Source organism: Silene latifolia, unplaced genomic scaffold, assembly GCF_048544455.1.
Source record: "Silene latifolia isolate original U9 population unplaced genomic scaffold, ASM4854445v1 scaffold_330, whole genome shotgun sequence".
Classification (NCBI taxonomy): domain Eukaryota; kingdom Viridiplantae; phylum Streptophyta; class Magnoliopsida; order Caryophyllales; family Caryophyllaceae; genus Silene; species Silene latifolia.
In genome coordinates, this window is record NW_027413262.1 from 32,081 (window position 1) to 104,169 (window position 72,089).

The 72,089-nt window shown below is 40.3% G+C and overlaps 2 protein-coding genes and 1 pseudogene across 2 annotated transcripts; 1 reads left to right on the forward strand and 2 right to left on the reverse strand.

The window, feature by feature from the left end:
* Nucleotides 1-26,993: 26,993 nt before the first annotated feature.
* LOC141639301 (trihelix transcription factor ENAP2-like) lies at nt 26,994-29,159 on the forward strand. The gene is made up of 2 exons (XM_074448459.1): nt 26,994-28,273; nt 28,858-29,159. The coding sequence occupies exons 1-2, from the start codon at nt 27,264-27,266 to the stop codon at nt 28,862-28,864; spliced, it is 1,017 nt and encodes a 338-aa protein (XP_074304560.1). The 5' UTR covers nt 26,994-27,263; the 3' UTR covers nt 28,865-29,159.
* Nucleotides 29,160-29,967: 808 nt separating this feature from the next.
* On the reverse strand, nt 29,968-41,456 carry LOC141639302 (DNA mismatch repair protein MSH7). Its single transcript, XM_074448460.1, has 17 exons — nt 40,875-41,456; nt 39,705-40,251; nt 39,259-39,354; nt 39,101-39,156; nt 38,601-38,667; nt 38,420-38,512; nt 35,622-35,753; nt 35,485-35,518; nt 35,321-35,368; nt 34,900-35,096; nt 34,656-34,782; nt 34,290-34,567; nt 33,967-34,158; nt 33,103-33,513; nt 32,757-32,853; nt 32,169-32,296; nt 29,968-30,696 (listed from the first exon to the last, which is right to left on the reverse strand). The coding sequence occupies exons 1-17, from the start codon at nt 41,174-41,176 to the stop codon at nt 30,238-30,240; spliced, it is 3,264 nt and encodes a 1,087-aa protein (XP_074304561.1). The 5' UTR covers nt 41,177-41,456; the 3' UTR covers nt 29,968-30,237.
* An 861-nt stretch (nt 41,457-42,317) lies between these two features.
* Nucleotides 42,318-45,630, reverse strand: LOC141639303 (FRIGIDA-like protein 4a; annotated as a pseudogene).
* Between the last annotated feature and the right edge of the window lie 26,459 nt (nt 45,631-72,089).

Here is a 72,089-nt window from a genome sequence, read left to right on the forward strand (position 1 = left end):
AAGATTGAGCATGAAGTGTGGTTCATTTTCGTCCGGAGACTTCCACTTACCACCTTCTCTTTCACTTTCGGTGATGATGATAGCATTTGAATTTATCAATCCTTCATGAGTAGAAGGAGAATCCTTATGACCTTGATGACCGAGTTCCTTGGAAGTGGACATTGTGGGTGCCAAATTTCCACAAGTAGCTTCACGTGCAAGTTTCTCTTTGAGCTTTGCCACCAAGTAGCTTTTGTATGATGCCTTGACCTTTTGAAGAAGGTCCACCATATCCTCTCCAACAATCATTGGCTCCATGGTAGGGGCCAAGTAGTCTTCATGGGAAATGGGGAAAAGGAATTCATCTCCTTCATGGAAGCATACCTCAAACTTCTCAAGGATGGGCTCCTCAAGTAAGGCAATCTCACAACTCCATTCCTCTTCTTCATTGCAAGACACATATCCCGCATAAGCTTCTTCCATAGGCTTGTCATCATCGCTATCTCCATATGAATCATAGATGGGGGCTTTACTCCTCTTCATTAATTCTTCCTCCAACAACCCAACATCTACTTCAAATGACATACCCTCATACTCACAAAGGCTAAGAGTATTTGGCTTACTCAACCTCATGTCTTCATCATCAAATACCACACTTTCATACTCACAAGAGCTCAAGGAATTTGGCTCCTCCCACTTCTCATCTTCCATGTCAAAGGTTACTACTTCAAACTCGCATTCATGCTCAATATCCAAAGAATGGTTGTGAGTAATTGCTTGGAATTCTTTTAATTGGTCAATTTGAATCTCCAACTCCTCACTTTGGGAAACAATGCTTTGAAGGACATTGTCCCTTTTTTGGCTCTCCTCTAGCATTTGTTTGAAGAGGTTTTGTTGATCTCCCATCATTTGGAGAATCATGTTTTGAATGGGTTCATCTTTTTGTTGTGGGTAGGTGTGAAAGTGGTTGTATTGTGGCAATTGAAAGTCATTGTGAAGTGGGTTTTGGGTGGATGGTTGTTGTTGATATTGGGTGTGGTAATTTTGGTGGGAAAAATTGGGGTAGTGGTTAGGATTTTCGTTGTACAAATAATAAGGTAGGTTTGTGTTGACTTGCTCCTCAAACTCCCCATACCCATAGTCATACTCAAAAGATCCACCACATACTCCACAACACATGTCTTGAGTCATCATAACTAAGACAAGGAAACAACTACAAGCACGGAAACTACACAAAAACGGTAAGAACAATCCTTGAGGAACAAGTTCCTCAAGGTTAAAGCAAAATCAAAATAGACAAACAAGTAAGAACTTAATCACATAGCACCATCCCCGGCAACGGCGCCATTTTGATCCGGACGATGTCGTCACTCATCCAATCAAACACAATTTATAATACTCAACAAACAACTAGTTAGCGGTAAGTCGAGGTCGATCCATGGGACGGTGTGCTTTGGGTTCTAAGTCTATCTATCTCAATTTATGCTAGTGTCACAATTTGGTTGGGTTGTAGTTGTGTTCTAGACTAATAAAAGCAATAAAGTAGAACAAGCAATAAAGAAAAGATGTAAACAATTGATTAAAAGTGCTAGGATATCATGGGGTCATAGGGGATTCATGGTGTTGATCATACAAACATGTTCACAAGGTTGCAAGCAATTAATGTTGTGGAGAAACCGAGTTGGGTTATATCTTACGGTTCTTAGGAAGAGTTGGGTCCCGGAGCCGAATCGATTAGATTGTACAACACCTACAAGTCGACTTACTTTCCTCCTAATCAACTTCAAAGCATGGTCTAACAAGACTCGAGTTGGTTTATGTCTTACAAGTCAAGTTGAATAGATAAGAGATGGTTGTAAATGCAAGGATTCATAGGCTTAGCATTTCATCAAACATAACATGTGCATAAAGTTGACATCACAACAAGCAAGCAATTTAATCATGTGAACATATTAGATTAAGCATGAATCAATCCCATGTTTGTTTCCCCCAATTACCCACTAATCCTAGCTAAGTAACTACTCACTCATTATCATGGGAAACATGTCATTAATGGTGTCAATCATCACAACAAGTATAAACATGATAATAGAATGAAGAAATGAACAATAAAGATTAAAGAGTAAAGGAATTATACCAACTTAAGATGATCCAAATAATAAAGCAAGAATAATAGAAGAAACTTGATTGATTGATGGAAGGTTGTCAATCTCCCAATAATAACCCAATAATCTTCAATTACCCAATAATAAACTTGAATAATAAGCTTGAACAATAATTAAAGAGAGATTAATGTGTAATTTGTGGAAAGATTAAAGAGTAATCTATTCTAATCTACTCCTAATCTAATCTAAAGAAGGATTTTCTACCCTAAAAGTTCATAAAAGAGCCCCCCTTTGATTATTTACAAATGGGGTATTTATAGTGGAAATTAGGGAGGATGCATTAGGGTTAACTAAGGGCTAAACTAGTAATTACACTTTTGAGATTTGAGCAGGGAGACTCCGGGATTGTCCGAGAGAAGGGCTTCTCTTATCGTTGCTAGAAGAATGAAAACGTGCTGTGCTATAATCCGTGCGGATGGAAGTCGGGACGGCCGGATCTGGGCTGAGGAATCCGAGCGGATCCTTGGGCAAGACGCTCGGATTTGTGAGGGGGAATCCGGGCGGATTGTAGGGAATCCGGGCGGATTCTCTTCCAGTGAAATTTCTTGTTTTTCCCAGCCAGAAGACGGGCGGATTGGGGACAATCCGAGCGGATTGTAGGGGACGGGCGTCTTCTTCTCGGGACGCGCGGATTCCCGAACAGCTTCTTTGTTTGACCTCGGATTGTAAAACGGACGTTATTTTCTCATCCGGACTCCTATTGGAGTGATTCAAAAGCCTAGATCACTTGATTTTTCGATGCCGTTCCATCTAGCATACTTTCAGAGCCAAATGAGCAACCCTTGGTTCAGTTTCCGAGCAATTTCTTCATAAATGGCTTCCTTCTCGTCATCCTTGCTTTTAACCCTTATGAGTCTTCTATAAACTCTTTATTCCTACATACTTGGACATCATTCTTGCCTCCTCTTCATACTAGTCCATCTAATATCATCAATAAGCTTCCAAATATGCACGAAAATACGGGAATTTCCGCCTTATTATCTCCTTTTCTACAAAACATATGAAATGCGATAGAAAAGCAAATAGGAAGGTTTTGACGGATAAAATGGCCATAAAATGTTATAATAGTATGCAAAATAGGCTCAATTAGGGGACTAAATGTGCGCTAATTATGGTCACATCAGTTGTCTTGCTAAAACAACCATGATTAGTGAGTGGTACCCTTGCTAGGTTGTGGTTTGGTCCAACATGAGTAGTTAACATGCTTGATTTTATCTAATTTGTTGTCAAAAGGGAGATTAGTAGGGTTTATCAAAGCAGTTAACTTGTTAATGTTGTAAATTGGGGTTTTTGGTTGGCTTGGTACCCTTATCCACCAATGGGAATTGGTTAGGTGCTTAGTGACTACCCTTTTACATCTTTTGCCTATCAAGGTTGAACCCAGGAGGGAGAACCATGAGAGGGTGCCTTTGGGGAACTGGGTTGACTTTCACCTTTGGGAAAAGAGTTAGAAAACCGGGAAATTATCGCGTTCTTAGCGCCTTCTAGTCTTGGGTTGGGGAATGGCGCGCGTTTTCGGGTCTTAGAGCCTTGCTTAGAAGAGGTCTGAGTCACGAGCCCGGAAGCGAGGTGAGTCAGGAATCCTAGTGTCTTAGTATGAGTCCGGGAGGAAGTTATTATAGCGAATTAGAGGCGTTTTCCCCCACCTTTGACAATAAATTTACGGGATCAATGTGTTACCTACGAATGGTTAATGACATAACCACGTCCTAGGCCTTTCCTATTTGATTAGAACTCGTATCCTATCACTTGTTTCTTGATCTTAGCATTATTTAGTTTATTTATTGCTTGTTACTTAGCCTAGTTGATAGATATTACACAAACCTTGCTCTTTTTAGACTTAGCTAAACTATTGGACGGAACTATTAGATTTTCTCATTTTGCTCCTCGTGTTCGACCCTTACTAGTGCAATGTATCGTTCACTTGCAAGGTTAAGACTTACCCCATCAGTAACCTCATCCTGTATAAGTTGTAACTTCAGCCGGTATAATGTGTAACTTCAGCCCATATAATTTTGGAACTTCAGCCTCTATAATTATTAACAGCTTTTTTTATAATAAAAAATTGATTTTATCTAAAAATAATGTCTTCATGATTAACAGTTTTTTTTTGTAAACAAATTTTGAATTTATAAAAAAAATGTCTTCATTAACTTCAGCCCGTATAATTTGTAACTTCATCCTTTTTAATCTTCATTTTTTTCCAGGACGTTCTCATGCGGCTAATGGATACACCAACTCAGTGCACACCAAGCGATAACAACTACAATATGCTTTACAAACATTGGGACGTCTTTATCAAGGATTGTGGCAAGACTATCAACTTGGGTGCTAATTTAATTTTCATACCAATCAAAACTGATGACCATTTAACATGTGTTTGTATAAACTTCAACTCGAAAATGTGGACTTTCTGGACAACCAATTTCACCCAGATCCGACCAAGTCTGACATATGCAAAGCGGCAACTATTCTAGTAAGTCTGATTCCATTATTCGAGGGTTAAATTGTCAATTATATTTTCCTTAATTCAATTGTTTTATTTATGTTTCAATACTAAATTATGTTTAGGTGTCCGCTATGAGCGACTATTTGGAGTATAAAGGGGTGACCAGAGGATATCAGGTTGCTGGGTTTGAGCATCCTCAGATAAATGTTGATTGAACGCGTCTTCCCCCTCTTCACGAGGAGTCTGGCATTTTCACCATGGTTCACATGTTAATGTACGAAGGTGAGGCCTTCAAGCATAATGACCTCAACAGCAAGACCAACCGGCATTACTTGGTAATACAGCTTGCTGCATCCCTTGTACTAGCTGACATGAATTACATAAGAGATGAAGTTTTGGAGAAGATTAATCGTTGGATAGCTCAAAAAGACAGTATTTGGAAAACAATTCAAGCTAGGCGTAAATTCGTCAAGCTAATTTTAAAATCATCAAAGTGACATTTGTACCTTTTAGAATATATTTGGAACACAATTCAAGCCAACTATTCTCAAACTTGTACGCTTTTGAATATTTTGATCCTTCTATATAGCAAACAATTGGCGATGAAGTTTGAATACTTTTATCCTTGTTTTTTGTTTAACTTCGAGACATCTCTATTTTCTAAATTTTATGACTTGTAGTTACAGAATAACCCTATAAAGTTACACCTATAGCGGAATACAGTTACACTGCGTATGATTTTTAATATCATATACTTTGTAACTCCACCCCCTAGTCTATGTAACTCTAATGCATAGTTTTTGTAACTCCAATACATACCTTTTAGAATATTTTGTAAAACAATACAAGCCAGCTATTCTCACATTTGTACCCTTTTGAATATTTCGAACCTTCTATATAACAAAAAAATTGGCCATGAAGTTTGATTATGATACACTATTTGTTTAACTTCAAGACATCTGTTTTCTAAATTATATGGCTTATAGTTACAGAATAACCCTATAAAGTTACACCAATAGCAGCATACAATTACATTGCGTAAGATACTTAAAATCATATACTTTGTAACTTTACTCCCTAATCTGTGTAACTCCAATAAATAGTTTTTGTAACTTCAATACGTACCTTTTAGAATATTTTGTAAAACAATGCAAGCCAGCTATTCTCACATTTGTACCCTTTTAAATATTTTGAACCTTCTATATAACAAAAAAATTGGCCATGAAGTTTGATTATGATACACTATTTGTTTAACTTCATGACATCTGTTTTCTAAATTATGTGGCTTGTAATTACAGAATAACCCTAAAAGTTTACACCAATAGCCACATATAGTTACACTGCGCAAGATACTTAATACATATACTTTAATTTGTAACTTCACTCGATATTCTGTGTAACTCCAATACATAGTCTGCATAACTTCAATCAGTGTTTTTGTTTGGAGACTTGCATTTCCAAATTGTAAGGCAAAAAAATTTCATTGATTCTGAATAAGATGTTAATATTTGTTCTTCATTTAAAGATTACACAATAATAAATAATTAAAATATGCTAATCCTAAACTTCTACTCAGAGGATTCCTCGTCCTCTTCCTCATCCTCGTCTTCATCCGAAGATGATTCAATAGAAGGTTGTGGGCGCTCCGCAAACGGGTTGGCGATTTCTCTTGTCGTGGTGTGTCATTTGCTTGCAATTAATGCACATCCGTTTCGGTTTATATTGTTAGTTATTTAGACCAAATTTATACTTATCTTATGATATCAAAATTACAAGTTAATTTTGGTGGTCTAAATCTACATGCATGAAAGAAAAATATTAAAGAGATGGTATAAAACCATCTTAAGACAAAATATGCTTACATTGTTGATGGTAAAATATGGGCACAACTCAAGGACTCCTTCCTTGATATTGTTCTTGAGCTTATACAATAAGGATGATCCTCCAACACCATAATTACCAAAATAAGCAATCTCCTAAGGTGGCACCCAAGATACAACCCAAAATACTACTAAAAATTACTAACTAGATAATATTAGTAGTAACCTTGTATTATGTAATATTATTACACTAATAATATTATATGATGTATATTATTATTTGTGAATTATATTTATATTTTATGATCAACAAATTGATCAATCTTTGATGAGGAAAAATGAAGAAAAATGGACTTTTTTCCTTCCTTACATGAACCGGCCAAGACAAGAGTTTTAGAGAATTTTTGGTCTAAAAATTCAACCATGCAAATGAGTAAAGAGGGGTATATATAGTGATCTCAAATGTAAACAATTGAGAGGAAAATCCCATGTGGTATATCCACCAAATTGTTGACTAAAATGGTCTCTAATGACCTTATTTGTTTCGGTCCAAATGGACCCTATTAAGTCCATTTCGATTTCCGACATTTGTCCCACAAATGCTTATAAGTCTTATATTTAATTATCTTACATAATTAAATATTAATTTAATTATTTAACAGTTAAATAATACAAATTAACTACTAATGACTACTTAACTATTAAGTAATCATGAGACCATTTTATCAACATACAATGTGTCAATATTACCCCATTTAGCTAATTTTACAACCTCTTGTAAATTTAAATAGCTAATAACTTTTACCTCAAAACTTATATACACAATATATAAATTTAATTAATTAACTATTAATTATTAAATTTTAATTAACATTTATTAATTAATTATCGAATAATTAAATAATAAATCCTCTTGGCCCGAGTTCGTAACTCGCCATCAAATAATACATTCACTTGACTTATTAAAAGTCAATTAATACAAGGAATTAATTATCTTGTATCTCATACAAACAATTAATTCATTTTTTTTGGGCGTCATCCTATAGGTGTGACCTAAAGGGATCAGCTGATCACCGCCGTCACACGACAGTAATGTCAAACTCTAGTCAGCCAATCATTACCGATTAACGATGACCAGCTGACAAATAAAAAGATAAATCCCTGATATTCCTTTTACAAGATTTAATATGTAAACGCACTTATTGTGGAGGACACTACTCCAACAATCTCCCACTTGTCCGACACAAATATGCGTTACCAATTCTCTTGTCCAATAATATCTCCCACTCAATGCAAGATGTTTTTCAGGTCGTTCTTGCACGTGATCATATTATAAAGTGGTTTCCTCGATCAGGAGAATGATTGTCTGGCCGGATAATCTACTATAGATCTCATCCGAGCGTGGCCACGCATTTCCAGTCACCTCTCCTTGAATGGCCTAGAGATCAAATATGACTTAAATGGACAATCTCGTTGACCTATTTTCCTCGTTCGATACAGATCACAACGACCCAGTAAATGCTCATCGGCCTCCTTTTACGGCGCGACCTAGAACAAAAACCAAAGCCACCGGAAACCGCACCAACTCAGACAAATAGTCACCCGTCTAAAGAATTGACTGGAAAGAATAAATAGAAATCCTCGCCATGACCCAGCAACAAAAGGACTCTATAAACGGTCACTGTCCGACAAATTGTCTCACAATTTGCCTATGTAATCGATCAGTTATCACTATGACCATATGACAGTCGAACTTGTCATCTATCGCCTTACAATCTAGTCACTCCGAGATGTCACCTCATTAAGTAACTAGGGACAAAATACAATGTTAATCCAGTTCACTTTAATAGGGTTCGACATTGTCTTTACAACCTATTTGAAGAAAATAAAGTATATAAATTCAGATATAAAAATGAATGCAACGATAAATGTAATTATCATATATGAAATAATAAATACAATATCTTAATTATTACATATCATATAATTTACAACACTTCTGGCATTCGTCTCAACCCCGTCGAAACTACATGACTATCATGTTTAGCTTGAGACAAAGGCTTGGTTAAAGGATCAGCGATGTTGTCAGCTGTCCCAACCTTACAAATTGTAATTTCTTTCCTTTCGATTAAATCTCTAATTACATGAAATTTCCTAAGTACGTGTCTAGACTTGTTACTAGACTTGGGCTCTTTTGCTTGAAAAACAGCCCCACTGTTATCACAATACAAAGTGATAGGATCCTCGGCTGTCGGAACTACTTTCAGTTCCTCTAAAAATTTCCTAATCCAAACAGCTTCCTTTGCAGCTTCAAAGGCTGCAATGTACTCAGCTTCCGTTGTAGAATCAACAGTCACGGACTCTTTGAAACTTCTCCAGCAAATCGCCCCTCCGTTCAACAAAAAAGACAAAACCAGCCTGGGATTTCAAATCATCCCTATCGGTTTGAAAAATGGCATCCGTATAACCTCTTATACGTAATTCAGATTCCCCTCCAAACACTAAGAATGAATCTTTAGTCCTTCTCAAGTACTTTAGAATATTCTTGACGGCTATCCAGTGACTCTCACCTGGAGTTTTCTGGAAACGACTCGTCATACTCAAAGCATACGAGACGTCAGGACAAGAATGTAATACTCCGTATTTGTAAGTCTTGGGGTACTCTATCGAGTAGGCCTTACTCTGTCGAGTAAGGGTAAGTTGCGTTTTAGAAAAGTTTCTGACCTGTTGGGTACTCGATCGAGTAGCTGGGGCACTCGATCGAGTAAGGGGGGGTACTCGATCGAGTACCTTGGGTACTCGATCGAGTAGCCGGTTTTACGGGGAGTTTTCTCGGGTTTTGTTAATTATGCGATTAAGGTATTTAAGCTTCGTCGTCATTATTCTAAATCACTTTTACAAAACCTAAATTACTGTTTAAGGGAGAAAGCAAGCAAGTTCATCTTCTTAATCGCATTATTAGCAATCCCCGGAGTTTAGAGGGTCAGTTCTTATTGTGGTTTATACCGTTGAGTTCCTTGCGTCGAGGGTAAGATCTATGTACCCTTTTTGTTGTCTTTCCTTTGAATTGGTTAAACCCTAATTTAGAGATTGGGGGTTTTATGTGTAGTATGTGATTTGGTAGCCTCTATGTGTTATATGATAGAAGGAGGGTTCATAGAAGAGGCTTTTGACTCAAAGCAGTGAGAGACCGTCGATCGATTGTGTGCATACCGGGTAGGATTTCCTACTCGTATTAGTCCCATAATGGGATATTGGTTGATGTATTGTATTTGGTTGTTTGATATAATAATTGTACTGTGATTGTGGTTGTGATCGTTGTTGATGGTTCGCGAGGCGTGGCCTCGGCTGAGTGGGGTCACTTGCGGGAGTGGCTTCACGCCCTAGTTTCGCCTTCTGTGGAACCCGCCACAGAAGGGATGTGCACATTAATGGACAGGGTTATCGCTCACTATGTGGAGCGGAGATTTGGTAGGTACGGCCGAGGTCCCCCATGGCGGCTGGGTCCAGTGGACGATCGTGATCGAGATGATTGGATTTGGCGTGGATGTGTGTGTGTGACAGTTAAGCTGTCTTGTTTATCTTATTGTTAGTATGTATTGAATTGTGTGATTAGTACTGACCCCGGTGTTGTTTTGTAAACCTGCGGTGATCCATTCGGGGATGGTGAGCAGATTTTATTGAGATGAGTACTGGGATAGCTGGGATGCCACGACATGATGATAGGAGTCTTCCGCTGTAGCTTATTAGTTATTTACATTTCAGTTAGAAAAGTCAGTTTGAGAACATGTATCGTACTTTTGGTTTGGTTTTGAGGATTGTAACTATTCGCTAATTATTTATAATAAACGTTGTTTCTTCATTGTTGTTTGATTATCATTGCCTCGGGTAACCGAGATGGTAATGTCTTCATACCTGAGTGGTCCTGGTAAGGCACTTGGAGTATGGGGGTGTTACAAATGGTATCAGAGCGACGATCCTGAAACCTGTAACCAATGAACCTAATGAACATAGGGAGTTAATTAAAATGAACCCGGGGTAAAAGTTGTAGGAGCTAATGCAAAGGCTTGGGAGACATCCTAAAGTCGCGGGGTCGCCCTACAACTTTGAACCGATCACGTGGGGGGAGTGTCTGTCGAGTCTTATGTGTGTTTGGTTAACTTGTGTAAGAATGTGATGAAATGTGTTAATTGTTGGATGTTCGAAGTTGAAGGTTGAGAATGTTAAAGGTTAATGAAATATGTGGAAACTGTTGATGGAATGATAGCATGTTGAATGTTTTACAACGTGGCATTTAATAACATGATGAAATGATCTCGTAGATAGTAGAAAAGATGTGTAGCATGTTTGTTATGATATAATGTGGTTTATAAAGTTTAGCATGTTAGCATACGACGTAACATGCGGGTAGCTTTTATGAATTGGCATGACTCGATCGAGTGGGACTGACTCGATCGGGTGGGTTTTTGACGATTTTGAGTCCAGAATCGTGTTTTCGGGTACTCGATCGAGTAACTAGGGGTACTCGATCGAGTAGGGGGTCACTCGATCGAGTAGCCTAGCTACTCGGTCGAGTAGGTAAGAGATCGAAGGTCATTAGGGGTCGATGTTTGGGTACTCGATCGAGTATGTTGGGCACTCGATCGAGTAACCTTTACTCGATCGAGTGTGTTTGGGAACTCGATCGAGTAGGTCCTGGGTGGCGTGTTTTCGTGTTTTGAAGTTTAGTACGTGTGTTCATATCTACCCTTTCTTATATATGTATAGTTTCAAGATGCCGCCCAAGAAGACTGCTTTGTATGCGAGAGCTGAGCTTATGACCATGGATGACATCGTTAAGATGTTAGAGCACCAGGATGCTCTTACTGAGACCCTAAAGAAAGTGAATGAGGATAAGAATAAAGATAAGGAGAAGGAGGCTGATCACTCTAAAATCAGCCTCTATATAGCGAGGTTTAACCCGAAAGAATATAAGGGAGTTGGGGAGCCTAATCTTCTTGATAGTTGGCTGAGAGAGATGGAGAACATATTAAACTTGGTTCACTGTCCTGATGAGATGAGGGTGGAACAGGCTGCGTTCTATCTGAGGGAGGCAGCTGGCAAGTGGTGGGATTCGGTGAAAGTGAGTGCTAAGGAGATATATACAAACCAAGGCTTACCTGCTATACCTTGGGAGGAGTTTCGTAGAATTTGTGAGGAAGGAGTTTGTACCGGAACATGTGAGGAGTAAGTTGAGAGAAGAGTTTGATGGTTTTAAGATGACCGCCGAGATGTCGTGGCTGAGTACTACAGTCGTTCAATGAGAAGTCTAGGTATCCGAGGATATGGGTTTGAGTGAGGAAAATCGGCATTGAGGTTTGAGAGGGGTTGACCCCTAAGATTATGGATAAGTTACCCGTGGGAGTCCTTACTGATGTTAAGGAAGCTTATGAGAGGGCTGGGAGAGCTGAGAGGTTGGTGGAGATGGCTCAGGAGAGGTTAGGTGGTGAGAAGAGGAAGTCTGAGAGCGAGGGTGGTGGCCAATCGAATCACAAGAAAGGCAACCACAATCAGTCTAAGGGATTTTCTTCGGGAGTGGGTTGATCGGGGTGGGGCTTCCTTTGGGCGTGGCCGTGGAAGTGTGAGTAATAGTTGGGGAGTGACTTGCTATGGTTGTGGTGGTGTAGGCCACAAGATACATGAGTGCACGAGTGCACCAGGATCTTTCCGAGAGACTGCGCGTGAGCTTCGCGAGCAACAATGACCGGGCTGGATCATGGCCAAACCGGGAAGTCGAGTTACCAGAGTGGAGGCAACCGCAACGGCGGTAATTCTTATCAGAAACCACCAGCGAGCAACAACAACAATCAAGGGTCGGGTTCTAAGCCGACCACCTCAGCCAGTACTATCCAGGGAGGTGGGCAGAAGACCAGAGGCAAGTTATTCATGATGGAGAAGAAAGCAGCTGAGGAAGATGCGCACGTTATCACCGGTACATTCCTTGTTAATGGTATTCCTACCTTTGTTTTGTTTGATTCGGGGCCTTCTCAGTCGTTTGTGTCTTCGAGTCATGTTAAACAGTTGGGTTTGAGAGTATATGAGTCTGTTAGTGAGCAAGTTTTCATATCTTCGGGTGAGTCTGTATCTTGTGGGAGATTGTTTAGAGATGTATCTATGATAGTTGGGCAAGTTGATTTCCCGGTAGACTTGCTGGAGTTTCCTTTTAACGGTTTTGAGATGATAGTCGGGATGGATTGGTTAGGAAAGTATAAAGCTAAGATAGACTGTCATCAAAAGAAAGTGTCTTTAAGAGGTCCTAAGGGTGTTAGTGTGTCTTATCGTGGGTTTCTAGTCAAACCCAAAGTTAAGTTGATTAATTTGTCACCTTGAAGTCTTATCGAGGAAGGGATGTCCTTTGATCTTGTGCCATGTGAGAGATGACCGGATAGAGAGTCCGACGAGTTGATGAGATACCGGTGGTGGGAGAGTTTGCAGATGTTTTTCAGAGGAGATTAGGGGTTGCCACCGAAGAAGGAGATAGATTTCACCGTTGAGTTGAAGCCGGGGGACGGGGCCGATCTCTAAGGCACCGTACCGTATGGGTCCTAAGGAGTTGGAGGAGCTTAGGAAGCGTTGGATGATCGATAGAGAAGGGATAAATTAGACCAAGTGTATCGCCGTGGGGAGCACCGTTCTTTTCGTGAAGAAGAAAGATGGGAGTTTGAGGTTATGCATAGATTACGGGGGAGCCGAACCGAGTGACGATAAAGAACAAGTATCCTTTGCCAAGGATAGATGACCTGTTTGATCAGTTGAGTGGTGCATCAGTCTTTTCTAAGATTGATTTGAGGTCGGGGTACCATCAGGTGAAGATTAGAGAGGTGGACATACCAAAGACAGCTTTCACGTCGAGGTATGGCCATTATGAGTATGTGGTAATGCCGTTTGGGTTGTCTAATGCGCCAGCAGTGTTTGTGGATTTGATGAATAGAATCTTCAGACAGTTCTTGGACCAGTTTGTGGTGGTATTTATCGATGACATCTTAGTCTACTCTAAGACTAAGGAGGAGCATGAGGAGCATCTGAGGATCGTGTTGCAGACTTTGAGGGATCATGAGTTGTATGCTAAGCTATCCAAGTGTGAGTTCTGGTTAGAGAAAGTTGCTTTTTTGGGGCATGTAATCTCTAAAGATGAGGTAGCTGTGGATCCGGCGAAGATAGAGGCAGTGACAAGGTGGGAAGCACCGAAGAATGTTGCCGAGGTTAGGAGTTTCTTGGGTTTAGCTGGATACTACAGACGGTTCGTGAAGGATTTCTCCAAGATAGCTAGACCTATGACAGCGTTGATGAGGAAAGAGAACAGGTTTCGTTGGGATGAGAGTTGTGAGACGGCGTTCCAAACATTAAAGGAGCGTTTAACCACAGCTCCTGTCTTAGCATTGCCTGAAGGGACCGAGAACTTTGAGGTTTATACAGATGCCTCAAAGAATAGGCTGGGATGTGTGTTGATGCAGAATGGTAAAGTGATTGCCTATGCTTCTAGGCAATTGAAGCCTTATGAGGAGAACTACCCTACTCATGATCTGGAGTTGGGTGCAGTGGTGTTTGCTCTCAAGATTTGGAGACATTACCTTTATGGAGCAATCTTTAAGGTATTTTCTGATCACAAGAGTCTCAAGTACATCTTCACGCAGAAGGAGTTGAACATGAGACAGAGGAGGTGGATGGAGCTGATTGGCGATTATGACATGGAAATCATCTACCATGAAGGGAAGGCCAATGTTGTTGCTGATGCTTTGAGTAGGAAGAGTGTACATTCTCTGTGTACAGCTCTATCCTTGATGAGGCTGAGGGATGAGGTAGCGAGTTTTGGGATACATATGATGCAGAAAGGAGATGCCATGGGTGATATGACAGTACATCTTGAGTTTTATGATGATATTCGAGGTAAGCGGGCTTTGGATCCTAAGATAGTGGAGTGGAGAGCTGGAGTAGAGAAAGGAACAGTGTCCCGGTTTTCTATTCATACAGATGGTAGTTTGAGGTTTGATGGTAGGTGGTGTGTTCCTAATGATGAGGAGTTGAAAAAGACTATCATGACAGAGCCACATTGCACACCATATTCAGTTCATCCAGGTGGAGACAAGCTATACAAGGATTTGAAGAAAACGTTTTGGTGGCCTGGGATGAAGAAAGAGACAGCTGAGTTTGTGTCCCGTTGTTTGACATGCCAGAGAGTTAAAGGGGAACAATGACGACCACAAGGTAAGATTCGGTCTTTAGAAGTACTGAGTGGAAGTGGGAATCCATTTCCATGGATTTCATTGTGGGTTTGCCAAAGAGTCAACAAGGTAACAACATGATTTGGGTGATAGTGGATCGTCTGACCAAGTCAGCTCACTTTGTTCCAATGAAAGATACATGGACTAAGGCACAATTGGCTATGGCCTATCGAAAGAACGTGCTTAAGTTACATGGAGTCCCTAAGGACATAGTGTCTGACAGAGATGCGAGGTTTATATCGAGGTTTTGGAAGGAGTTGCAGGAATCGTTGGGAACAACTTTGAAGATGAGTACGACATTTCATCCCGCGACAGACGGGCAGATCGAGAGAACAATCAAGACTCTTGAGGATATGTTGCGAGATTGTGTGATGGATTTTGGTGGTAGTTGGGAGCAGAGGTTAGACTTGATAGAATTTTCTTACAATAATGGCTATCACACCAAAGTATAGGTATGGCACCGTTTGAGGCTTTGTATGGGAGGAGATGTAGGAGTCCAATCTGTTGGGACGATAGTGCTGAGGCGGTGGTTTTAGGACCAGAGATGGTGCATGAGATGGTGGAACAGATTAAGATGATCAGGGAACGGATGAGAGCAGCTCAGGATCGACAAAAGAGTTATGCAGATCTACATCGCCGGGACATAGAGTTTCAAGTTGGGGACAAGGTTCTTTTGAAAGTGTCTCCTATGCGTGGGGTTATGAGATTTGGGAAGAAAGGCAAGCTAAGTCAGAAGTTTATAGGGCCTTATGAGATCTTAGAGCGAGTTGGGGAAGTTGCTTATCGTCTGGCTTTACCAGCTGCATTAGAGAGAGTGCATAATGTGTTTCATGTATCGCAGCTGCGGAAGTATGTGAGTGACCCGTCACATGTGTTAGAGGCAGAGAGCTTAGAGCTAGATGAGTCTTTATCATACCTTGAGGTGCCGGCGATTCTAGACCGAAAGGTTAGAAAGACTAGGAGTGGTGAGACAGTTTTGCTTAAGATCCTGTGGTCTAACCACGAGACCGAGGAAGCTACATGGGAGCCAGAGGAAGCTATGAAAGAGCGTTACCTTTTCCTTTTTGATCAGGTATGTATGGTTACGGGGACGTAACCTTGGTTCTTTTAGGGGGGTAGGAGATGATCGCGCACAGTTTTTAAGAGTTTTATACCCCTTTTATATGTTGTATCGGGATGTTTGTCGGGATGAGTTGGGTTAGTAATATGTTTTATGTTGAATTTTGTTCTGGTTGTTGAGTCGGGAATGTTATGGGAGTACCTTTGTTTAGTAGTGGTTTGAACTTCGGGGACGAAGTTCCTTTTAAGGAGGGAAGACTGTAATACTCCGTATTTGTAAGTCTTGGGGTACTCTATCGAGTAGGCCTTACTCTGTCGAGTAAGGGTAAGTTGCGTTTTAGAAAAGTTTCTGACCTGTTGGGTACTCGATCGAGTAGCTGGGGCACTCGATCGAGTAAGGGGGTACTCGATCGAGTACCTTGGGTACTCGATCGAGTAGCCGGTTTTACGGGGAGTTTTCTCGGGTTTTGTTAATTATGCGATTAAGGTATTTAAGCTTCGTCGTCATTATTCTAAATCACTTTTACAAAACCTAAATTACTGTTTAAGGGAGAAAGCAAGCAAGTTCATCTTCTTAATCGCATTATTAGCAATCCCCGGAGTTTGGAGGGTCAGTTCTTATCGTGGTTTATACCGTTGAGTTCCTTGCGTCGAGGGTAAGATCTATGTACCCTTTTTATTGTTTTTCCTTTGAATTGGTTAAACCCTAATTTAGAGATTGGGGGTTTTATGTGTAGTATGTGATTTGGTAGCCTCTATGTGTTGTATGATAGGAGGAGGGTTCATAGAAGAGGCTTTTTGACTCAGCAGTAGAGACCGTCTGATTGTGTGCATACCAGGTAGGATTTCCTACTCAGTATTAGTCCCATAATGGGATATTGGTTGATGTATTGTATTTGGTTGTTTGATATAATAATTGTACTGTGATTGCGGTTGTGATCGTTGTTGATGGTTTGCGAGGCGTGGCCTCGGCTGAGTGGGGTCACTTGCGAGAGTGGCTTCACGCCCTAGTTTCGCCTTCTGTGGAACCCGCCACAGAAGGGATGTGCACATTAATGGACAGGGTTATCGCTCACTATGTGGAGCAGGGATTTGGTGGGTATTTGCGGTCCCCCATGGCGTGGCCGGGTCCAAAGGATGGATCAAGTGATCGAGATGATTGGATTTGGCGTGGATGTGTGTGTGTGACAGTTAAGCTGTCTTGTTTATCTTATTGTTAGTATGTATTTAATTATGTGATTAGTACTGACCCCGGTGTTGTTTTGTAAACCTGCGGTGATCCATTCGGGGATGGTGAGCAGATATTATTGAGATGAGTACTGGGATAGCTGGGATGCCACGACATGATGATAGGAGTCTTCCGCTGTAGCTTATTAGTTATTTACATTTCAGTTAGAACAGTCAGTTTGAGAACATGTATCGTACTTTTGGTTTGGTTTTGAGGATTGTAACTATTCGCTAATTATTTATAATAAACATTGTTTCTTCATTGTTGTTTGATTATCATTGCCTCGGGTAACCGAGATGGTAATGTCTTCATACCTGAGTGGTCCTGGTAAGGCACTTGGAGTATGGGGGTGTTACAAAGAACACATCATAGCATACATGATCGATCCAACAGCGGAAGCATAGGGAATCGATTTCATGCGTTCAATATCCTTAGGCTCAGTAGGACACTGTGACTTACTCAAAGTGATCCCACTTCCCATAGGTAAAAAAACCTCTTTTGGAGTTTTTCATATTGAATCGGTCAAGAATCTTATCGATATAGGCTTCTTGACTCAATGCTAATATCCTTTTGGATCTATCCCTATAGATCCGGATACCCAAGATGCGATGAACTTCTCCCAAATCTTTCATATGGAAGTTATTTCCTAACCACTTCTTGACAGAAGCAAGCATATCTACGTCATTCCCAATGAGTAATATGTGGTCCACATAAAGAAGTAAGAAAACAACTTTACTCCCACTAAACTTCATGTATAAACATGCTTCTTCAACACTTCGAGAAAAACCATTCTGTTTAATAACATGATCAAAACGATGATTTCAACTCCTTGACGCTTGCTTAAGACCATAGATGAATCTCTTAAATTTGCATACTTTGTTCAGATTTTTAGGATCCACAAAACCCTCAGGTTGTGTCATGAACACTTCCTCTTCCAAAAACTCGTTCAGGAAAGCGGTTTTGACATCCATTTGCCATATCTCATAATCATGAAATGCAGCAATCGCTAACATTATCCGAATAGATCTAAGCATAACAACTGGTGCAAAAGTTTCATCATAGTGTAAACCATGAACCTGGGTGAAACCTTTTGCCACCAATCTAGCTTTGTAGACATCCTTATGTCCATCCATGCCGATTTTAATCTTGAATATCCACTTACACTGAAGAGGTCGAACATCTTTAGGTAAGTTAACCAGGTCCCATACCTGATTATGATACATGGAATGTATTTCGGATTGCATGGCCTCGAGCCATAGTTTAGAATCAGAACTCATAATAGCTGCTTTGTAGGTCTTGGGTTCATCACTTTCCAAAACTAAAACCTCATAGTCACCATCTTCCTCGATAACACCAAGGTATCTATCAGGCTGGTAACTAACCCTCTCTGACCTCCTAGGTTCAGAAGGAACAATAACCGATTCAGACGTAGAAGGAACATCTTCCTGCACTGTCACATTAGTTTGTGGCTCTTGAACTTCGTCAAGTTCAAATTTTCTCCCACTCTGTCTTCTAGAAATAAACTCCTTTTCTAGAAAGACAACTTCACGAGCCACAAACACTTTGTTCTCGTTACTATTGTAGAAGTAATATCCACAAGTTTCCTTAGGGTAGCCTACAAAAATACATTTTTCATAACTAGGTGCAAGCTTATCGTCAGATTTGCTCTTGACATAAGCATCACAACCCCATACTTTCATGTATCGCAAATTCGGGACCTTCCCTTTCCATATCTCATATGGAGTTTTGTCAGTTGCTTTAGTGGGACTTTTATTAAGTGATCGTACATCAGATAAAATGGCAAAACCCCAGAATGACTTAGGTAACTCTGTTTGACTCATCATTGATCGGACCATATCTAATAAAGTTCGATTCCTCCTTTCAGCCACACCATTTAATTGTGGTGTGCCAGAAGGAGTTAACTGAGATACAATACCGCGGTTTTTAAGGTGATCTTTAAAGTCACTGCTTAAATATTCCCCACCAGGATCTGATCGTAATGTTTTAATCTTCTTATTTAATTGGTTTTCTACTTCATTCTGAAACTCTTTGAACTTATCAAAAGCTTCACTTTTATACCTCATTAAGTAGATATACCCATATCTACTCATGTCATCGGTAAAAGTAATGAAATAGTCATAATTACCTCTAGCAGTGACTGTCATTGGACCACACACATCGGTGTGTATTAAACCCAACAACTCACTAGCTCGATATCCTTTTCCTAGAAAAGGTGAATGAGTCATCTTGCCAAGAAGACAAGATTCGCATGTACCAAATGATTCGAAATCAAAAGGTTTAATTAAACCAGTCGACACTAGTCTTTTAATGCACTTCTCGTTGATGTGTCCTAATCGACAATGCCATAAATAAGATTGATCGGGATCACCGGTTTTGAGTCTTTTATTATCTAAATGATAAACATCTTTGCAAGTGTCTAGAATATAAATACCACTTATTGAAATAGTTTGGCTATATACAATCCCATTTAGGGAAAAAGTACAACACTTGTCTTTAATTACAAAGGAAAAACCTTTTGTGTCCAACACAGATACTGATATTATATTTCTAGACAACGTTGGTACAAAATAACAATTATTAAGATACAACTGCAACCCCGAAGCTAAATTAAGTACATAAGTTCCTACCGAGACGACGACTACCTTAGACCCGTTACCCATTCGGAGATCAACATCACCCTTATTTAGCTTTCTTATGCTTTTAAGGCCCTGCAAATGATTGCACAAGTGAGAACCACAACCAGTATCTAATACCCAAGTTGTATTTGAAGCATAATTTATGTCTATCATAAAAGATTCGGTTAAGAAATTACATGTTGGCTTCACAATGCCAGCTTTAATGTCATCCAGGTATTTCGTGCAATTACGCCTCCAATGTCCCTTGCCATTAAAGTAATTACAAGTATCTTTAAGAGGATTACCCTTTTTAGGTTTAGGCTTGGTAGAGCAACTTGCAATTGCTTTACCTTTGCCCTCTACCTGTACGGCTTCTTACCTGCGTTCCTCTTAAACTGCTTCTTCCCCTTCACGTTTATCGCAAGCACATCTTTCCTTGTACTCCCACTCAATCCCATGTCCTTCTCTGCTTGCACAAAGAGAGAATGGAGCTCATGTAAACTCTTTCTCATGTTCGTCATATTATAATTTACCCTAAATTGGGTAAATCCTTTGACGTGCGAGAGAGAGTGGAGCACTCGGTCCACCACAAGTTTGTCGGAGATCTTTTATCCCAACCGCTCTAAAGTTTCCACGTACTCAATCATTTTAAGTACGTGTGAACTTACAGGTTGACCATCTTTGAGGTTAGCCTCAAAGAAACGAACTGCGGTGTCATATTGAATTATTCTCGGGGCTTGAGAAAACATAGTTGAAAGCCTCGAGAATACTTCATGTGCATCATGAAACTTGACACATTGCCTTTGTAAAGCAGGATCCATTGAAAAAATCAAAACATTTTTAATTGCAGCGGATTCCTTTTGATAATTTGAAAAAGCCTCCCTTACATCAAAGTGGCCCTAGTACTAGGCTAAGGGGGAGAAGGATCGACAAGGTAGCGTAATTTGCCATCACCTGCGGCAGCTAATTGAAGTTGTTCCTCCCAATCTTTAAAATTACTACCGTCGGCTTTTAAAACATATTTGTCCATAAAAGAACGTAGCCATGAATCTCTAGCTATAGTGACGGTTTGACTAGTTGAAGCCATCGTGATTACTAAAAAGGAAATGAAAGGGAAGATTAACATTTATCGTCTTAAATATTTAACTTGTGAAACCTTTTTAACAAGTTCTCATTTATATAATGATCTCCCACTGAATTATATAAATGATTCCAAGATCCAATTTTATATAAACACGGGCACGGTGGACCGATTCAACCCATATTTATATAAATTTGGTGAGTCAACATCTTGACTGATTCTACTACTAGAACTCTTGGTTGACGTATTTTCTTAAAATCTATCTTTTAGCCCCAGAAATAAATATGGGCACGGTAGACCGATTCAACCCATATTTATCCCGTTGAGTCCAACCAATTTTCACGTGTAATAAACTTTATTACCCTACTTACCCAACATAAAAAGAGTGTACCTCGGTGATCCGAACCTACCTCTAATGAAGAAGGGATTCATAGGTGCTATTATTTGGTAAGGCTAATCTCAAGTTTTAAACTAAATGTGAGAGATCTTATCAATTTAATTGTCTATCACTTTTAAGTGAACGAAATTGGTGAATGCTAGACAATTAAATCGATAACAAAAATAAAAATAAAAACATGTAGTGATGATTTGGCATGAATGCATAATTAAACAAACAAGTCCTAATATGGCCACCTAGTTAATCTAATTAACTAAAACTATTACATATCGGAAACCAACTCCTTGGTCCCTTGAGTCTTCATAAGATGGCCTCCTTCTTTAGGATTTCGGAACGCCTTTCCGAAAACACCGTCTTCATGACAACTCCGTCTTTAGATGCTTCATCTAATTACTAATAATTAAATTACATAACAATATCCTATTATACAATTTGTAATAAAATTAAAACAAAAACTATTAATTAATTACAAATTAGGCGATACGAAATCGCAATTAATTACAAAACAAGTCGATATTCCCTTACATTACGGGAAATACCAACTTCTACCTATGGCCATATTAGGAAAAATTACATAATTATAATGCTAAAAACCATTCATCTAAATTAATAATAAAATGCATTATGAAAAAAAAAATATGTCATGCCAAATCGCCTAACTTACCAACAACGATCATTTGAGCTTGCTTTGACGGAAAATTCATAATCAATTCTTAAAATAATTTTAAGATATTATAATGATACTAATATGGTCTAATTTCAAAATAATTATTCTCACTAATTATCTTGAATTAATATGGGATTAAAACACAAATTATGACAAAAAAACATAATAATTCACAATTATTATGGAAAAATTCCATTTAATTATAAAATTTATGGAAAAAAAATTCAAGGTCATGAACATTCTGGTCTTACACCAAAAATGACATGCAAGTGAAAATTGTTGGTTATAAATTTTATTTAAAACGATTTTACAATTTAATCGTTAAAACGACAATTTTTACGATTTAATTCTAAACCAAACCATAAAAATTAAAATAACTTAAAATAAAATTTTGTACATTTTGGAACAATTTACAGGAGCTAAAAATTCAAAAATTTTGAGCCCAAAAATTAAATCATTATTTATTTGCAAAATAACCATTATTTACCAATTTTTATCAAATAAAAATCAATAAACTATCTAAATTAATCGCATTAATTTAAAGTATCTACTTATCTCATAAATAGAATATGCATGTGGTTATTTCTATATAAATATACATAAAATTAACATGTAACCAAATTTAATTAACTCTTAATTAATTTTAAAGCATTTTTACTCAATTTTATGCCATTTTAAGTTATAAAAAGTGGAAAAAATATAACAAAAATCAAATTTTCGTCCCATATCAATCTAAGACCAGATTATTTATATGCAAGACCATATTATTTGATAAAACTAATTTTAGTAACATAATATCAATTTTATTAATTTATCTCATAAATTACTAAAATCGTCTTAAGACAACATGCATGTATGTAACAATGCTCTGATACCACTTGTTAGTTATTTAGACCAAATTTATACTCATCTTATGATATCAAAATTACAAGTTAATTTTGGTGGTCTAAATCTACATGCATGCAAAGAAAAATATTAAAGAGATGGTATAAAACCATCTTAAGACAAAATCTTATCTATATTAATACAAAAGACAATACTCAATCCTCAGCGCGCCACGTCATTAATGCAACCTCTTTTTTTTTGGAAATTCATGTTATGGTGAGACCCGTTAGTGTGCAATGTATTTATTTCTTCAGATTTCCGTCTTTTCAAACATGCGATAAATTCCTTCTTGCAACAAATTCTATGAAAAAATTTTATGAAAAAATTCTATGAATTAATATTATGAAATAATTTTATACATTCCGTGTAAATAAAATTAATAACATATACGCAGAATGAATTACAAATGGGAGTAAATAAAATTGAATTACATAATTTTTAAAACAAAATTAAATAATAATAAAATTACATAATTACGAGAAGGAGTTACATTTATATATGGGATAGAACATAAAACGCAAATGAATTACATACATAATTTTTGAAAACTACATGCTACAATAATTTTTGTTTAAAAAATAAATCTTGACGGAGTATTTACTTGGAGTATAAAATATTCATGTATTTTGGTTAATATTATTGTACCATGCAGAAACAACATCACAACATAATTTTTTAAAACTACATGGTACAAAAAATTTTGTTTAAAAAATCAATCATGACGGAATATTTACTTGGAATATAAAACTCGGTAACTTAACTATCAGCCGCGCACAACGAAAATGGTAGGCGACAATGATAGGCAACCGAGTTAATTTAGTCTTCAACTAGCATTTAAAGCAAATTTTAATTTTTTTTACTCTAAAAAAAACAAATAAATTTTAATTTAATTTACAAGTCATTATGCACTACTAATGTAGTGTATCATGAAATTTTTCAATTTTTAGAATTACTTGCATATGTTAAACTTGATTATTAGATTATATTTCTTTTATCTGGATGTAAAGTTTTTTATGTATGCAATTTTTATTTACAAGAGTAGATTACGTTATCCTCATAAACCAGTGCATGTCAACACGTGTTCGTAACAAATTTAATCATTAATTATGTAGATCGTTGATTTAGACCAACTAGATAAGTACAATAAAAATGCAAAAATAAATATACATCCAAAAACATTAATACCGGCTCAAATACATACCCGTGCAATTTTGCACGGGTTTAAAACTAGTGTCCTTACATTGTTATTGATGGTAAAATATGGGCACAACTCAAGGACTCCTTCCTTGATGTTGTTCTTGAGCTTATACAATAAGGATGATCCTCCAACACCTTAATTACCAAAATAGGTAATCTCCTAAGGTAGCACCCAAGATACAACCCAAAATACTAGTAAAAATTAGATAATATTAGTAGTAACCTTGTATTATGTAATATTATTACACTAATAATATTATATGATGTATATTATTATTTGTGAATTATATTTAGATTTTATGATCAACAAATTGATCAATCTTTGATGAGGAAAAATGAAGAAAAATGGACTCTTTTCCTTCCTTACATGAACCGGCCAAGACAAGAGTTTAAGAGAATTTTTGGTCTAAAAATTCAACCATGCAAATGAATAAAGAGGGATATATATAGTGCTCTCAAATGTAACAATTGAGAGGAACATCCCATGTAGTATATCCACCAAATTGTTGACTAAAATGGTCTCTAATGACCTTATTTATTTCGGTCCAAATGGACCCTATTAAGCAGTGAGGATCATCTGTCCCACTTTTGTGTCTCATTGTGTGTGTCACACCACTTACATTTCGATACATCATTTTGGCAAAATAAAATATTACAAAATATATATTAATTTGTTGAGGTGTTAGAAGCTAAGTGGTGTGGCACACACAATGGGACACCAAATGGGACAGAGGATCATCACTGCCCTATTAAGTCCATTTCGATTTTCGACATTTGTCCCACAAATGCTTATAAGTCTTATATTTAATTATCTTATATAATTAAATATTAATTTAATTATTTAACAGTTAAATAATACAAATTAACCACTAATGACTACTTAACTATTAAGTAATCATGAGACCATTTTATCAACATACAATGTGTCAATATTACCCCATTTAGCTAATTTTACAACCTCTTGTAAATTTAAATAGCTAATAACCTTTACCTCAAAACTTATATAGACAACATATAAATTTAATTAATTAACTATTAATTATTAAATTTCAATTAACATTTATTAATTAATTATCGAATAATTAAATAATAAATCCTCTTGACCCGAGTTCGTAACTCGTCATCAAATAATACATTCACTTGACTTATTAAAAGTCAATTAATACAAGGAATTAATTATCTTGTATCTCATACAAACAATTAATTCATTCTTTTTGGGCGTCATCCTATAGGTGTGACCTAAAGGGATCAGCTGATCACCGCCGTCACACGACAGTAATGTCAAACTCTAGTCAGCCAATCATTACCGATTAACGATGACCAACTGACAAATAAAAAGATAAATCCTTGATATTCCTTTTACAAGATTTAATATGTAAACGCACTTATTGTGGAGGACACTACTCCAACATAGATAACAATGCTTCGGCTTTTGTCTTGGTAGACAACATCCTTTTGCCACTCCCTTTGTTTTTCGCATGTTTGGAAGGCAATATTGTTATCTCTTTGCTGGCCTTAAAACCCATTAGTTGTTCAATTTCTTGTCGCTTAGTCAATTCCTCCCTTTACGGTGACAGATTCTCTCTAAAATCCTTATTTAAATTGGACAAGATCTCAATATCATCCTTAGCTTTACCCCTTAGTACTCCAACAGTTTCATGTATCTCAGACCATAACTTTGTCATTTCAATTTGTTTTCCATCAATTATTTCCTTGCCATCAGAGGCGCTGTATACTGCATCTTTTCTCCATCTTTAAACCATGTACGATTCCGATATTGATTGAACACCATTACTTGAGTAAATCCAAATGATGTCCCTACATAGTATTGCAGCTCTTTCAAACTTTCTACACGAGCATGTTGCCTCATATGTTCCTTTTTTTGCCACATAACACAAAAAAAAAAAAAAAAAACAAAGGACTCAAATAAATACCGTCATAAACTGCAACAAATATTATGTACATGCAAGTGATAGTGTGTATAACTGCAACACGGTTTAGTTCTAACTTCACCAAACTATCTGTTACTAACTGCAATACGCTTGAGTTGTAATTTTAAGCGATACTCTGTGTAACCGCAATATGGATAAACTGTAACTGTAGTCCGTACTACGTGTGACTCTAATGATCTTTAATTGTAACTAAAAAAATTGAAAGTGCAACTATCAAATGTCAGTGATAAATACCTGGTATGAAATGAACGTCAAAAACTCTTCCTCTTAAGCTATCCTTTACCTTCGTCAGCTCTATTTCATTCTCCTCGGTGAAACCCCTGGCACCAAGTCCATTCGTTGACATTTTTACCTCTTCTTGGAACTCATCGAATACGGCATGTGTGTATACTCTTGCTCCATGCACTCGATAGGACATTGAGTTACCATTTTCGGTGACGTATGCCTGTTGTCATTATCAGTTTTCTTCTGAGTATGTCTTTGTTGGTCAATTGCACTTTCAAAATGCATCCAGAATTCAACCAACGTTCCATTGTTGTTCTCGAACTTTAAAGAAACTATTTTCACTCTCCGATCTTTGTGTTGTCCTCATAACACTTCCCATATTCAGGTCCCTATAACGGGTCATCATCCATTGCCTCCTTTTAAAGTAGACTTCCTCATCATTAATAATCTTGAATAAATTCTCTCTTTTTTACTGTAATTTCGTTTAACAATTTTAGGTTTTCCAAGAGTGGTTAAGTTGTCGTTAGTGCAGCATTAAAGGCGACGACATAGACGGCCTCACATGGAGAATGAGGGTGTTCGCCGACGAGACGGAGGTGGTGAGGATTGTGCGCGAAGGGGTAGTGTGTTGTGTGCATACGCATAGGCTATTCAGCGATTGGCGGTCGAAGATGGGCAACCGCTAGACAGATCTGCGACCGGTAGTGGTAGCCGGAGTTGAGTCGGCTGGGTATGGGTGTTTTGGTAGGGTCTACAGGGTGATAAGTTGTGGTCGGGTTATTGGTGGTAAGTATTTTTTTTGTTAATGTACTGCAAGGAAAAGATGTGACTGGAAAATTGATTGTGAAAATGAGAGGGTCAAAAATGTAAAATACGTATGTGAAAGCGTAAAATACGTATGTGAAAGAGCAATACTGTTGAACAAACTTAAGAGGGGCAAATTACCACTTTCGCAGATTATAATTAGAGAGGATTCAACATAGTATTGTTTTAGCCTTTAGGAGAAGAGTAGACAAAAGGAAAAAATTGTAAAAAGCTGCAAAAATAAATTAACTAAAACATAGTGTTAGCCAAGTAGTTGTGTTAAGCCAGGTTGTACAAACATTAATGTGAAGTGGCTTACCGCTTGAAGTGGCTGATTAAAGCGTAGCAGGAGGCGGTCTAATTGAACCGTTGTACACACCTCCCGTCGTAGCTTTCTCACTCCTAGGGTTTCTTCAATTTCCTTCAAATTCCCCCAAAATCCTCAATTAACAACCTCCATGGATCGTCGATCAAGCTACCCTTACTCTCGCCGATCACAATTTCAACGCAGTTACGGCGAAGACGACGCCGTTTTAGCCTCTTTGAATGATTCCGACGATTCCGGCAACAACGATGAAGACAACAACGACGAAGACTACCGCGGCCACCGCTTCCGTCACCAAATTCCGACGCGCCACCCTCGTAAACACCGCAAGCTCTCAACTTTAGATTACCATTTTACCCCTACCCCTACCCCTACCCCCGCCGAAACCCCCAATTGGTCCGACCAGGCTACTTTCGTCCTTTTGGAAATATGGGGTGACCGGTTTCTCCAGCTCGGCCGGAGTAGTCTCCGGTCTGACGACTGGAGTGATGTTGCGGAGCGAGTTTCGCAGGCGACGAGGTCGAAACTGGAGGTTTTGGATTGTCGAAACAGGTTGAATGTGTTGAAAGCTAAGTATAAGAGGGAAAAGGTTAAATGGGGTGGTTTAGGAGGTGGAATTAGTAAGTGGGTATTTTATAAAAAGATGGATGGTTTGATGACAATGTCACCTCGGCAATTGCAGCAGCAGGAGCAATGTGGGTTGGCTTGCGGTGTCGATTCCGGTGAGTTTGTGTTTATGAATCCTAGGGTGTATTTGGACCACTCTAATGCCCTTGATGAGATGAGGGATAGCCCCGGGAATTCGGAATCCGGGGGTAGTGATGAGGATGAGGATGAGGATGAGGATGAAGACGAGGAGAGTGACGATGAGGACGAAGAGGGTGATGATGAGGAGGATGAGGTTGAGGCCGAGGAGTCTTATAGGTTGTTATCAGAGTCGATTCAGAGGGTTGGGCAAATATATGAGAAGATTGAGGATAGTAAGAGGCATCATATGATGGAATTGGAGAGGATGAGAGCTGAGTTTCAGCGTGATTTAGAGGTTCATAAGAAGGAGATGGTCGATAGGACTACAGCTGAGATGGAGAAATTATGTGAAAAGGGTGATCAGAGTAGCAATTGCTCAGCTGAGAATGTTTTGGGGTGAGTGAATGAATGCAGATTTCTTTATGTTTGTCACTGTTTTCTTGTGTATTTAAGCGTAGCAATTGTCATGTATCGAATACTGGCATGAGTATCACCTCTCGATGATTTTAGTTGATGTGCTATTGAACAAATTGTCTGACCATGTTTTGTAGGTATCATGCCTTAATGTTCTAGAATAGATGCTAGTCTGTGATCATTAATTCATTTTCTTCCTTGTTATGAGTTGGATAATAAGAATCTAGTTGGATCCCTGCAGAATTAATACTAATACAATCATCATTTATTAACTGGATCATACACTCTTTAATTAAATGCTTAGATTTTGTTGCTAACTTCTTAGCTCTGTAAAGCATATCCCAATTTTTAATGTTGGAGTATAAATCCACTTGTGAGTCCCACATCGGTGAAAAAGAGAGAGATTGTCTATCTTATAAGGCCTAGGGGTGTTTCTCCCATTGCCAATTGGTTTTGGGAGATAAGAGCATTCTTGGGCTTGTGAGTTAGACTTCTCTCCTCCACCGCCGGTAAGGCCAGACCCATCTCGTGTTTATTATTTAACCTTCCGAATTCATTTCGTACAGGGAATGATAGCGAATTTGAAAGGCAAAAGCAGCGGCAAGCCGGCGACTACAAAATTTAGGGAGGTTAGGTGTGTCTGTTGTAACTGGAAATCGGATGTTTCGATCTTTTTGTACTACTTTTAGGTGTAATGTTAATTAATGTTGATATGTCTTCCCTTATATCGTCATGTTCCTCCCATCATTTTTGCAGTTTGTGCAATAGAGCGGCTTATAATTATAATCTCCCCTTGAGAAATGACTGCTGTTGTTTAATGGCTAATTATGCTTTACCTAGTGCCTTCAATTGGGCTGTGTTTTCTTTATTGATTTTGCACAAACTGCTTTGTGTCATTACACTCATTGTGCTGCTCCAGTCATGTTTTCCATGCTGGTCAAGTCGATTGTGCATTACTATGTCAAGTTTCTCAATCATCCTTTTTTGACCCAGTTCATTTAAAGGCAAGGAGATGATGAAACCATTAATTAGATAGTAAACTAAAGTCAAGAGAGAAAGCAAAACAAGAAGACGAAGGTCCTGTTCTTTTGGACTTGAAGTCACTTAATTTAAGTTCACTTCAGATCCTATAAGTTCGATTGATTCGAGATCCTATAAGTTGATTCGATTCGAGATCCTATAAGTTCGATTCGAGATCCTATACGTCACTTAATTTAAGTTGATTCGATCCTATAAGTTCAGTTTAGTTCAGATCCTATAAGTTCAGTTAAGTTCAGATCCTATAAGTTCAGTTAAGTTCAGATCCTATAAGTTCAGTTAAGTTCAGATCCTATAAGTTCAGTTCAGTTCAGTTCAGATCCTATAAATTTCAGTTCAAAAGAACAAGGCCGAACAGTTATAAGAGCATTCGTGGTCACCTCCAAACACTGAAATCTTCTCTTTGAAAATTTGTAGCTCGAGAACAGAGAGGGATCCGTTTTGCTGTTGCATGAATGTTGTCACTTAATACGAGATCTTATGTATAAGTTGGTTGATTCAACAGACAATGTTAAATAAATTAGAAGACGAAAACAGGGCAGTGATATCAATGTGGAAAGTTAACGCCTTGTGTATTATACAGCAGGCAACAACCCCTATGGCCTGATCCAGAGTAAGCCTAGCAAAATTGATCAGACTTGAACAACCAGACATAAATTGACCAACCCAGCCGAAAGTTCATTGGCCGTAAACTTACCCACTACAAAATGACTTAATATTACACACCCAATATATACCCAAACCTGAATGCAACCATATTTGAAATGACAAGTCCCATCTGCCAGTCTAATCCATCGTTTCCAGACAATAATCGATAATATACAGAACTAGTATACTACTGTCTACTCGTACGTCACTTTCAGAAGCGTTGCAATACTGAACGAACTGAGCTAGAAAGAGGGCAGAGACTACATATATGAGGCCTTAACCTCGTGCCACAGGCAAAAGAGGGTGTCATACGCATCGTCGTCGAAATTGGTCGCTTTATATGATGAGATAGAAGCAATGGTCTTTAACCAGTTTTCATGGAGGGTCGAGAACTCCGATCTCCGCTCGCTTGACTTGAAGCTCTCCCCGACCATCTCTTTCATTGTTTGACCTGCAGTTGAAGCCGCTTCAACTACTTGCTTGGGGATTCCGGCCATTAGAGCCACTTGCAAGCCATAGCTTTCCGGACATGCACCTGCAGCTAGTCGATAAAGAAACACCAACTCGACATCCTTTCCTAATGGGGTTCTTGGCCTCACAGCACACGCCATGTGTTGAAGGGAAACATGAGGGTGACTGGCGAATTCCTTGGTGAGGGAATGGTAGTGAGTTGCAAAAAGTAGACGACATTTCACTTTCTCAACCAGATGGCGGAATACCTACAAAAAGTGGTTGCATTTGAAGAAGTCACGACAATTGTGAAGTCAAATGTTCAGATAGACAGGACTGTGTAGCACGAGACAGTAACACTAGTTAAACACGACAGGATGGGAATTACAAATTCAAATTATTAGACACTAGGCCACTACTTCGAACACTTTTTGGATAACAACACCGTAACTACAGCTAGCAATAGTTGACCCCAACCCAAGTAAACTGATCTAAGCCACCAGAAAACCGGCCCAATAAAGCTCAAATTTGATTAACCATAACTGAACTGACTCGGCCCGAGCTCAAACCAATAAACGATATAAGCTGAGATCATATGAACTGAACCAACCAGTGACTTACCCGACCGATCTATAAATGGGTTCACCCTATAACCCGACTTAATGAGTCCCGACTCGAAACACCCATCAACCAAATTCAAATACAATTTATACTGACCGAACCCAACATGTCATTAACATTTATCTGCTTACATTGAGGAATATATTATATATTGCTAAATTAAAATGTATATTCAACCAAAATTATTTGTGTTCTCCATTTTTGCAGTATTATTTTAAAATACTTGCACTACTGTTTGGCGATGCAATTTTTTTTTGTTTACAAGCAACTAAAAGAGTATTAAAATCTTGTAAGAACATAATTTGCAAAAGAGTGCTAAATTTATAAACACTCGACAAGCTGGCTTGATGCAATTAGCCCAAGTACCCAACCAAACTCACAACTGAAGCCAGCCCCACTTAATAATTGACTTGACCTCTAAACACCCAACTCGATCCAATTGCGTATTTCAACCCGGCACATTGAATAACCTAACCCAAACTTGACCAAGGCCAACATAGTTACTGACCCGCACCAGACATGACCAGACTAGTACACAAACTGAATGAACATTTTCGACACGACACAACCTGACAGCCTGGCTCAACCCATAAGTGACTCCTGCTCTATTGTTATCTCCAATTGTAGTTCAGAATCTAGATGTTAGGTTGACCAAAATAATTTAGGACCTCCATGAATTGGAGTTTTTCTTACAAGCCTATGGAGGATAATATAATAATAATGGAGAAAAAGAGGGCTGTGATGGTAGAGTAGGGAAGCTGAAGAGGTAGTGAAAGGAGGATGAAGGGTATTATTCCAATTTAAAGCACGGGATAATGCATCGGTGATTACTGATTACCAAAGGGGCACGTGGATAACTATGACCTCTTCTATGGAGTATCTATTAACATCTCTTCATCTCCCTTCTCTATTTGTACCACACCTACTTCCTAATTTCTTTTTTTTTTTCCTCCATATCTCCTTAACGAGCCCAAACAAGTAAAAGAAACAAGTTTTATAAGCTATAAACTGATTATGTCAAAGCTTGACCACGTCAGAAAACAGTGTAGAGACCAAGACATAGTATGCAGTCCATGAGCAATTACTGCAAATAAAACAATCCAGAGCAAAGAAATCTCACAGCATATGCAATAGCATATCCATCAAAAGTACTTGTTCCTCGGCCGAGCTCATCAAGAAGGACAAGAGAATCTTGTGTGGCACTTTGAAGAACTGAAGCTGTTTCCGCACACTCAATGTAAAAGGTGCCTGTAGTCAACAGTTAAAACATCAGTCACTCGATCTGCAGCATCAGCCAAATTTATAATGAATTTCATGACTAAACTCAAGTGCACTCTACAGCAAACAATACTTCCAAAATTCCTCATTTGGTCCTGCCTATGCCCAAGTGGACTCTAAAACTGTTATCCGGCAAATAGCCAACTGCTTAGTATCAATGCCAAGTAAACACAAAAGCACTTAGTAGGCTAATGTGGTAAATGCCTCTCTGTGACTCTATAAAAAGCTCGAACTGCAAGCTCATGGTCTACGTTCATAAAAGGGAAGAACGAGCAGACATACAACAGTTTCATACCACATCAATCCACAGAGCAGCAGACAAATAAAAGTTTTTAAGAGTAGCCATTAATACATAAACCTCAAAGTCTTCTAAAAGTATAGAAGCTCCAAAGTTGAACAGATAAGAGAGCAAGAATGTTAGATTACTTACTTTCACCGGTCATGATTCGATCAGTTGCACCAAGCCTGGTGAAAATAATGTCAGCAACTGATAAAGTGCACATATCACAAGGCACGTAGCAACCAAGCTGAAATAAAGATAAACATCAGAAGCAGAATAAAGTAAAAAAACAGAACCAGCATGACAAGCTGCAAGCTGATGGGCTACAAGTTTGTCGCCTTTTTTGCATTAGTTAGTCTTGTATGAGATGGTCTCACATGTGTGATCAACCCCAATCCTTATGCATTCTCATTTAATTTCATGGTTAATGGGTTGGTCACATATGTAAACAATGTCTCCTATAAGCTTTATCTAGTTACACAGAAGGTGAACCAACCTGCGCTAATACAACTGCTACACACACAGCACGCAAAAGAGTGGATTTGCCTCCCATGTTTGGCCCAGTCAACAGTAAAGTCCGGGGAAGATGCTCAACTGAATCTTCCCCCAAGACTAAATCATTTGGCACTGGAACTCCATGTTCTCCAAGTGAAAACGGATGCCATAAGCCTTTGAGTTTGAGTACAGGTCCTTTGCCATTTGAGCAAACAGTGCTGGAAGTAGATTGCGTTAAAATGGAAGGTCGAGACATAGGCCCAGAACTATCAATTGCAATGGCAGCAAAAGATCTTAGTACATCAATGCAATTGAGGGCAAAAGTGATTTGTGACCATTGAGTTGCTTTCTCAACAAATAACTCAACCAAGATGGAAAGCGTTTCAGCATCTGATTCTGTAGCTTCATGATCCTAATACAATAAATAGAACACATCAGGCACACGGTGGTGTGTGATTATCTACTTAACAGGAGTAATATGATGAACAAGAACTATCTGAGTGTCTGACCAATAAATTTGTTAATCACTCCCCCATTCTATTTATATTGTCCCTAGTTTAGTGGTGAAATAGTGTCAACTTAGACCAATATTTTCTTACAATATACGTATGATTTTATCCGTTGTTTTGATAAATCAAGCATACGAAAAATTTCACATTGTATCTCTACAAATGTCGGAGACATTCCGACATTAATGATCACAATTGACATTGGTTGAGCACCAAAGTCCAATGGAGAAATAGGTAGTATTACAAATGTTTAGGGGAGATCACAGGTTTACTGACAGAGCTTTGTAATTTATTTCACAATGCCTGTCTGGAGACACCTCTTAAACATAGAAACGCATCAACGTTGAGAACCTAACCTGATAATTTGGAAAATCACTGTCTATAGCAGCTTCAAATTGTGTAAGAAACTCAACAAGGCCATCATGCCCATTTAGTTCTGGCAGGTCTAGAATTTTTAGTAACAATGACATAACATGCTCGTTCTGTAGAGCAACCAATAAATCCAATCCAAGTCGTAGACCTTTAACAAGAGATCCAAAAACTTTCACCTGCATCACGTTAAACGTCAAACAAAAGGCTTTTAAGTGAAACAGCATTACCCCACACCTAAATAGTTTGTTTCAACAGAATTTAAAACATTTGAGCTGACACTAATAATTATCAAGATAAGCAGCTTTACTCTTTGTTTCAAAGTCTTCTTTCCAACCAAAGGCAATAGGAGTATAGCTTGGGAATGAACACTAGCCTTAACCCTTCCAAGTAACCTTTCTAGGTCTGGAATCTTGCGAAGATATTGTGCCACGAGTAACAAGATTTCAGTACGGGTCATCAGAATCTCCACAATGTCAAGTCTGTTATTGATTGCCTTCACATCCTTTAGTGGATGACAAATCCAGCTCCGTAAAAGCCGCTTCCCAGAATGAGTTAAGCAATGATCAAGATATTTGATCAATGTGCCTAAAGTCCAAGAATTCACCTAAACAAAATTAAAAACAACGAACTATCTGAAAAACTTGTCATATATAGCAAAGAATTCAGAAATTACCTTCTGAACCACCATCCGCGCTATTATGGAAAACTTCAAGATTGATAAGTGTTTGCCCATCCATTCTGAGGCAACCTTTATAAACTTGGTATGGCAGAATATCTCCATTGCATAAAACATCATCAAGCTTTAGAAAAAACAGGTAAGGATCAATTACTATGGACTATGGAGTAGAATAAGATAAACATGGCATATACAAAAATAATTAGATAATAATTTGAATAAAATTAAAAAAAAGCCTTACCATCATCCTTGATAAGTGACTTATAAGTCCACCCAAAGCGCATAGAGAAGATGCATGTTTTGTATCATCAAATAGAGAATCCAGGAAGTTGTTCCCCCCTTTAAAATATTTCTTTGATTTTATCATACTTTGAACTTCGGCAGCATCAGAAACACTACAAACCGGAAGCACTGATGTCAACTGCACTTCAGTGGTGCCTGCCATTTAGAGGGTGACATGCTTAATCGTTTCTCTTTATTGAAGTTTCAGCATTGCAAGCTTCAAATATTCGTATGACGAGAGTTATGAGTTGGCTAGATAATCTTTTACAATTTCACAACCACAGCCCCAAATTGAAAAATATAAGGCAAAGTAACTACGAGACAGTCAGCAATCTGCTTTCAGTACATGGGATTAGTTGAAGTTGAACACTTGAACATACCTGTAGATGAGTACTTTTTAAGGACTTTCTGAGCTTCTCTTGATAGACCTGCAGATGATCGACTTACATTTAGAAACAAAAGCTTAATTCCTCAGTGAAGACCACAAAATCCTCCACATCTAAAAAAGCTAATATCGTTGATTCCATTAAATAAGATTATTCACCTTTACTGTCATAAATAATTTCCTTGGGCGACACCTATATGAGAAAATAAAATAAAGGTGAGACGGCCCTGGAGACATATTTCTTTCTTCAAGCTAGTTATTCAAACATGCATGACTTATGAGATGTAAGAGCATACTTGCATCAACAAGGCCATCAAACCAGCACATGAGGCATCATCACTAACAGAACCAGTCCAAATTTTGAGTGCAGCACAATCTACGAAAGCAAAACCAAAGGTAGTTGAGCTACTTTCTACCTTATAAGATCCCTGCAAAAAAGAACAAACAGCCAATTAGAAGACAAAAAGTCGTTAAACCATGAAAATGGATTTGGGCTACGCCCACAAGGAGGAGAGAGCCCAATTCAGAAATCTAAAGAGGTTCCATCTAAAACTAATTGGTAATAGGAAGAGTAGTCCCTTAGTTATAAAGTAGTGACCCCCTCCTTATTTTACCAATGGGGGACACTCACATGTGGGTAAACAACAAATAAGAACTCTACACTCCCCCTCACATGTGAGCATATGAGGTCCCTCCGAAACCCAGGGCGAAACCTTGGGAGCGCAATGGAGTGGTAATTAACGAACCCTCAAAGAGGCCCTCTTCCAGTGGCATAATTTAGGCTCTGTTTAAACTCATTAAACCCAGGACGAAACTGATACCATGATAAAACCATGAAAACGGGTATAGACCACATCCACAAGGAGGGGAAAAGGCCCACTTCATAAATCCAAGAAGGAAAAAAATAGAGAACTTTTGGCAGACCTACCTAATAAGTAACAGAGTAAAATGTTTGCAAATAAAGAAAAAACATACCCCTTGAGGGCCAAAGGACATGTTTCCTGGTGACATGAAAACATTTTGCATTTGCCAGATATGGCAAGCATTTCATAGAACATCTAATAGCATTCCACAACAAACTTTGTTTGATAAAGAATTCGGAGGTGACAAACTACTTTGTAAATAACATTTCCAATTTATAGTTTTATTGAAGTATTACACCAATAACCACGAAATTTATCAGACCCTAATGGATAATTCACCAAAGGCCTAATTGCTCGAATGAGCACTCTTAGAATTATACGGGGAGAAGGGGATACTGATCACTATCCATTTTCTTTACCGACCTTCCCATAAATGAAAGTAAAAAAATTCTACACTTCTGATTGTGGCAAAATATTCTGGTTTTAGTGATTCTAGCCTAGTAATTTTTGCACTGCGATCTAAGTCCAAATTAACATATGGTCATCTCATCACCTCTCATGAGATAAGAATAAGCTACAAATACTCAGCACACACAAAATCAGATAAAATCCCACACCCGCATGGTTTCTGTGATCAGGAGAGTTTGCAGAAATTAGAAGAGATTAGAAGGCATGCTTTGCAATACAGCAATACCAGTTCAGTACCCTATAAATATTGTAAATGGGCCATTGAGCCAGAACATTTCAAGTCACGTCAAATTCTAGTGGAATTTGTGTATTTTTCAGTTTTAGTTATGGATTGAGATTCTCTAAATGGGGAAATGTTATCACTATTAATGACTTACATGGGATCTGCTTTCAGCAAGGCTTAAATGTGGATATGGTTGTTGACTTGTCGTACTTCGTTGAACGGGCTAAAGTCCAGTTCAGGTCGATATTGGTTTACTTATTTTCATAGTTCATACACTGGTCCAGGTCTATGTTGGATCACCACAATCGAATCAGTTTGCCAGGTCTATGGAGAAACTCAGTACAATACTTTAACCTGTTAAGTTTACTGGTATGTGTATGAATTACTGATCTTACAATCTAACTAACTGATTTTATGAACTCACTGATGGCCTGATGGGGAATCTCATAAACAATATTGTAGCAATTGTCTCCGAAGGTTCCATCCTTATTCAAAGGAGCTGCAAGGTCGTGTACTTTGCAACTTATTAGAAGTGTCTAGGGTTCTAGGTATTTTCTGAAGAAGTGAATGTACTACTTCCTCTATTCCACTCAATTCTATACACATTCCTATTTAGGAAATTTTATTCAATTCTATACATTTCCCTATAGAGTAAATTGTAAGCCTTAAAGTTACCATTATACCCTTTAGTTTATACCCTTCTTATATTCCACCGTTTCTTGTTTCTACTACCAAGCCGTTCTCACCAGCCCACCTCTCCTGAGTCTCCTCTCCACAACCACCATCACACGCCCACACCTAACGCCGCCCACCACCGCTTCTCTCCGATAAAACCACCCCTCTCCAGTAAAATCACGTCTACCACCGCTCCTTTTCGGTAAAGCCAACCACGCCGACCCCTCATCTTCTTCTCCTAGTCCACGGCCAGCGACCCCCCACACCACGCAGGAGCGAGACACACAACAACGACGTCCACCTGTGATTGAGGAGCATATTTGGATTGCAAAGGTTACATGAGACATGTGAAGGCCCTAGATGCAGTGGTCAGATTTGAGCAATCGGGGGTATGGCGGCTGATTATGGTGGTGGTGGGGACTTTTAAGGAGTGTGAGGGCGTTGGGAGTAATGGCTCGTCGGCGATGAAGAGAGTAATGGGTCGTCGGCGATGAAGGGAGTAATGGGTCGTCGGCTCACAATTCCGGTGAGGGTGAGAGTGGTGGTGGGTTAGTTATCAAGGATAGGGGGTTGGTGGTGGTGTTGGTGGTGATGGCAGCAGCGTGACAGGGTGGTTGTAGGCGGAGTGGTTAATGGTGGGGCTTGGATGTGAGATGTAGAGTTGATTAAGGGTAGAATTGTAAAGATTAATATAATAAAGTAATAATTTCCCTAAAACTTTGTGCCAAAAGTAAATGTATAGAAATGAATGTAATGGAGGAAGTTACATATTAGTGAAGTTGTACTCTCTACTAAATATCCCATGGAATTTATGGATGTGATAGGATATCAATTTACATAGAATCTGAGTTCACAAAGCACAAACCTCAGTTATTGCAATAAGATGGACTGCATCAGGACCAATGTCATCAGCTGTCGTAGATGGTGTGACCACATGGACCAACTTTCTAGGAATAACCTGAAATTAATTATTAAATCAATCAAAGATGAGAAACTTCCAGAGCAACCTTAGTCTAAGATAAGCCTAAGAGGCGAAGATAACTTACAGCATTTCCACCTCTTGCTTTTGCTTGATCAGAAGTCTCTAACTGCTCTATCCGTCCCACTTTATACCTTCAAAGAGAAAATCTCAGTAGAGTGTTTTGAAGTGGGAAAATACACAAGTAGGTTTAACATATAAGCTTTTATGAGATGGAAAAAGTTTGCAGTGGTTATATCACTTTTATGGTACTCCGCAACTAAGTAGGCATTGTTGAGCTATTAAATGACAAGCTCAAACATATATGATGATCTTCTTCATTCCCGTCTATTAGACATAATAAAAATTCAAGATATCATACAACATCAACCCATGGAGAAAAGGGGAAAGAAAAGGTTGTTAGTTTAAAAGAACGATTGAGTGTGGAGTACAACATTGTCTTTCCTCGGCAGTAAAATAGCTGACACATACAGATTACACAGTTCAAAATCCATGCATATAAGTGGAACAAAAATAGTTCCAACATAAGGGAAAAGAAGATCTTGCTGAACCAAAGGTGTTTCCTACCCTCGAGCAACCAACTTTTGAACTGCATCATCAATGCCACTTTCACTAATACCAACCTGCTCATAGACGCAAATGCATGTTAAACAAAAATAAACAGTGCATTAAACTGATGAATGTTGCACATTTGCAATATCATAGAGTGATAGAGAAGAGAATACCTGTCTACATTTCCCCACACCACTCATCGTCATTTTCCAGTCGAGCTCCTTGTGCCCTATTTCAGCATCGAGCTCGTAAAGTTCATAGAATTTTCCCTATATTGACACATGAAGCACATTATAATCCAAATTTTAAACAAAAATAACTATACACAGAGTCAACAGATTCAAGAGTTCCTAATTAAGCAATTCTCAACCCCGGTTAAGGAGTAGACTGAGGGTACCAGTGCAAAAGTCAAGACCTTTCCTGAATAATAATCAGGGATCAAGCTCCCTTCGAGATGGGCATGCCTTCGGTTGGTGGGTGCAGAAGGCCATAATGTACAGTAAAGAAGAAAGCAGGCCAACCAATTATAACTGTAAAGTAAAGACTACAAGATGAGCACCAGAGTCATCATTATGAAGACGCTTCTGGCAATATAACATGAACAGAACTAGGAACTTACCACCTTAAAGAAGAGTAACACATCCATATACTGACATTTCACACTCCAATATTGTTTCTGTGAAGCAGACATTTTCTTCAGGGTATCAGGCGGTATATAAAGTGTTCGTTTATCGAAAATCGGATCACCAGGCCTCCTTCCATTTGCATCCCTAATTCTCGATGGATGAAGCCACTCAAACTTACTAGGTGATTCGACAATTTCCTGAGGTTTATTATTCTCTTGTTTTAATTCTTGAACGAATTTAGCTCTTTTGCTAGCAGTTGCCACACTATTCTTGTTTATATCATCCGAGTTAGGACAATCCTCCTGAATTCGCTTCAGTCGAGGAACAAAGGGCCGGGCAGGTGGTGTTTCTGAGTGAATAACGTTCACTTCACTCTTAACATCAAACGAAAAATTCTGGTCGAGAGACGTATTAGTTCTCAGCAAAGGCGTATAACCAGGAGCTTCACATGATGTCCCACACTTTTTAGGAGTTTCCTTGCATTCATTAAATTTATCGAACATTGAACAAACAAGCGACGAACCACTGCCAGCTCCATTCCTACAAAATGGTACAAATCTTGTTGATATAAAGTGTAATCGCACACAAACACAGTTAGACATTACTAGCTCCAACACTTAGAATGGTGGAAAAATGGCACTTAACATTACCACGCGCATACTACACATATTTTGACCATTCAGGATTCAGGAACGATCAACTCAATAAATTAAATCAATCAAACTATAAGGGGACGTGCTTTCGCAACCTAACTGTCCTCTATTTTAAATTGAAAAGCTGTATAACTCTAAACTAAAAGAGGTACAATAAGACTGCAACGACAAATTAATCAATGCATTTATTTTAATAACCTTTTTCAACTTATAAGTTAAATTAGCGTCCATGGTAAACACTATTCGGATGAATTTCATCTTACATTTATCATTTCAATTCAGAAGTCATGTTTCTAAATAATTTCACCAAAATCCAATTGCAAAAATGTCCAATTTTAACATTGAACAAGGTACAAACACAGAATCAATTTCAAAGTGTAATACCAGTGAGTAAAAGAAGATAATACTCCGTACTCCGTAGTACAACAGTGAAAAACCTTGAAAAAAAACCTAAAAACAAGACATTAAAATTAATCAAGTAAAAAAGAAAAGGCGGAAAGAGGAAAATACCTGGTGGGAGAGTTGGAATGAGCATCAACCTTGGCGAATTTGTGCAAAATAGAGGAGAAAACACTGGAAGAAGAAGTTTTGGAATCGTCATCGGGAGTTAAATTAGAGAAGACAACTTTACGAGGAAGTTTCTCCGGCGGAGTGTCGGTCCCATTGACTGCGAGTTGAGTCGGAGGAAGTGCACTACAAATTGAAGTATCATGTTTCGAAGCATTGCTGGTACGGCGGTTTCCTGCACCGGAGTTGCGATTTTCAGGCGAGGGTTTCTGGAAAAATGACAGAATCGAACTTTGACGCTGCATATCGATTTGTTGATGATTGAGAAAAAAGGGGAATGGAGTTCAAGGGACGCCCATGTTTTGTTTTGTTTTTTTTTAAATAAATATGGAAAGATTTAACAAAATGATGTTTGGCGCCAATGTCTCGCTTTCTTCAATATTTTCCCACTTCTTTTTCGGACTTGTAAATCAACACTGTCACAACCTGTCCATCGTTAAAATAATAATAATAATAATAATAATAATAATAATAATAATAATAATAATAATAATAATAATAATAATAAAACTTATTAATCTCCTTGATGTGGAACTTCTCAGACACGGGAAACAACCGATTAAAGAGTTCGTTTCATTCTCATGGTTAGAAATCAATCGTCTAATCTCGTTATCAAAAGATAGCGTGACTAAATAAGGTGAGTCACTTAAAAGGAACCCAAATGTTAACTATGGTTACAGTGAAAATTCCGTCAACCACAAGACACAAGACTCAGAGGAAATTACACTACAAGTAACAACAGTATTAATAGCACCACACATTAGTCCCATTAATTACACTACTAGTAACAAGTAACAACAGTATAAATAAATGAAATAATTAAAATAAATAAAGTCAACTAAAAGGGAATTTAGATTTGAGAGGACAAGCCTTCAAATACGTCCTAAAGAAAAACAAAACTTCTAACATAAAACTAATATTCAGAGGAAATGCCTCCCTCCATCCCCTCAAAATCTCAAAACTGAAAACAATCATCATTCAAAAAGGATGTCAAAAATTACACTACAAAGGTTTAGTTCCATGGCTCTTCCTCCAGTGCCCAAGTGAGCTCGACTTCCTCATATTTTACAAACTGTTGGTGCTTATGTAGATGCAAAGTGTATACTTCGCTCTTGCAAATTCTGATATAAAAGTAACTTTCCTGCAAATGGAGTAATACAAACTCGCAGTAAACTGCTCAAGAAGAAATATCTATGAAATTTGCTAAAAAAGTACCGGAATCATTCACAAAACCGTGGGGCTTTAGGTAAAAAAAAAATTACTAAAAGGTATCGAAAGTTTAACAGCTCCCAAAAGAAAGTGATTACTGTAGCTCATCTGAGCTGATATACATAACTCGTCTACTCTTCCCCAAGCCGTACAAAAAACACAGCTTCAACTTCCAACTAATTCAAAATAATGGCTTTTACTAACAATGGGCTTTTACTTCAAAGTAAGATACAGGAAGTCAGCCCAAAAAAGTTATGAAAACACGAGTACAGCAAGACTGTAATCTACTACTACTACCTATAGCAGCCTTTCACAGAATGTCTAAAATCATTGTGGATATGACGGGTGCGGATAAACAGGTGCAGCCGCAGTAGCAGCAGCAGCACCGTAGTCATATGATGCATATGCAACCTGCGAACCATAATAACTACTAGGCCCAAGCCCAGAACCGGCACTGGCCACATTCTCACCTGGGACACCATAATGTTGTTGGCCGACTTGATCAGCACCACCAGGTACGGCTCCAGACGAAGCTGGAATGTGTGTCCCAGCATAACTTGGTGGTGCATAACAGGTACTCTGAGTGGGATAGGTGTACGTGCCCACGTACCTTGACACTGGGCTTGGCTTGGCTGGTGAGACGTGATTAGAAAGCTTTTGGATTTTGGTGGGACGCCGAGGCGGCGGGCCAGCACTAGTCCGAGCATCAGTGGCATGTTGTCGCTTGATAAAACCGGCTGTGGCACCCTTCTTCCTATCAGCTTTCGCTTGCTGAAGAATATTAAGACGCTTCTTCAGGCTTTCAATGGGATATTGTTCCTCAATCTTAAGGTCTTCTACACATTTTATTATAGATTTTATGGAGGCCATTTCCATAGTATTTGCTTCATCCTAGAGTTTCAAGCAGCCATACTCAGACTCACTGTGATTGGAAAATCAATTTCCATGTGATATAAAGAAGAGAAGGAAATATGATTGAGATAACTAAACTTACAGTTGCTGCCGGAGTATTATTGCCTTCAGTCAGAATATCTGTGGATTTCTTTTTAGTATTTCGCAAAAAGTACTTGAGAAGCGACGCGGGCTGGAATCTTTCAGTCAAACCAGACTCAAAGGCAAAATAAATTGCCTCAACTTCCTTTCCATTTGTAACCAATCCTTCAATAAAATCTGCATTAACAAAAGAATATATTTGAGAACTACCAACAAAATCAGAAGTGTGCAACAACTCAGGCACACTAGCCTGAATCCTTCACAAAATCACAAGATCTACCAAAGTTAAACGATCAACATTAACAAAAGCGAGTATACGTTTTAGGTAATGCATGGAAAACCTAGGTGCATAGACGCCTCTCGTAAGAAACTTTACACCATCATGTCACATAGGAAGTTTATTACAACAATACCCCCATGCTTCAATGGCTCCCGCAAATTGCGGGGTAAGGAGGGATCAGATGGAAGCAGTCTTACCCTTGAATAAGCAACACTAAATAGACTGTTTCCCGAATGACCCAAGATGAAAATTGCGTCGAGAATTGCATCAAAGGACTCATAATTCACAAGAGAAAGAAGCACAACCACTTTAGTGAGTTATTTTGCTTTATTCCATCATAATTCATAACCGAAGAGTAATGAGTCTTTGGCTCCATTGGAAATGAAATTATATGAAGTCTATTACATATAGAAATTTAAGTTTGCTGGAAGTTGGCAAGTCGAACAATGAAAAATTCTACTTTGAGGTCTGTCCTAGTTCAGCTGCTTGTTATCTCACAGAGAGATCCTAGCACCTGACATAAGGCCTAAGTTAGCCTAAGTTGACAGGGGGGATGGACATGTGATTCATGGTTGACCAACCGAACAACGATACAAAGGAAATAAAACGAATATCATACAAGATCCACACAGCTATCAAATGGGATCCATAAAACATGATTAAGTGATTTACTCCAAAAGAAAAGTGCTCCTACGTAACACTATGGGTCTCTTAGACATCTGCATGTTATCTTACACATGCTTGCATACCTGCCAGTAAAATGGGAGCAAACTTGCGCTGCGCTCATTCTTTCTTTTTTATACCCTAGATTTAAGTTAATAACAAAACTAATGACCATCTTACATGCACCTCCGACCACTCCCTCCAAATGGAAATGTATTTAGCCCTACGTCGATTCACGTTTTATTAAACTATTTGATTAAGTGACTCATATCGATTAGTGATCCATCAGCTTCAACAGGATTTGAATTGTTGTGTGACTGTGTCATAACTCATAAGATACAATGGGTATCCCAATACCCCTGAGAATTACACCTTCTCCACTCTCAACCTAATGCTATACAGAAACTTTTTCTACCTTCTCGCATCACCATTTCGTTTTCTTCCATAACTAAGATAAAATCATACTGTAATAAGCATAGTTATTCAACTAGTCCTATTTAAGGTAAGGAAAAAAGAGGAACATTGCAACATAGAAACAAAAAGCACAGAAAGTCTGAGAAGAACAACCTGCAACTTTATCCCCCAAAATAGGAATAGCAAGCTTAGACATATCCCTCCTGTCACAAAACTCAACCATCAATCTCTTATAAAACTCCTCCTCAAACTTGTCCTTCAATCCGAACCCCAACGCCATCTCGATAAACATAGCCGACTCAGAAGGGCCCATTCCACTTCCCTCACCACCACATTCCTTAACCAAATCATCAGACACCTCCCTCCACTCCCTCAACACCTCCTCAGCCCGCTCCAGCGCCTTTTTAGAGAAAACCCGTCCCAAACCACCTGTCCCCGCCCTCCCCTCCTTCAATTCAGCTGGGGAAACATCCCCCAACCACCATTGTACATGCCAACCTCTTATCCGACAGCCCATCCCTCTTCTCCCTCTTCATAACCACAAACTCTCTCACCGCTTCTACAACAAACCTCTCTGGGTCCACACATTCTGCCAAAGCCTCTGATATCATTCCTCGTAACGGTGTCGATTGCCGCCTCTTTCCAACCAACAGTTTTGTCAACAATTCAGGGTGCATTCTGCGACACACTGACTTCAATGTCTCCGACAATGAAGCGTATTCATCAAGCGTTGGTGTTGAAACCTCAGATAATGCGACGCTTTTGCGAGATTCCACAGTGTGGGACAGCGAATTGAGGAGGTCAGGGATGGAATCTTCGCGGTTTTGAAGGGAATCCATTGATTGAGTGAATGTGGAATCTAGGGTTTGGAGCTTAGAATCTAGGGTTTCCGATTTGATGTCAATTGAGTTGTGGAGACTGGTGAAATGATTAGTTAGGGTTTTGTATAAATTTGTGCATTTGGTTAAGAGGGTTGTTTGTTCGTCGATTTTAGTGAAGAAGGTTACCAATGTTTCCGGAATAATATCAGTCGTTGTTGACGCCATTGATGAGAAGAGAAAGAGCTGAATTGGGGGAATATGAAGTAATTTTTAGGACAGTGTAATTGGTGTTGCGAAGAAGATGTAATGCAGGAGATGGAGAAATGGTGGTAGCATTCTAATTGTGAGAGTAAGAGCATACACATTGAAGAGTATGTCCTTTTCCTCTTATTTCCTCTCTTTCCTTCTATTTTTTTGACATCTCATTTTCCATTATCTTCATCCCCTTCTTAACATTTTCTTTTTTTTCCACATCAAAGAGGATCCTTTTATTCATCATCTCTCAAATTTTTTATGACCAAAAAATAAAAAAGAAACATATTACATGACACAGGGTAGATGAGGGATGGTAGTAAGTAATAAGAAGGCAAGGTTGGTTTTCTCTAAAAATAGAGGAAGTCTTCCTCTTCCTCTTCAAAGAGGATGTTAAGAGTATATATATCCACATTGAAGAGGACATCCTCTTAGATGAAAGAGAATGCTAAGAGGATGATCCATCCTCTTCAATGTGGATGCTCTAAGCGCCGTACTTACAAATGCAGCAATTAAGCCTCATAACTCAGTTAACGTGAAATTGAATCCAATTTTTTTATTTTCAACCAAAATTGCACCAAAAAATCAATTTCATCAATTTATACAATGTATCAATACAATAAATTTTTTAAACATTTGTAAATTGTATGAAATTTATAATACATTTTGGAAAAAAAATTATTTGAATGAATTACATAAAATTTATAATTTTAGAGAAATTTCATATGTATATATCAATTATATTAAAAGAGGTAAAAATATTTTATCTAAAAACTATGTTAATTAATAAATTATATAAATACTTCTAAAATATTAAACTTATTTAATGTACAATGGGTCTAAATATAAAATGATTTAATGATATATTTATGTTAAAATTAAAAACAGGGTTGAATTTCACCTTTTTGTCAAAGTTATGGGGCCGTATTGTTACATTTGTAACTTATGGGCTTAATCTCACAATTGTTCAAAGTTATGGGGGTTAATCACCACATTCGCGCATTCTAATTCCTCGGACAGTTATTGGCTTAGGCTAGACAACATAGACCCTATAACGTAACCATCAATTTCACAGCCGATTAAAAATCCATCCACCCGATTTTAGAAAACAGATAGAAATCCTACTTAAATGGATAACGGATGTAACCCCCTTCTTATCCAGCCAAGATAATTTGGAGATGTTACCCTGTCTCGATTTCCCGAGACACTGAAATCGTAATTACAATAGAAAAACATTTATATAGTAACATATTTAGTGAATTACAAAACAATTGAATGAACAAGTGTGAAAATACATTATACAACTCAACCATTAACTATGCTGTCTAACATCTAACTATGCAACGTGATTCCAAGTGTTGTGACTCGTCCCGTCTCCCGCGTGACACCAAAGCCAAACCTGTACTTGGACTACTCCCCATATAATCGGGAATATCATATGAATCAACACAGACCACCCAGGAAATATGTGACAGTTTAAACACACGTCAGTTTCGATAATATAAATACTTCAAACATGACACAAGTATGTAAAGATGCCACATGATAAAGGAATGCACAAGACACGACTCTACAACCAACACAACACCACAACCATCACACAGGTACCAGGGACACACCCACGGTACCAACAACCCGGTGACGGCACCGCAGCATTGAACACCAAAAAGCCATAGCACAGTCCGTAAAACAAGTATTAGGACACACCCTGGTACCGAGCTCGGGCGCTAATCGAACCCCTGCCCGACGTCGTGCCTCAACCACATGTGTCCCTCCATAACTATGTCATTAATGTGCACATTCCTCTTGGAGTAGGAAGCTCCAAGAGGCGAGCCAAGTGTAAGACGGTCTCCCAACCGCCTTACGTCTCCTCAACAACCAAGTATCACCGTCATCACTCTATCACATCCTCCAACATTCACCCAAAACTTGTATATCACCAGAGGCGTTTTTGGCGGGGGTGCAGGGGGTTCATCCGCACCTCCTTCCCCGAAAAATAATTACAATATTCTTTAGTAAAGGATCACATTAGTTATTTGGGTATAGTGGTTATTAAGACTATTTCTTAGTTAGAGGTCATGAGTTCTATCCTTTTATTGAACAATTTTTATTTAATGTTATATATCATACATTTTGCCCAACTAAACAATATTTTTTTCCATATAAGTCGATATTTTCATTGTTAAAAATTTTTACGCACCCCTTTCCATCTAATCCTAGAACCGCCTCTGTATATCACAATATGCACACAAATGTCAAGCATAAAGCTTTCACATGAATTGCGATTACCAAACATGCCCTCATGATACAATCCCCCCATTAACATAGTATAATGCAATACAATGACCACATGAGACCAACACCAATGACCCCTTTATCATGTTATAACGGAATCCATACAATGATGACACCAACCATAATTATCCCCTAATCATGCTTTAATGTAATCTAATTACCTTGTTTGACCAACAACAAGAAGAATGACATATATAACACATGGACCACATTCATGTTACCGAAACCGAGTAGGAAAAACCTACCTTTTAACATACTCCAATAGCTACTTGAAACCAACATGATTCCTTCTCATAAAACTGTCTCATCCTACACAAATCACATAATAACTATCACAATACATCATATATGTAACACCCGCGAAATTCCCGTTTTGGCATTTATAATTTAGTTAGCTATTTTATTATTCTATTTATATTTTGAACCAATTTTTATGAAAATGTTGCTTTTATAATAATAATAATAATAATAATAATAATAATAATAATAATAATAATAATAATAATAACCGTCTTAGATGTGTAGTAGGCTTTGAGACGTGTTTTTAGTGAAAATTGACTCAATTTATGCTTTTGGGCCTATTCTCCTACTCCTTTCTCTTCATAAAACCCTCCACAGACCCTCATAACTTCACCTTCTCCACTTAAAACTTCTGAAAAATCTCTACAACAACCACTACCATTGTTACACCTTTTCATTCTTACCTAATTTCACCATAACTCCCTCAATTTTTCAGCAATTGGAACCATTTTCGCAGCATTCTTCTCCTTGTCTCGCCCTCCTTCTCTCTATGTAAGAAAGATACTGTAACACCCTCATACACCAAGGTGCCTTACCAAGACCACCTAATCCATGGAAGTACTACTGATAGGTGTGGACAGCGGGCCGCCCACGGGGGCGCTTGGTGAAAACGAAACAAGCGTTTGCATTTTTGTATGGAGTCGCCACCAATTTTTGTGGGAAATTGGAACCGTTCGAATACCTCGTGTCATATCAAGACACAAAGTAGTGACATGAACACTAAGCAATCGTTACCCTTAGCATTCTATGTCTAGAATGACTCTCGTGGATGCCAATGAACACGGGTGTTCACAGATATCTGGAGTAAGGGGTGAGGGTACGTATTAGGAAGCTCTTTTGATCGAACACCTAATCTCGCACGCCTCGATAGCGGTCTCTACTAATGATTAGGGAAGTTATTTATACTTGATATATCGTCGGCTATATGTATGCAATGCAACATCCAAGTTTTAATCCTAACATGTGAAGATTTAACTAAGTCGGTGGACAGTTAATTTAGCAAACAATTGGGTCAAAGTAGGTTTTAAGGCTCATTTACATGTGAAAACATACAAGCGATAAAAGAAATACAATAATTACAAACTACAATAAAGAAGATTACAATAATTACATTGGATTAATTGATTTATGTCGAAAATACCTTTAAATCGGATAATTTGAGAAAAAGGAATAAATAAATAAATTAACGAACAGGAATTAGCGTGATATTACGGATAATAGTGAATTAATACGTAAACTAATTAAACTACGTCAGGGCAGAAACGGAGTTCAGGGACAGAACTCAGCCAGGAACAGGCGCAGCAGAGCTGCGTCCTTTGGAATAGGCGCAGCAGACACTGCGTCTGTTCCTTGGCTCAGTTCTGGCTGTGAAGCCGTAATTGCAAGCCGTTAATGTTAATCGGTGAATTTAATGATCAATTGATGATATTTTCTCGGATGAAAGTGATTAGCATGTTATTTAACATATGAAGGGGTCATGAAAACAGTAAAATATGAATGAGGCGGATGCAAACGGATTAATTACAAGATGGAATAATGATAGAAGTGAAAAATATTAATGAGTCCTACGAATTAAATCAATTAACTACGTTAGATACAATGGATTAATGACGAATATGCGATGAACATGTGAATAAACAGATGTAAACTGTATCAAAGACGAATTCCAGAAACCCAATATTGATGAATTGAATCTCTACAACCCGGGATTGAATTTAATGACAAAAACCCGCAAATATTGGATTATTTGGGATTTAAGTCGGATTTGTGATGATTAAAACATATTAAAGACGATGGTTAACAAACATACATGTGAATTATATGCTATCATGATGAAGAATTAACAAACAAACGAAACACAAAAGAAAGAAACTTGACGAATAACAGAGGACGAACGAAGAAGAAAGGAAGCAGGAACTGCGGCAGCCTCACGAAGAGGCGGCAGAATGCGCTCCTTCGAAGAGAGAGCGCGGCGATTCTTTGCGTCCTTTCTCGACGGTTATCTCCGGAAATCCAAAAACGAGGTTTTAACAAAGGGTTTTAGAAATCGATTTTAATGGTATTTTCGACATAAACCTTACAATTGATGATACGAAAAGCAAAATACAATAAATAAAAGGGAAATTTACACCCTCAGACTTACATGTTGACGAAACGAGAAGGACTAAGATATCGATTAGTGACGCTCGACGCGAATGCAAAGAAAGTGCCCTCGTAAGAGGAAAACGATTGATTAATTAAGTTGATTATTGTGTAGTTGGTCAAATTGGTCGGTCATGCAACAGAGAGGCTGGTACCCGGAAAGATCCGAGCTTACGTGGTCGAAAGTTCAAGCACGTAGGCGCCAATAAGTAAGAACAAAGTCTAGAATGCAAAGGGAGAAGAGAAGGGCGGACACTCGCGTGAGAAATATGAGGAACGAAAGCTCCTATTTATACTAATCACGTGAAGGAATTAGGGTTTCGGAGACTCTTTGGAAGTGAATCTCGGAAAGATATGAAAAAGATACGAAAATACGAGAAAGGGCTGGGAAGAGGCGCAGACCACTACGTCTCTTGGAAGAGGCGCAAAGACTGCTGCGTCTATTCCAGGAGGTTTCCTCCCTTTGAAGAAAGATTTCGCGTTTTGAGTTATGGTAGGACGGAAATAATTCGATTTCCTTAATATCTTATATGAATATTACGGGATATTATTTGCCAAAAGATAAAGATTGTGAAATATGGAATAGAAATATCCGGAACATTCGAACATTCGACTCGGGATTTTTGATTATCGAGAAAATGGAGACGGTTTTAGGCCCGGACTCGAATGTACTCTAATTACTGCCAAAACGACCGTATCGGGACGTAGATGACAACCATGAGGTAGACATTAATATTTGAGCAATCACTTGACGATAATCTTACGAATTGTCACAAATCGTTCCGCGTATCAAACATGCGGCCCAATCATCACCGGGTGGTTCGCGGGAGGTGCGGAAATGAGGTATCTCTGAGCCCCACTTTGACCGAGGCTTGGACAAGGCGAAAGTCAAAGTATATAGCCATCAGTCAATCGAAGATTACAACCGACGACTATGGCGACGCGAGGCGGCTCAAGGGGTCGAACAAGGAGGACTGTCGTCGGGAACATTTTAAAGTCTGTCGACTATCGGGAAGGGTCGTTTAAAGTCCATTAGACTACGTAAGGAGCCTGCTTGACCATAAGAAGAGACCGTACACGAGACTTCTTCTCGAGATGCTTCCGGAGGTGCATAGGAGCTAAGGTTAAGACCTAAAGGATATATAAGGATTGTGTTAGGGTATGGGGCCCTAAAGGAAAGCATTGACGGGAAGAAGGCCTAAAGTAAGTTCAACTTAAGGGGTAAACCGAAGGTTGGGTATAGGAACTCTATTGGTTTGGGGAACTTGAAGGCTTATGAACCTAAAAGGATTGGGATCCTATAGTTGAAAAGTCCTAATTTCGGGTTTACGAACCTAAGAAAAAAGGCTTTGGGTTTGGGAACTTCTGGAGAACGACACCTCGTCGAACTCGCGGGAAACACGAAACATTGTGAGTAGCAGGACACTACTGGGAACTCTTTGGAGGGAAAACTGTTTGGATAACCTTCGGGAAAATATTGCAAGTAGCGAGGACACTACTGGGAACCGCTATTTGGAGGGAAAATCTGCTGGGTAGATGTTAATCCTCACGTCTTGAGAGAGACAAGACGTCCGCTTACTCTCGCTTGAGACATAATGGGAATTATTCTTCTTGTCATGAGAGGGAAAGTATATCCGCTTATTCTCGCTTGAGACATAATGAAGGTGTGTCGAATTCTTGTGAATAAGTAAATGCTCGTTGCGACAAGCAAAAACGGGTCTTGGAAGGAATAATCGACTGCTGGCTTTGGCTTGGAAATGCGAGTGGAACGAAAGAAAATCGTCGAACGGACCACAAGAGTAAAATAGCATCGGGGAAGAGGCGCACCAAAGATGGGCCCACGAATAACGAATTTATAACGAATTTTTGAAAATCCGCATGGAGGGAACAAAAGGAAGAGGCGCAGCAAGAGCTGCGTCTCTTGGAAGAGGCGCAGCGCCTGCTGCGTCTATTCCCCAATTTGGCTTTCTGCGTAAAAACGCGAAAATCGAGAGGATTGTTTCATTTGCATTGAAACACAAATCACTCATTTCTCTCTCGAATCTTCGCCATTTCCGCCAAGGTTTGATTCAAAAGCTTGCTTTAAACATGACTAATTGAGGTATGTATCTCAATCTTGCATTAATCATCTACATTTGTTGAATTTTGAGCCGCAAAATCTAGGGTTTTCGACCCTTTTGATCGAAAATTTGGGGCTTTTCCCCCAAATGGATTTGCCTTGTCAAATTGATGTTAGAAATGGATAGTAGGTAATGTTAGGAACATAACCATGTGTTTGTTTCGAATTTTTGTCGAGTTTTGAGCCTTTGAGTGAAGTTTTGAGACGGTTTTACAGCTAAACCCTAAATTGCTTCGAAAATAACCTTAGGATTGCCCATTTGCGATGAAATTTGATATTTGGGGCCCTGGGTGATGGGCAAACTTTCTACCATCTCGGAATTTTGGTTTGTGACAACTTTTTCAGGACACCTTTCTAGGGCATAATCGTCGTTATAGCGAAATGCTGCCGAAATTTCGACTTGAACCCGGAACTAGGCTTCGAATTGGACTTGACTTGACCCAATTTATCACATGAGTGATCGGATTGATGGGAATATGGCCAAGGATGGCAAGGAAAGGGCGATTTCAGGGCTTTGAAGGCTCGAAAACTCCTTAACAAAGGCTCGTCGTCATATGACGCGGCTTGAATTTGCTTTAACGTTGCAGGTGATGAGGTTTCTACTTCTGGGAGAGCTCCCATGGAGATAGATGCCGCTACTGTTGAGGAGGCTTTAGAGCAGGCCTTCACCGCTGCGGTGATGGCTGCTGAGTTTCACGAGGAGGAGGCCGTCGAGTAGGAGGAGATCCCGAGACGGGCCAACGTCGGGCGAGGAGGTCGTCAGCTGAGGGGAGCTCCTGCGTGGGCTGAGACTTGGGAGAGCAAGCACTGGTGTGGGCTGCAGAGGGTCACCTGTCCTACAGGACGGTGAAGAGTTTGGTAAATAGGAATTCACTACTCACTACTCATCCCCTATCCATCCTTTTGTCCAAATTTCTTTCAAATTTTATTCAAAACTAAAGATAGCTTTGTTTCAAATCATAATAGGAGGCCGGGAACATCAGGTCATTCTCGGGTTACACGACAGCGATGGAGCACTACGAGCGGCTGTCGGCGGAGGAGAGGGCCATGATCGAGCGTGGAAGGTTCGGTCCTTTGGTTCAGGTCTGGAGGGATATCGCGAAGAGGAAGTTGCGGGCTAACCTTAGCCTGGTCCGTGCTTTCTTGGACCGATTCTGGGATACGACTTCCACGTTTCACATGCCTTTCGGTGAGGTGGGAGTCACTTTGGAGGATTACGGCATGATTTCCAGTGCCGTGCGGGACCGAGGAGGTGGTGTGGCGGAGGCGCCATGAGGGTAGACTCGGCCGAGGCGAGGAGATTGATCGGCTGGAACTTGTCGCGAAGGTCTGTTGCGATCTTGGGTTTGGTACCCGATTCTTACGTTCGAGACTACTTTGCGGGGAAGACCCCGGCGCTGGTGACGATTGACGGGAGGGAGACGGCTCCTCCTCCCTATACAGCTGAGCAGAGGGCTCGTCTGTGGCTTTGGTGGTTCCTGTCTTCGATTTACCTCGGAGACAAGGGCGAGAGGCTGTCGACGAAGCTTCTTCCTTCCTTATCGACTGAGTTCCCTAGGACGTTGGGGACCGGGTCATCAGCTGGTTTTGCGGTCCTCATCCGCTTCATGAGGGCCATGGTTCGTCCGGAGTTGATGGAGAAGGGGACTTCTCCAGTCTTTGTCGGACTGGACTCTTGTTGGAGGTATGAACCTTCCTTTAGACCAAAGTAAATTCCTTTCTTTATCAAATCACGAAAGATCGTCATTGATTATTCGCTACGGGCGTGGGTGTACTCCTACTTCCCGAGTCTCGCGCCCAAGAGGACGGAGCCGCTGGAGAGGGCCTATCCTGTGGTGAGGGATTGGGTGATGTGCCGGACGAAGAGCAAGCGTTCTTCTCACAACGTCTACCGGCGGGATGTGAACGCTCTTCAGCTGAGCAGCATGAGTATCCCATTTGTATTCATTTATACTTCTTATACTTTGCCTTTAATTGATCATAGGAATGATCTTTGCACGATCTTGTCATAGTGGGTGCCGGACCTTGGGCGAGTCGTTGGAGCGCCTCCTTTCGTGGCTGAGGTCCTTCGACCTAGGAGCTCGAGCCGGCTGCTGTTGAGGACGTCGATGGGTCCTGTGTGGTACTTGGGTGAGCGTTTGGCTCGTTAGTGCTCTCGGGATGCGTTGACGGTTCCCGTCGATCCTCCCAGGATGATGTTTAGGGAGCCTTCTGAGGCTGAGAGGGAGGCGGACTTGGCTGGTGCCAGTGGCGACGACCTTCTTCTTCTTGGCGAGGACTACTCAGCGTCCCTCTATGGGAGGTTGGCGTACTGGCCGGTAGTGGTGAGTATTTTTTACCTTTTCTTGATTTGATTTTGAGAATTTACGACGAAAGATCATCGATTAATGAGAGCTATTTGTCTTTGCAGGAGGTCGAGGCGGCGGGCATCGAGCCCCGGTGTACCCAGAGACCTCGAGTACACCGACGCGGCCCAAGGAGGACGACGATCTCCAGCCTGCGTGACTTTGACGTAGCCGTGACGGATCTTTGTCCCGGACGACCGCAGCGATCATCGATTCGGAGGGTGAGTCTCTAACTTGTATAACTTTCGTGTAGGAACACATTTGATTGAGTTTATTCCATTGTTGAGAATGTCTTTTTGAGAATGCAGGTTGCGCCGTCTCGGTTTGTGGCGTTGTGGAGGGTGGCCAACCGGCTGCGAGCTACTGCCGTCGAGGCACTCATTGGCGGTCGAGGTCGTCAGGTATGAACCTTACGCCTATTTCCATTTTTTGATTTTTGATTTTCTAATTTTGCTTGAATTGATTGACATGAGCCAATTTTCTTGTTTACAGGGTGACCGCGAGCTGGAGCGAGAGTTGACCCAGTCTCGGGAGGAGACAGCTCGCGTGCTGAGGGAGCTCGAGGTTCGGGATACCGAGATCACTGCTCTTGTGGAGAGAGTCGCAGAGTTGGAGGGCGCCCAGCAGTAGTTTTGTGTAGTTTTGTAGGCTTGTACATTTGGACATCTGATTTTGAACATTTTTGGACTTTGTTTGGGGCGCAAGCCCCCAGTTTGCTTGTACATTTGCTTTGTTTGGCGTATATACGACGGCCTGAGTGCCTTTGCCGCTGGGTTGTGTTGCTTGTATCTGCAGGTTAGTTATGAACAGGTTTGGTAGATAACGGTTTACGCCGTCATGCTGCCGAAATTTACATAGAAATCACGCAAAACATACATTTTTATATACATATGGCCTTAATTAGCGCAAAATGAGACTCAAAAGAATGCAAAAATTTTGCCGGAAATGACCAGACGGTAGGGAGGGCTACCCCCTAAAAAAAAAAGAAAAAGATAAATCTAGAAGTTAGAGAATGTAGAAATGAAGTTAAGAAACTGAATAAAAAATGCTGAAGTTTGCTAATAATGAAAACAAATGAAAATTGTTCCCAAAAAAAGAAAATGAATTAAAAATGACAATTACTTCCTAAGAGAGAGAATGAATTAAGATGAAAGTTAGTTCCTAAAAAAAGAAAATGAATTAAGTGTGATGAAATGGCGAAGGTGTCGATGTCGCCTCGAAATGCGTGTCCAGCGAATTTAGGAAACTTGAAACATGGTAATCTCCTCGTATTTACCAAAATAATAACCCGTAGGAATAGGAAATCATTCGTTATAGAATTAGGAAAGATCCAATCACGGAAATCACGAAGTGAGACGGGAAAGAGGCGCAGCATGAGCTGCGTCCCTTTGAAGAGGCGCGGCCAGTGCTGCTTTGTTCCAAGTTGGTCCGTTCGACGGGTTTTGGAAACAGAGAATAGTATAAATAGAAGCGTCGATGGAGCTTTAATTCACATAAATCTTCCGTCTCTTCTTCGTCTATTCACATAAATCTCTCAAAATAAATCTTCAAAAGAAAATTGTCATTATGAATACTTTGGAGATCCGCATGAAGGAATGGACAGTGAATTTTCGAATATGGAGAAGCATGACATGGGTGCTTATAACCTTGGGTCTTTGTTGAGTTTGAAACTCATCAAGGTTGTAAAACCGTTCTTGGATGCTTGCCTTGACTATTGGGACTCGAATTATCATGTTTTCGCGTTCCCAGGAGGTGACATTTGCCCATTTCTGAAGAAATTGTCGCTATTGGTGGGTGGGACCCCGAACATTTACCTGCCATTCCTTCCACTTCGCAAGGGTATAAGAGCAAATTTAGAGACTTGCTTGGGTTGACTGGACTTGAGGTGGACCGTCTAGTTACCCCGAAAGGCGTGAGAATGTTGGATTTTGTAGACCGATTCATCAACGGGCCGACCCTCTGTTTCTCATGTTGCTAGGAGGAGGGCATTTGGCTTTTGTTTGTTGCATGTGTATGTCTTCCAAGGACACGTTGATGAAGACTTGAGAGGTGATCCCCGTCTTTTGGGCCTTATTGAGCAAATGGAGCTGCGCAGGAGCCCATCTTGCTTATGCTTAGGAGAGATTATTTTGGGTTTGGATAATAGGAAATCCAACCGCGATCTGCCGTTCTTGGGGAGTCCCGTCATTTTGCAGGTAAAAGACACTTTATTTTTTTGTTCGTTTTTTTTTTTTTTTTTTTTTTTTCGTTTTTTTTTTTTTTTTTTTGATGTCTAATACCTTCTTTTGGTAGGTTTGGCTTATGGAACGGCTCCGATTGATCGAGCCCCCAGTTCATGCACTTTCCTATCATTCTCGTTCGATTGCGATGAGGACGCGGTTGTACATGGTGGACTTTACCCGGGTCTGTGATTATTGGAAGAACAAGCTAAAGAATGACGATGGTCCGTTTATTAGGTGGGTTGTACCATGGTGGCACCTCAAGTCTGTCACTGGAGTGTCTTCTTTGGATCCCACTAGGTCTGTGCGCATTCCTGGATTGGAGTTTATGGTATGCATCTTCCCGGAAAGATTGATGAGGCAAGTTGGGCTGAAGCAGACGATCCCGAGGCTTGACACCGTCCTGCAGACTGCTATGGCACTTACTATAGAGAGCCGAAGAGAGTTGGCTATCAAATGGGCCCAGAGGAACATGTGGTTCTTGAGCTTCTCCGCCAATGCTTTGTGGGTGTCGGATTCTTATTTGAGGTGGAGAAAGGCTACTACTCCGGAAGATCGCGAGAGACTGAGGAAACGCGGGCCTGTTGATTACAAGGTGCGCGAGGGAGAGAAAGAGAAGGAGAAGCATCTGACAGAGGGAGAAGAAGAAGACGGGTTTCAAGTTGTTCATCCTTCGAAGAAATCGAAGACTACTCCTGTCGCAGAAATGGTGGTTGGCAATAATGAAAGAGCCAGGCCTCGAGAAAGACCGTTGGTGATTAGGTCTGAAGTGGTGCAAGAGCGTCCGGCTCGAGGTCGTGACAAGAAATACGACAAGAATGGCAAGGGCAAGGGGAAGATGGAGGAATAGCCCGAGTCTTTATTTATTATTTGATTATTATTATTATTATTGTAATAAAAGGGAGGGATTTTTAGAATCCTAGCCTATTCTATTTTTATTATGTAACGTACTATTATTATTTAGGAAATGAATGAAATAAAAAGGTTAAATGGTTATGAAACCGTTGAGATTTTCTACTTACTATTCTTGTCGAATTTCAAATGCAATGCAAATGTCCTTCTATTTACATTTTAGATATAATGGGTTGAATCCTGTGAAGGATTGCCTACGTATTCACTTGAAAAGCGAAATCAAACCCTTGCGCGTAGTTCGAGTAAATGTAAAAGAATAATTGTTTGAAGCAAGAGCTTGTAATGAACATAGAAAATAAGCATGAGCTTTTGCTTACTCTGGAGGTGCGAATTTAGTTTATTTGATGATATGAGGATGACAAACTTGTCAAAATGCAAGAGCACAGTGACATTAGCTTATTTCAGCTGGGCCAGGGGCCGTTTATTTAGTGCCACAAGAGCGACACATGGGTTTACGTGAGGCGCGTCTTTTGTTCCTATTCTAGGCATAGTATCGTTTCAGTTGGTCAAGGTTTGTGGGGTTTGAAAACTCATTCCCATCTAGGTCTGTGATCCTAACCGCACCCCCTGGGAGTATGGATTTGACTAGAAATGGTCCGGCCCAATTGGGTTTGAACTTTCCCCTTGGGTCGACAGGTAAAAGAGCTCTAACCGATTTGAGTACTAAGTCTCCTTCTTTGATGTTTCTTGGCCTAACCCTTTTGTTGAAAGCTCGTTTGATACGTGCTTGATATGTTTGGACATTATGTAAGGCGCGTAGCCTACGCTCATCCAGGAGGATGAGTTCTTCATATCTATCCCTCTTCCAATCGGCCTCCGGGATTTGACTTTCTAGTAGAATACGCAGGGATGGTATTTCTAGCTCGACGGGTTGTACAGCTTCCATGCCGTAGGTCAAATAGAAAGGAGTAGCCCCAGTGGGCGTCCTGACAGATGTACGGTATCCCCATAAAGCAAAGGGTATCTTGCTTGGCCAATCTCTATAGTTGTCAATCATTTTCTTGAGAATTGTGACAACATTCTTGTTTGCCGCCTCTACCGCGCCATTAGTCTGTGGTCTATAGGGCGAAGAGTGGTGATGCTTAATCTTGTATTTGGCTAGCAATTGCTCGGTTTCAGCTTGGAAGTGTGACCCGTTATCGCTAATGATCTCATGTGGGCAACCATATCGACAGATGATGTTGTTTTGTATGAACTTTGCCACATTTTTAGCCGTAAGACCAGTGTAGGAAGCCGCTTCTACCCATTTGGTAAAATAGTCGATTGCCACTAGAATGAAACAGTGACCTCTGTTCGGCTGGGGTTATCTTTCCGATTATGTCAATTTCCCATGCAGAAAATGGCCAAGGAGATGTCATTGTATAGAGCAATGAAGGAGGGACATGTTGCACGTTCCCGAAAATTTGGCAATTGTGGCAATGTCTTACGTATTTGATGCAATCGGATTCCATTGTGGTCCAATAATATCCCAGACGTGTGATTTTCTTTGCCATCATAGGCCCACTCATGTGAGGACCACATTCTCCGTCGTGGACTTCTTCCATCACCTTTCGTGCCTGTGAATGATCAAGGCAACGCAGGACTACACCAAGAGGTGTTCTTTTGTATAATTCTCCTTGCATGAGAATGTATTGGGAAGCTAATAGGCGTATAGCACGTTGTCCCCTCTTGTCCATATCCGGTGGATAGGTACCATTAAGCTTAAAATTTAGGATTGCTTGGAACCAGGGCTCCTGTGCGATTTCCTCTTCATCGGTGATTTGGTGGACATAAGCCGGCTCTGACCGTCGTTCGATGCACAAAGGCATTTCTATCATGTGATCTGGCATATTGATCAAAGATGCAAGTTTTGCAAGAGCGTCCGCAAATTGATTTTCCTCCCGAGGTAGGTGTAGGTAGGTTACGTGATCAAAGAATTGAGCGACTTGGTCTATCCTAGCCTGATAGGGTGCGAGGCTTTCGCTTCGGATTTTCCAAGATCCTGTAACTTGGTTAATGATCAGTGATGAATCCCCATGTACTCGGAGGTTTTTAATGCCCAAGCTCACTGCCGCTTGTAGTCCAATGAGACAAGCTTCGTGATACACGGCGTTGTTTGTCACCTCGAAGTCGAGTTTGACAAAGAATTGGTGTATGCTCACCTTCAGGAGAAATGAGCAACACTCCTATTCCGAATCCTCTTAAGTTTGATGCTCCATCAAAGTATAGGTCCCAGGAGTCTACATCAGTTTGAAGTATATCCTCGTCGGGAAATGACCAAGTATCTATGGTTTGTGCGTCATTGATAGGATTTTCTGCGAAGAATTCGGCGACGGCGCGACCTTTTATAACTTTCAGTGGTACGTATTTGAGGTCGAATTCTGAGAGCATCAGAGTCCATCTTGCTAGACGTCCGTTGAGGACGGGTTTCTCGAAGAGGTATTTGACTGGATCCATTTTGGAGTATATCTTGACGGAATAGCTAAGCATGTAATGACGTAGCTTCTTCGTTGCCCACACAAGAGCGAGGCATGTCTTTTCGAGTTGTGAGTATTTGCACTCGTACTCCAGGAACTTCTTGCTAAGATAGTAGATAGCCCTTTCTTCACTTCCTACGGTTTGAGCTAGCATGGCACCCATGGCGGTTTCAGTTACTGTGAGATATAAACCAAGAGGTTGATCTCGTTGTGGCGGCATGAGCACTGGTGGCTTAGCCAATATTTCTTTGATTCGGTCAAACGCCTTTTGACAATCATCATCCCACATGGTGTGGTCTGTTTTCTTGAGTTTCTTGAAGATAGGCTCACAAATCATTGTAAGTTTCGATATGAATCGACTTATGTATTGTACTTTTCCCGGGAATCCTCGACTTCTTTTTTGTTTGAGGTTATGGCATTTCGATCGAGCTTTGATTTTGGAAGGATTTATTTCTATACCCCGTTGGCTAACAACGTATCCTAGGAGTTTGCCAGATGTTACCCCAAATGTGCATTTCTGAGGATTGAGTCTCATGTTGTACTTTCGTAGCCTTGCGAAGAACTTGCGAAGGTTCGCAATATGTCCCTCTCTTTCCTTGGATTTGACGATCATGTCATCTACGTATACCTCAACTTCTTTGTGCATCATGTCATGTAGGAGTGTAGTTGCGGTGCGTTGGTATGTAGCTCCGGCGTTGATCAATCCGAACGGCATTACTGTATAGCAATAGGTTCCCCATTGGGTGACAAATGCGGTCTTATGCATAGCTTCTGTTTCACAGGTTTGAAACCTGGCTTAATCGGAATCCTATGTTCGGCAATATCCCTGTCGATCCCTGGCATGTCTTTGTAGGACCAAGCGAAAACGTCTTTGAATTCATTTAGGAGGTCTATGAAATCGGCCCTTTCGGTAGAGCTCAAGGTAGTCCCTATCCTAAGTTCTTTGGGTTCTAGTTCGGTTCCTACATTGATGGGTTCGGTGTCCTCTATTACTGGTCCCCCTTCCCCTTCCTGTAGTATTTCTTTGGCTACGTAGGGAGGTAGTTCGATTGAGTCTGGGTCTTGGTCATCCTCAGTATCATCGTAAAAAACGGTGCACTCAAGATAGCGTAACCGATTTATTCATATTAAGATTTGAGTAAAGTTGAAACAAAGAAGCCAACTGATCCATGGTCAATGGCGGCAAAGGGACAGTGGTTGGGGCATTTCCCGAACTACTGTGACTACTCGAGACTAAGCTAGGAGAAACGAAGGGAGTGGGGATGACGGCAGGAGTGGACTCTCTAATGACTTCTCTAGACTCCGACTCTGACTCCGACTCCGACTCGAACTCATCGTCTTCTGGTTCTCCTTTGAACATCTCTCCTTCTCCCGTGGTGAGCTTGAAGAGTCTTCCTTGATTGTTGGTCCATTTGATCGATTTTCTCCATCCTTTCTGCTGCTTCGCGTCGGTTTCTGTGATCAACGCGGTGGGGTTGAAGCGATCGTCTTGAAGTATCATAGTAATGATCTCGTCCTGCGCGGCCCTTACGAATCGATCTTCTCGAAACAATAGGCTAACAGCTTGTTCGTCTAAGCAAGGTGCTTGACGGGTTTTGGCGGTAGGGCGTTTACGGAGGGATGAAGTAGCAATCGTGAAAGATCTCGATTCCGGCTAACTTCCTCTCAAGATAATGCCAAGGTTCGGGAAATCCATGAAAGAGCTCTGAACTTCCTTCTTGAACAAAGTACCCATTTAAAGTAGGGAGGTATGGCCTCATTTGGATTCCTACGTGCTTGCGGTTTTGGACTTGGGCAAGCATTTCGAGAACTTTCTCTTTTGTAGGTTTGTATCCTAGTCCAAGTGGTATCCTCGTTGAGTTGCCTTCCTTGTAGGGCGAGAAGGTATTCTTCCGAATAGGGTTCAAAGGCATTCCAGGGAAGTATCCCTGGGATTTGAGTATGTGGTTGACCACCAAGTTGGAGTAGGGATTATAGTATAAGGGTGCCAATTCGCTTTCTATGACACTTACACTTTGGAAGCCCCCAAGTTCGTATACAGGATCCGCAAGGACTTGATTGTTCGACTGTTTTTCGATTATTGCCTTGATGGGTGACGAAGTGATCGTCACTACTTTGCCGTTTAGTGGGATCTTGATCTTTTGGTGAAGGGTGGATGTTACCGCTTTGGAAGCATGAATCCAAGGCCTACCTTAAGTATGTTGAATGAAGCTTCAATGTCCACTATTTGGAAGTTAACCTTTCGCTCGATTGGTCCCGTGGCAATGGTTAGGTTAGCAAGTCCTACTACTTTTCGTCGTGTACCGTCATATGCACGGACACCTTGATTGGTAGGGGTCCAATCCGACTCTTTCATGCCTAGCTTGTATGCCGTTTTGAGGGGTATGACGTTGACCGCGGAGCCATCGTCCACCAAGGTCATTGGCACATTCTTCTTTAGACAAATGACAGTGATGTATAGAGCAAGGTTGTGACTAGCGCCAAAAGGTGGCAAGTCTTCGTCCGAGAAAGTAATAGGATTACTTAGCTTAGGTGATTCTTGGAAGACCAAGTTGACTACATCTTCAGGAGTGGAGTTATGTGCTACGTTTAGCTTGGCCAAGGCTTGCAGTAAAGCTTGGCGATGTGGGAATGAGCTTGCTACTAATTGCCAGACTGAAAGATCAGCCTTTGTTTTCTGTAATTGCTTGAGCAAATGATCAAGTGGGTCATCTTCGTTGTCATTTGGTGTGATGACGTTGGTTGGACCGTTTTGAGTAGTGCTTTGATATGGGCGACCCGAACGAGTTAGGTGGTCCACATCTTGGTCTTCACCATTTTGGACTATTTCTTTGACTAGGGAGTTTTCAATGAGATACTCGTCCTCATCGTCATCGGCCCAAACCCCATTGACTGCAGCTAGTTCCCTCATTTTCATGATATCACCTTCTAGTCGTATGATTTGGTCAACTAGTTTATCAACCACGGTGACTACTTCTTGCATAGTGGCATTTTGAGAGAAGACTAGTGGCACGCGTTCTTCGGGTATTGCGTTGGGATTTCGTAAAGTTGTTACCATGTTTTCTAGTTCCCAAACTTGTCTATCTACACTCCTTGCCCATGTGATGAAGTCGGAAATGGTAGGGGAGATAGTGGAGTAGAGCCCTTCATTCTCGATTGCATGAATTTCATTTTCGGTGGGAGAAATGAGGTGTGAGCAATCTAAGGTAGATTCATCACTTGTGATCACTAGAACTCCAAGAGGATTCTGAGTGTTGTTGGGCTTACCTCCTGGTGGTATCGGAAGTCGACCATCTTCAATCATATCTTGAAGCACGTGTTTCAACTTGTAGCATTTTTCTGTGTCGTGCCCCTTGCCCCTATGGTATTCACAGTAGGAATTTTCATCCCAAAACTTGGACTTCCTCTCGGGTTCGGGAGTAGGTCCAATGGGTTGGAGTTTACCTTGCTTCATTAGCCTTTTTTAGAGCGTTGGAGTAAGTGTCCCCAAGGTTTGTGAATTTCCTTGGTGGGGTAGTTTTCTTGGATGGCTCGAGAAGGTTAACTTCATCGGTCTTGCTAGTAGAGCCGTATGAACGACTTGTGGACCCTTGATATCCTCGACCTACCATTTTGGACAAGAGTCCTTTACGGATGTCATCTTCAATTCGTGTCCCTAATACGGTTAAGTCCTTGAAAGTCTTGATGTTTTGATATCTCAAATGATTGGCATAGATGGGTTTGAGATTATCCCGAACTTTTCCACAAGAGTAGCCTCATCCGGGCGTTCAACTAGTTGAGTGCTAGTCTTCCTCCACCTACTTAGGAAGTCGGTGAATCCTTCTTTGTCATTTTGGGTAAGAACCTCTAGAGTACGCATGTTGACTTGGATCTCGGCATTATCCGCATATTGTTTAGAGAACTCGATTGCGGCGTCTTCCCAAGTGGCGACCTTCTTGTGATCTAAAGTGTAGAACCATTGCTTCGGGATGGTGTCAAGAGATGAACGAAAGATCCTTAAGAACATCTCGGGTTTGATGCCTTTAATAGACATGTAATCCTTGAAGGCACGGATGTGATTCAAAGGGTTCTCATGCCCCTTGAACTTAGGGATATCCGTCATACTAAAGTTAGTTGGCAATTTGGAATTGACGGCTTCATACTTGCGATTGTTCTCCCTATAAATGTCATCCCCCTTAAGGTACATCAATTGCTCCTCTAGGTATTGGAGTCTTTTCTCAGCTGCAGTCGTCCCCATGAGAGGATTCTCATCCCTAGATTCATCATCGGAGTTACGTAGTACTTCACTCTCAAGAGAGGGCAACCTTCCCTCTAAGGCATAGATACGGCCTTCGATGAGCTCAAGGCGGTCATAGGTTTGTTCCTGAGTAGATTGCATTTGGGCTAGCGCGGCTAGGATTCGATCATTACTATTCTGGAGTTGGTTGAAGTTTGCTTCATCACTTGATCCGGGCATCTTGGAAACTGGATAAGAGATCGGCGACGAATCAAAACACGATCGACCATTCTATCACACTTGCTAAAAGAGGAAAAGTTTTGACTCGTGAAGTGGGTGTGTGCCACTTGTGTTGAGTGAGTTTTGAAGAAAGACAAGGTCTTTGAAAATGTGTGTCCTAGTCAACTGTAGTGTAGTTGTAGGAGTGGACTCGAAGTGAGGTTTTGAAATGGGCTTGTGGCCCGAATTTTGACGCGACAAACGGACAGAGTTTTGACCGGGTTTTGCGCTAATTAAGAGCCTATTTCGAAATTTTGTTAAAAAAAGGGTTTTGATTTTTGAAAATTCGTCATGGTTTTGTTTAGAAATGGTGATCACGTAAGTTTTACACATTTATACAAGCATTATAACGGGATGCTGAGTGCATTTAGAAAGGTTTTGGTCTAAAAGGGTGGGTTGCCATACCGAACCATCAAACCCGAAGTCTGTGGAGAGGCTCGTGCCAAACAAGAGTAAGGCCGATTCCTAGTCCATTTCCTCAAGTAGTGAAGGTCCTTGATACAAACAAGAGTAAGCATCATGGTATGGATGACGTCAATCGCTATCCATCCTTAGGCCCAAATAAGAATTAGGACCGTTTAGACGGGACGATTGGTCGAATGGGTTGGGTTGGGCCTAGGAAGGCCGGATTAAACGGTCTAGGAAGACCGAGTTATGAAAACCGACAATTGTCTTGTACAAACTATTCCCTAACCTTGTTCAAGTTTCACCCTTGGCTACACGTAAGTGTATTATCCCCAGCGGAGTCGCCAAACTGTGGACAGCGGGCCGCCCACGTGGGCGCTTGGTGAAAACGAAACAAGCGTTTGCATTTTTGTATGGAGTCGCCACCAATATTTGTGGGAAATTGGAACCGTTCGAATACCTCGTATCATGTCAAGACACAACGTAGTGACATGAACACTAAGCAATCGTTACCCTTAGCATTCTATGTCTAGAATGGCTCTCGTGGATGCCAATGAACACGGGTGTTCACAGATATCTGGAGTAAGGGGTGAGGGTACGTATTAGGAAGCTCTTTTGATCGAACACCTAATCCCGCCCGCCTCGATAGCGGCCTCTACTAATGATTAGGGAAGTTATTTATACTTGATATATCGTCGGCTATATGCATGCAATGCAACATCCAAGTTTTAATCCTAACATGTGAAGATTTAACTAAGTCGGTGGACAGTTAATTTAGCAAACAATTGGGTCAAAGTAGGTTTTAAGGCTCATTTACATGTGAAAACATACAAGCGATAAAAGAAATACAATAATTACAAACTACAATAAAGAAAATTACAATAATTACATTGGATTAATTGATTTATGTCGAAAATACCTTTAAAACGGATAATTTGAGAAAAAGGAATAAATAAATAAATTAACGAACAGGAATTAGCGTGATATTACGGATAATAGTGAATTAATACGTAAACTAATTAAACTACGTCGGGCGGTAAACGAGTTCGGGGACAGAACTCGGCCAGAACAGCAGCAGAGAGCTGCGTCCTTTGGAATAGGCGCAGCAGACACTGCGTCTGTTCCTTGGCTCAGTTCTGGCTGTGAAGCCGTAATTGCAAGCCGTTAATGTTAATCGGTGAATTTAATGATCAATTGATGATATTTTCTCGGATGAAAGTGATTAGCATGTTATTTAACATATGAAGGGGTCATGAAAACAGTAAAATATGAATGAGGCGGATGCAAACGAATTAATTACACGATGGAATAATGATAGAAGTGAAAAATATTAATGAGTCCTACGAATTAAATCAATTAACTACGTTAGATACAATGGATTAATGACGAATATGCGATGAACATGTGAATAAACAGATGTAAACTGTATCAAAGACGAATTCCAGAAACCCAATATTGATGAATTGAATCTCTACAACCCGGGATTGAATTTAATGACAAAAACCCGCAAATATTGGATTATTTGGGATTTAAGTCGGATTTGTGATGATTAAAACATATTAAAGACGATGGTTAACAAACATACATGTGAATTATATGCTATCATGATGAAGAATTAACAAACAAACGAAACACAAAAGAAAGAAACTTGACGAATAACAGAGGACGAACGAAGAAGAAAGGAAGCAGGAACTGCGGCAGCCTCACGAAGAGGCACAAAGAGAATCGCGCTCCTTCGAAGAGGAGGCGCGGCGATAGCTTTGCGTCCTTTCTCGACGGTTATCTACTGGAAATCCGCAAAAACAGGTTTTAACAAAGGGTTTTAGAAATCGATTTTAATGGTATTTTCGACATAAACCTTACAATTGATGATACGAAAAGCAAAATACAATAAATAAAAGGGAAATTTACACCCTCAGACTTACATGTTGACGAAACGAGAAGGACTAAGTGTAACACCCACTCATACCAAGGTGCCTTACCAGGACCACCCTACCATGAAAGTGTGTTACCATCTCGGTTGCCCGAGGTTAGTACATACCAAAAGCGTCTGAATTAAGCACTATTATTAAAAATCTTGTGAAATGTAATGTTTACAATATCCAAAACCAAATACTGTTTAACAAAATTACAACTTCAAAGTCTTAACATCAAAAGAAAACCCACTAAGACTCAGACGGTGATGCTATGACTCGTGGTGGCAAATCTCCCAGGATAATCCTCAAGCTCTCACTAGCAATACCTGTCAAGCCTGCTCACCATCCCCGAATGGATCACCGCAGAATCCACAAATAACAACGGGGTCAGTATTACTCGACTAATAAGACAAACAAATGCAATAATCGTCTGATCATCACCAATTCCCAATCATCCAAGCTCACATAGTAACCGACTACACACCAAAGTGTGTAGCCCTGCCAGATTACCCATCGCAACAGGTAATCCTCGCCGCCAGTGGGTGACCGCAGCCGATCCCACCTAGTCCAGCTCCTCAACGAGCGACAACGATCCCTGTCCCTTAATGTGCACATCCCCTTCCGTGGCGGGTTCCACGGAGGGCGAACTAGGGTGTAAAGCCACTCCCGCAAGTGACTCCACCACAATCACAATCACATGACATCGCAGTCATCTCAATCCCCTCACACCAACATTGTCACAAAAACCTCCATACTACGATGATCAACAGACAACGATAATTACAACAACATGTCATGCAAATCACAGTAAACTGAGTAGGGAAACCCTACCTTAGCAATCAACAGCAGTATGCAACACGAACAATCAGAAAGGCTCCTTTACGAAGTCTTCTCCTATACAATGATCATGCAACACGATTACACTTTGTACAATTCCCAAAATCCCCTTCTCATATAAATGTACAGTAACCCAAAAATATAAATAATCACGAAGATAAAACTTACCAACAGTGCAACGAGAACTTATACGCAAGAACCACGACGATTACCCACACAATGACGCTACGGAATGCTTAAGAGAAGGATTAGGGAATGATTTGGGTGTGATTAGGGTAATGTAGAAATGATAAAGCTTTTAAAATGATATTAGAAACTGACGCAGCAATATAAAATACCCTAAACATTCCCTAATCAAACCGTCGAAATAACACTCCGCCAAACCGGACACTCGGTCGAGTAAGTGCATACTCGGCCGAGTGTCCAATACTCGGTCGAGTATTCACTATACTCGGCCGAGTATTCCTCGGCAGAACCAAAATAACACACAGCCAAAGCACTACTCGGCTGAGTAGGCTCTACTCGGTCGAGTAGTCACCAAGGAAAATCCGTAGTGTTACAATCTTCCCCCCTTAAAAAGAACTTCGTCCCGAAGTTCACACTCTACTATACAAGCAAGCACAACACTACGTCACAAGGCTATACCAACTACATAAGACAAGGAACTATACAAGCACCACAACAAGTTACCACAAAATCATTTCCCGACTCGAACCAAAACAAAGAAAAACAAAACAAAACACCATCGCGACCATCTCCTACCCCCTTAAAAAGACCACGGTTACGTCCCCGTAACCAAACATACCTGATCAAAAAGGTTAGGAAAACGTTCTCGCATAGCTTCCTCAGGTTCCCATGTGGCTTCCTCCACATTATGATTAGACCAAAGGACCTTGAGTAAGACCATCTCACCATTCCGGGTCTTACGAACCTTGCGATCAAGAATTTCCTTAGGAATCTCGGCATAGGACAAGGATTCATCAAGTTCGATGTTCTCCATCTCGAGGATATGCGACGGATCACTCACATACTTCCGGAGTTGAGATACGTGAAAAACATTGTGCACTCTATCCAAAGCTGATGGTAAAGCTAACCTGTAGGCTACCTCGCCAACACGGTCCAGAATTTCATAAGGACCTATAAACTTTTGGCTTAGCTTACCCTTTTTCCCAAACCTCATAACACCTCGCATAGGTGACACTTTCAAAAGAACCTTGTCACCTACCGCAAACTCAATGTCCCTGCGGTGTAAGTCGGCGTAGCTCTTCTGGCGATCTTGAGCTGCTCTCATCTTTTGACGAATCAACTGGATTTGCTCAACCATATCTTGAACCAGTTGTGGCCCCAAAACCACTGCCTCGGAACTATCATCCCAACAAACTGGACTTCGGCATTTTCGGCCATACAAAGCTTCAAAAGGTGCCATCCCAATGCTTGTATGATAACTATTATTGTATGAAAACTCGATCAAATCAAGTATGTCTTCCTAACTGCCCCCAAAGTCCATAACACATGCCCTTAGCATGTCTTCTAAGGTCTTGATGGTCCGTTATGTCTGACCATCGGTTGCCGGATGAAAAGCTGTACTCATTTTCAACGTTGTACCCATCAACTCTTGCAGTTCTTGCCAAAACTTTGATATGAACCTCGCATCACGATCAGAAACGATATCTTTCGGGATACCATGTAACCGAACCACATGCTTTCGTCAGAACCCAATGCCAACCTGCATCTTAGACCAAGTATCCTTCATGGGAACGAAATGGGCTGACTTGGTTAGCCGATCCACAATCACCCAAATCATGTTGTTACCTTGTTGTGACCTAGGTAGCCCCACAATGAAGTCCATGGAGATCGACTCCCACTTCCACTCGGGCACTGTCAAAGACTGAATCTTACCTTGTGGTCTCCTTTGTTCACCTTTGACCCTTTGGCAGGTCGAACATCTAGCCACAAACTCAGCTACATCCCTCTTTATGTCCGGCCACCAAAAAGTCTTCTTAAGGTCTCTGTAAAGCTTGTCACCACCCGGGTGAACTGAATAAGGAGTGCAATGAGCCTCTGACAAGATCATTCTCCTTAACTCGCATCGTCAGAACACACCATCTCCCATCAAAACGAACACTCCCATCCGGATGTATAGAAAACCCGGAAGCTGCTCCACTCTCTACCTTTGACTTCCACTCCCGGATCTTAGGATCAAGCTCTTGCTTACTTTTGATGTTTTCATACAACTCGGGCTCGATCGTCAAATCCCCGATGGTATCCCCCTCTCGAATCATAAAGATCCCCAAACTAGACATCTCATCTCTCAACTTCAAAGAAGGACATAATCTGTACATAGCGAATGAACGCTCTTCCTACTCAATGCATCTGCCACAACATTAGCCTTACCCTCGTGATAGATGATCTCCATATCATAATCTCCAATCAGCTCCATCCACCGTCTCTGTCGCATGTTAAGCTCCTTCTGAGTGTAGATATACTTTAAACTCTTATGATCAGAGAACACCTTAAGTTGCGCCATAAAGGTAGTGCCTCCAAATCTTAAGAGCGAACACAATCGCACCCTGGCTCCGGATCATGAGTAGGGTAGTTCTCCTCATATTGCTTCACCGCCTCAAGCATAGGCTATCACTTTTCCTCCCTGCATCAAGACACAACCAAGACCATTCTTTGAAGCGTCGGTATAGACCTCAAAGTTCTCACAACCCTCTGGCAAGGCTAGGATAGGAGCTGTGGTCAAGCGTTCCTTTAAGGTCTGAAACGCCGTTTCACAACTCTCATCCCAAACAAATCTAACTTCCTTCCTCATCAAGGATGTCATAGGCCGCGCTATGGTAGAGAAATCTTTCACAAATCTCCTGTAGTAGCCGGCAAGACCTAAGAAACTCCGAATCTCAGCAACATTCTTCGGCGATTCCCACTTGGTAACGGCCTCAATCTTACTAGGATCCACGATACCCCTTCTTAGATATTACATGGCCCTTAAAAGCCACTTCCTCTAACCAGAACTCACACTTGGATAACTTGGCATAGAGTTGATTTTCTCTCAAGGTCTGCAGGACTATCCTCAAGTGCTCTTCATGCTCTTCCTTAGTCTTAGAATAAACTAAGATATCGTCGATGAAAACAACCATAAACCTATCCAAAAACGGTGTAAAGATCCGGTTCATCAAATCCATAAAAGTCGCCGGGCGCATTGGTCAACCCAAAAGGCATCACCACGTACTCGTAGTGACCATAACGAGATCGGAATGCTGTTTTAGGAATATCCTCATCCGCTATCCTCGGTGATGATACCCCGACCTCGCATCAATCTTAGAGAACACACCGCTCCACTTAGCCGATCGAACAAATCATCAATCCTCGCAATGATACTTATTCTTCACTGTGACCCGATTGAGCTCTCTGTAATCAATGCACAGTCTCATACTCCCATCTTTCTTCTTTATAAAAAGAACTGGAGCTCCCCACGGTGACACACTAGGCCTGATATAACCCTTGCCTAACAACTCATGTATCTGCTTTTTCAACCCTGCCAACTCTTTAGGTGTCATACGGTAAGGTGCTTTAGATATAGGACCCGTTCCCGGCTTAAGCTCCACGCTGAAATCTATATCCCTCTTGGGAGGCAAACTCGGTATTTCCTCAGGAAAGACATCTTCGAATTCTCTCACCACGGATATCTCAGAAGCTGTCGGCGGCTCTACTCGGTGATCTCTCACGTGACAAAGAATCAAGGGACACTTCTTCCTTAAACATGACTTTAAGGTCATCACAGCTATAAACCTACACTTAGGCTTTACCACAAACCCTCTATAGGACACCCTAACACCCTTGGGACTCTTTAAAGACACTCTCCTTTGTCGACAGTCTATCCTGGCATCATACTTACCTAGCCAATCCATCCCGACAATCACCTCAAACCCATCCATAGGAAACTCTAACAGGTCTACTGGTAGATCTAACCCTCCAATCACCATGGATATACCCTTATATAACTTGAGACACGACACAGACTCCCCTGAAGGTATGAACACATCATCTTTTAAAACCTCAAACTTTCCCAAACCCATAGACAC

Coding starts and splice junctions, on each gene's coding strand:
- LOC141639302 (XM_074448460.1), bottom strand. CDS start 41,176: ATGCAGCGTCAAAGTTCGATTCTGTCATTTTTCCAGAAACCCTCGCCT. Junction 38,513..38,600: donor AAGCAAGAGGTGGAAATGCT/GTAAGTTATCTT, acceptor AATTAATTTCAG/GTTATTCCTAGAAAGTTGGT. Junction 30,697..32,168: donor GATATGCTATTGCATATGCT/GTGAGATTTCTT, acceptor CACTTTTTGTAG/GTATTCCGCCATCTGGTTGA.
- LOC141639301 (XM_074448459.1), top strand. CDS start 27,264: ATGGATCGTCGATCAAGCTACCCTTACTCTCGCCGATCACAATTTCAA.